Here is a 67,192-nt window from a genome sequence, read left to right on the forward strand (position 1 = left end):
GAGCAGCCTTCCTTGAAGGCAGTTCCGGGCGGCTGTTTTGATCAGAAGCATACATACATACATACATACATACATATACCAAAGGCTTTTTCCCCCAACACGGGGGGTAGCCAAAAAGAAAAAGGCATAGAAACCACTTCCACCCATTCCATTTCCTATATATATATCACTCCCCTCCACCCTCCTCCCTCCCCCTTATCTTGGCACCTCCTGGATGACGGGTCATCCCTGCATCCTGTCCACTGCCCTGGGTCAGAAGCAGTGTCGCAAGACACAGCATATCCACAGCAAGGCCACTTCATAAATTCGGCGACCCTCCCTCTCCGCCCCCCACCCTGCAGAAAAGGAGAAGACGGGAAGAAATCCCTTCAGGCTGCGTCAATTTTTTTTCTCATACATACTTCCTCACCCCCTATCCCCCACCCACTCTCCCTCGTCCATCACAGCATCATCTATACACAGCCCCCCTCCATTCACCCCTATCTTCTGTCCTCTCCCGTCCTTCCTCCACAGACATTCCTTTCTTTTGTAATGCCCCTTTCACCCCATCCATCCATCTCATCCTAGGACGCCCCCTCATATTCACTCCTTCCACCTCTGCCTTCCACACTTCTTTTACTAATCTTTCTTCACTCATTCTTTCCATGTGTCCAAACCATCCTAATACTCTTTCATCAACCCTGTCTCCCAGTTCCCTTTCCACCCCCTGTTCTCCTCCTCACCTCCTCATTTCTCACTCTATCCAGCCTAGTAGCCCCTATCATACTTCTCAAACATTTCATCTCAAACATATTCAAACTCCTTCTCTCTTCCTCTCTCATGTTCCATGTTTCTGCCCCGTACAATGGTGTTGGCACAATCACTCCTTCATATAACCTCCTATTAGCATCCATTCCCAGATGTCTATTTCTCATTACACTTTTCAATCCACCAAGGCATTTACTCACTTCTCTCAATCTACATTCTACCTCCACCCCCCACTCCTCCCTTCCCTGCCACATTCGCACCCAAGTATCTAAAACTATCCACTTCCTTCAGTCTTTCACCCTTAATGCTCACTTCCAGCCTGTTGTCACTCTCTCCCCTTGTGCACTTGCACATCACATCACCTTGCATTTGCCCACATTTATCTTCAGCTTCCTTCTTTCACACACTCTCCCAAACTCTGTCACCAACTTCCTCAATCCCTCCTCTGATCCTGCTACAAGCGCAGTGTCGTCAGCAAACAACAACTGGCTCACCTCCCACTTTTCTCCATTTTCTTTAATCATTTCCAACCCCTGACCCACTACCCTTGCATTCACCTCTCGCACCACCCCATCTATGTAAAGATTGAACAGCCAGGGCGACATAACACATCCCTGACAAAGTCCCACCTTTACCTCAAACCATTCACTCTCTCCATTTCTAATCCTAACACAAGCTCTACTACTCTCGTAAAAACTCTTGACTGCTCTTAACAGCTTTCCTCCTATCCCATATATCTGCAGTACCTCCCACATTGCCTTCCTGTCTACCTTGTCATAAGCCTTTTCCAGATCCATAAAAGCCCAAAAAATATCCTTACCTTTTCCTATAACTTTCTCACATATCTGTCTTACCACAAAAATCTGATCTATGCAACCTCTACCTGTCCTAAATCCACACTGTTCCTCACCAATCACTCCCTCTGTTCCTCTCCTAATCCTCTCAATCAAGATCCTCCCATAAGCCTTCCCAACTACACTCAACAAGCTGATCCTTCTGAAACTACTACACTCACACTTGTCCCCCTTTTCCCTTGTAAAGCGGAACTATACAGGCACTCCTCCAGTCCTCTGGCACTCTACCCTCTCTTAAACAAACATTAAATAACCTCACCAGCCAGTCCACCATAACTGTACCTCCTTTCTTCAGACATTCTGCATGGCATCCATCCAACCCAGGTGCCTTACATGCTCTCATCATCTTAACAGCTGCTTTCACTTCATCCTTCCCTATTTCTCCTCCATTTTCCTCACTCATCACTCTCATTTTCTTAGCACTTCCCACTGCAACTACTTTTCCCTCCCTATCCTCCTTCACATTTAGCAACTCCCTAAAATACTCTGCCCACCTTCCTCTCACTGCCTTCTCTTCCATTATCATCTCTCCATCTGCACCTTTTACCTTTTCTTCTCTATTTGATTCGCCTCCTCTTCCTCTTTTAATTTATTTCCAAAACATCTTTTTATTGCTTTCAAAAATTTCTGTCATACTCTTATCCCATTTCACATCTGCTCTCCTCTTTGCTTCCTTTATCTTATGCTTAACTTCCCTTCTCTTAACTTTGTACCTCTCATACGATTCCCTCGTCCTAATTTGTAGCCAATCTATGAATGCCTGCTTCTTCTCTTCTACACCCTTCTTTGCTTCCTCATCCCACCACTCACTACCCTTCCTTCTATTTCCTCCCGCCCTCCTTGTTCCACACACTATCTTTGCACACCTTATGACTCCCTCCTTGAACCATCCCCATTCCTCCTCCACTCCTAGTTCTATTCTATCCTTCACTACCTCCCACTCCTCTCTCAGCTTCTTCATATACTCATTCTCCTTTTTTTTTTCTCTCGTTTAAGCAGTTCACTCTAAGTGTTCTGGGCGGCTAAAGAAGCTCAGGAGGCACAGTTCAAATTTATAGATTTAGAAAAATATAATATATGGCACGACACAATGGACAAGCGTGTAGCAGACTTGAACGCCACTAGGATACTCACGCTACTTTTCCCGCCAAGACTCTCTACCCAAGCCTTGCGGACATTTGCTAAAAATAATAAATACTACTGACATAATACCTACAATACTAATATAAATAAAATGTACATATTACCATATAATTATATGAACAACGTGCCAACACATCGCTCGGCCCGCGCCCTCGGTGTCCACACCGAGCAACCAAGAAAAACTGACCGAGGCAAACAGAAACACAAGTATAAGCAAGCCACACACAAACCACACGCGCAAGTGGCAGACAGAAGTGTGGCACACATGGATCTTAAGCACACCCAAAACATACATATATATATATATACATAATTGAATACATAAACAACATATACAAACACAAAAAAAGGACATAGAACTGGGTAAAGCACAAGAAATACAAGAAATATAAACACAATTATACATACACAATGAAACATAAATGAACTGGCGCCAGTTAAAAAAAATTAATTAGAGCAATTGCCGGACGTCCGGGACATGAAACACTGAAAAATACACAATATACAAAATACACATGAAATACACAATACAAATACATATAAGAGGCTCACTCGACCATCAAGGCCTAGCACTTCGTGAGCGTAGATGATACGAGTGGCACACATTGGGTAATACAATGGGAACATTGAGTGTTGGGGGAGGTTGGGTGAATGCAGGTATGGGCACCTGCGTCTTTTTAAGCCTGTCAGAATGGCAAATCTCACTAAGACCCGTAGATGGGTCAAAAACCCTGAATTTGTTGGGATGGAGCTGTTCTGTTACTAAAAAGGGACCTGTGAATTTACAATTTAGTTTGGACTGGCGGTCCGGCATGCTCCTAAAGACATGATCCCCAACAAAGATGTTTACAGGCTTAGCACGACCATGTTGGTGTTTTAACATGTCAGCCTTGGAAACAACAAGTTTGCCCCTAACAGACGCATAAATGTCATGCAGCACATGACCCTGAAGTTTACTATAGTCATCTACATTGTAGAGGGGACGAGTAGGACTGTCAAGCATGTCATAAGGGAGTCGTTTCTCTGATCCAAAGACAACATAATGGGGCGTTTTTCCCGTGGAAACATTTATGGTGCTGTTGATACAAGCACTAACATGGGGAAGCCAATCCTCCCAAGACTCATGAAAATGACTAGCAAGGTGACGTAAGATCTCCAAAATTTTCCTGTTCGTCCTCTCTACAAGACCATTGGACGCCGGATGATAAGCGGTAACAAATGTTTGTTTAATGCCGTAACGTGCACAAATGCCTGCCAAGACCTCGTTCTTAAATTCAGCCCCACTAAGGAGCACCGAAGGAGTGGTGTATGGACACAACACATGGGAAACTAAAGCATGTGCTACAACTGGTGCAGATTTGTTACGTAAGGGAGCTAGGACCACAAAACGACTAAAATGATCCACACATACAAGGACATACACAGAGCCCTGTGTGCTACGAGGCAGTTGCAAAAGGTCTATAGCTACAGTCTGAAAAGGGCGAGAAGGAATAGGGTACTCTAAAATGGGAGCAGTGCTCGTAGAACCTTTGTTCTGGGCACAAGAACTACACCGGGCCACATGAGAGGCAATGTCTAGTCGCATTTTAGGCCAATAATACTTCTTCCGTGCCATAGCCAGAGTTTTGTCACGACCTGGGTGACCAGCCTGAGGGGCATCATGAGCAAGGGACAAAACAACGGGAACTAGAGACTCAGGGATCACTAGCTGCGCCACATCTTGCTCAAACACTTCCACATTACGAATGAGAACTTCGTCCTGCAGGGAAAATTGGTACAGAGGTACTGGTAAAGCTGGTAAGGTGGAATCATCACCAGACTCTAAAGCATAAATGACAGCAGACCAGACAGGGTCTTCACGCTGAGCTTCTACCAGATCCTACAGGGAAAAGTTATCAATCACGGTAACAGCAGCAACAGGGATATTCCGTGAAAGTGCATCAGCAACATGATTAGCTCGCCCGGGCAAATGCTTTAGGGTTGGATTGAATTCCTCAATCGTGAGGAACCATCTGGCTAGGCGACCTGACAGATTCTTTCCTTGAAAAAGCTGAGTGACAGCAGTGTGGTCCGTGTAGACTGTAATAGGATATCCAAAAATGATATCACGGAAGTGCTTTAAAGCCCACACCACAGCCAGGGCCTCTAAATGAGTAACAGAGTAACGGGACTCAGGCTTGTTAAGAATGCGACTAGCATATGCAATAACATGAGGTCTACATCCATCTACTTGTTGCATGAGTACAGCTCCAATACCTGTACCAGAAGCATCTGTACAAATAGTAAAGGGGATACTATAATCAGGGAAAGCTAATACAGGTGCTTCAGTAAGAGCAAGCTTCAAGGAATCAAAACTTGTCTGATGGACATCACGCCACTGGAAGGAAGAGTCCTTCTTGAGAAGGCGAGTGAGAGGGGAAGCAATTGAAGCAAAGTCTTTAATGAATGCACGATAGTATCCTGCAAGTCCAAGGAAGGACCGTACATTTTCAACCGACTTCGGTACAGGGAAGTCTCTGACTGCCTTGATCTTTTCACCAGTGGTATGGATACCATGTTTGTCTACAACATGACCTAGAAACTGGATACTAGCCTTGAAAAAGGAACACTTGGGTAAGTTGAGTTTTAACCCAGCTTCAGCAAACCGTTGCAAGACCATGGACAACTTAGAAAAGTGGCTCTCCACATCTTTGGAAACAAGAATCAAATCATCCAGGTAAACAAAAAGTCCATTCCCAATTAAGCCATGAAATATAGAGTTAACTAAACGCTGGTAAGTCAAAGGAGCATTCTGCAAACCCATGGGGCAACGAAGCCATTCATAGTGCCCATTGGGAGTCGAGAAGGCCGTGATCTTACGAGACTTCTCCTCCAGGGGTATCTGCCAAAAACCTGCTTTTAAATCTAAAGTGGTGAACACCGTATTACCATTGCCAATGGACTGAAGAAGCTCGCTTAAGATAGGCAGAGGATAATGATCAGGAAGAGTGACCTCATTGACTTTCCTATAATCAACCACAGGACGAAAAGATCCATCCTTCTTAGGCACCAAGAGAAGAGGCGAATTCCACTCGGAGTGGGACTCCTGTACAACACCTTCACTCAACAAATCGTCGACCAAGGACTGGGCTATAAGCCGACGAGAGTGGGGCAACCTGTAAGAGGGGACGTAAACAGGACGAGTGCCTGGCTGAAGGTCAATTCTATGAACCACACGATCCGTAACCCCTAACGGATCACCTGGTAAAGCCAAAGCCTGACGGTGGGTAGCTAGCAGGTCAAGGAGACGAGGCGTCTCTTCAGGAAAATCAGTTTCGCCTACAAATGTGGCGAGCTCAGAAGCTACGTGAGCAGGGTCACGTGTTGGGGGAGACTGTAGAACAGAAGCTGCTATAATAGGCGAATCCTGGAAAGCAGCAACGCGTACCACCTCAAAGGAGCCTAAGTGACTGCCAGGAGAGAGAGAAATAGGAGCACCCGTGACATTGGTTACCATCGCCGTGGTAACATGATCCTCACGAATAGTGGAGAGAGTTCCTTCTAGGGCAAGCCGACGAATACGAATAGAGTCAGGCAAAGAGAGAACGTCAGACCCAATTGGGGCACCTGAGACGCGCACTGGAACTCGAACAGAACTTGAAGGTTCAATAAGATGCTCTCCTACAACAACAGCAGCACAATGAGCAACAGGGGCAGAGCGCTGAGAAATTGGGACAGGCACATGTGCGGACTGATCAAGCACAGAAGAATCACAAACAGAAACTGGCCTATCCGAAGCAGAGATATCAAAATTGCAGAAAGTCACTACACGGCGACTAGGAGAAATATCTATGCTATGAGCCGTAAGAGCATCAATACCCAGGAGGCAATCACACTTAAGGGCAATGCCAGAGACAACAGCAAAAGTGACATTGAATACTGTAGCATGCGAGGAAAAATGTAAAGGAAGACAAACTGATCCAAGAACAAGCAAGGGAGAACCTTGCACAGAATGCAAATTATTACAAAAGGGAGATAAAGGGAGATTATACAATTCTCGCAAAGCAAAGTAAGCCTTTCTACTTAACAGACTACATTCTGCACCAGTATCTACAGTGACTGAAAGAGGCGTATCCCTAGTAAAAAATTGAAAGGTAAGTAATTGAGAAGATTCAACAGCCACAAAAGGAATTATTTGAGACCGAACATTGCTGGTCAACTCTTGGGGTTGGGAAACATGCGCTGGGGAAAATGGGATTGACGAGGCTGGTGAGAAGTCTCATCCCTAAGTTTCAAAACCTTGAAACATTGATCAGTCGAATGTTTACACTGACCATGGATATGGCAATAACTGAGTCTACCTGGAGGTTCTACTCTGGAAAGGTCATGCGATTGATTAGAAGAAACAGTAGGTACACTCCTACCAACAGGGGACAGTTTTGACTTGTGTACCTGGCGCCTACGGTGGTAACAAAAATCGCTCGAATGACCAGACCTGTTACAAAAAGTACACAACAGGGGAGGGGGTGTAACTGTAGATTGAGGGGAACTAGGAGTAGAAACTGTAGACTGAGAGAGCTGAGGAGAATAAGGGACATGACCCTGTTGATGAGCATTGCTAATACACAAAGAACTAGACGGGACTTCTCCCAGTTTACGAGAAAGTTGTGATGCAAAAGACAATAGAGTTTCATCAGGCTTATACTTGAGAGAAGATGCTGCTCGTCTCTCAGAAGGCACCAAAAAAAGGATATATAAAAGAAACTCTACGATAAGACGAAATCTATCTAAAGAAATATTACCATTCTCTACCCAGTCCGACTGGGACAATGACTCGAAAGCTTCAACAGCAAGGATACTGGCCTGAGCTTGCGCACGGCGATAATCGAGAGTACCCAGTCGGGATACGAGAGTATCAGCTAGTTTGAAGCACCAATGGAACGCACCACCACCAAGAGTATCTGCGAAAAGTTTAAGGAAGTTAGACCTAAAGGTGTCATAATCATAGTTCAGAAGTTTAGGGTCTAAACACGAAGCCGAGAGGAGTTCGGCAGCAAACGAATGTGGCACAATCTGGGACCTCACAAAGGATATCTTCTCAGGCCCCGTCGAAACGTTTGACTGTACAATAGCATCTTCACATTGACGTATGAACTCAGCCGCCCTATAATGAGGGTCTATCCCAGAAAAAGGCGCCACAGTTGGATTTTGATGCAATAATGTTACCCTATTACCCATTGGCTCAGATGAGCTTGGCGGACAGAGAAACGAAGGCCTCGATTTAGACATGGTGGGAGATGATAACCTTTTCCCACTTCTTAAAATCATATGAAAACACTAACACCAAATGAATACAACACTCTAACGTAAGCATGAAATAATGTAAAAAAATATATATATATAGTGAATGACACGGACATATAAGAAAAATATACTTTACAGAAACACAAGCATTGACACAAACAATGCAACACATAGAAAATCACATGGACATATAAGAAAAATATACCTTACAGAAACACAAGCATTGGCACAAACAATGCAACACATAGAAAATCACATGGACATATAAGAAAATATACTTTACAGAAATACAAGCATTGACACAAACAATGCAACACATAGAAAAGCACATGCGTCTCAAGGTGATTCAAGCGACGCGGATGACGTCACCAACCCTGGCCGTCGCGCGCTTTCGAAGCCGGGAGACGCCAACGACCGTTCTTCACAGATTTGTTTTTTTATTTTTGCTTCCCACGGAACAAATAAGACTGTCCAATTCACCATCCAGGCACAATTTCCGCTGAGGGAACCCACAGGAACACAAGGAGTAATAATCAGGACAGGCGACGATGATGTCCAAGTATAGCAGGGAAAAAATCACTTGCCGGCAAACGTCCTGCGCCGAAATGCAACTGAAGACACAGTGTCCAGAGCACTATAATGTATATTAATTGATAAAGTCACTGAAAATACCTGGACTGTAACGAAAAAATGGGGAGAAAACACAACACGAGACACAAAACCGGTAACGTGCACTAACCGGCAAATCAAAGTCACTAATTGTACGTCTTTGCTATGAAAATGAGTCACTAAACGTTTATATCGCTGCCACCAAATGTTCTGGGCGGCTAAAGAAACTTAGGAGGCACAGTTCAAATTTATAGATTTAGAAAAATATAATATATGGCACGACACGTGTAGCAGACTTGAGCGCCACTAGGATACTGACGCTACTTTTCCCGCCAAGACACTCTACCCAAGCCTTGCGGACATTTGCTAAAAATAATAAATACTACTGACATAATACCTACAATACTAATATAAATAAAATGTACATATTACCATATAATTATATGCACAACGTGCCAACACATAAGTACCTTCCTACCTTCTGCTCTTTTTCGCTTTCTCCTATTCTCCACTCTCAAATTACACTCCACCAGAAAATGATCTGATGTTCCCCCACTCTCTCCCCTTAGAACATGTACATCCTTAACTCTTCCTACCATACTCCTGGTCACCACTACATAGTCCATTAATGCTCTATCTGCCACCCTTCCATCCACCACCCTCTCCCATGTGTACTTATGCTTGACTTTATCCTAAAAACTGTATTTGCTATCATCAACTCTCTTTCAAGATACATCCCCACCATCAATTCTCCACTACGATTTTTACTTGGAACTCCATACTTCCCAATCACTCCGTTTATTGATTCATTTCCTACCCTAGCATTAAGGTCTCCCAATACAACTACATTGACACTTCTCCCTAATCCCTCTATGCACTCATTTATATCTACCCAAAAAGCCTCCCTCTCCTCTACGCTCTTCTCACTAACAGGTCCATACGCACTTACAAAAACCCACATCTCCCTTCCCAGCTTCACCTTCATCCACATCAACCTTGATGAAACCTCCTTCCACTCCACTATACGCATACTTATCTCTTCACTTACTAGTATAGCCACCCCTTCTCTCCCTCGTCCCCTCTTCACTCCTGAGTACCTCCCAGCTACACTCCCAAAATCACAGTTGTCCTTTCCTTTCATTTTAGTTTCACTCAAAGCCAACACATCCATCTTTCTTCTCACAAACATACTGCCTATCTCTTCCCTTTTACTCTCATCTGTACCACATCCACGCACATTAAAAGACCCAAACCTTAGGGTACTGGTTGGTGGAGAAAGCTTTCTCACACAAGTAGGTTGTTGGAAATGGAATTATCCTCTCCAGCGCTGCCTTCGCCAGTTCAGGGTACGCTACCAACTGATCACACCAAAAACCAGACAATGGCAATATACGGAATTTTTTTTGACAATCCTGGTTCCCCTGTAGATCAATAAGCTCCTCCTTCAGGTTGTTAGCATCACTCATGCCTGCCAGGAAGGGTTTATGAATCCATTCTGGAAATGTTTGATCCTTGGGAAAGTACTTTACCATGGTGGTCTAATGGTGCGAGAGGTGAGCAACAACATTTTCTACAAGCATGGGGCCGATTGTCTTATCCCCCAATTTCTCTTCAAGGATAGGAAAGTTTCCCACACTCCTTGGATTCGACGCTTCCAGAGTGAGAGCTTCCTCATGAAGGCTCCTACCTTCTCTGTACAAAGAATGTTACTAGCAAATATGCCTTGCATAGACAAGTTAAGGTCATTCAAATGGCTGAAAATATCTGCCAAATAGGAGAAAGGATGAACGTTTTGTTCTCGAATTCTTCGACGAAGTTACTCTGATAATCTGGGAGAAATACTGCAATCTCATCATTCAGCTCAGCAATACGAGTCAGGATTTTCCCTACGGGAGAGCCACCGCACTTCTGTGTGGAAGAGAAGAAATTGATGTTCACTTCCCATCTCTTCACAAAATAACTTGAACACTCTGTGGTTTAAAGGATGACTCCGGATGAAATTCACAACTTGAACACAGACAGAACTTCTTTGAGGTTGGGCGGCAACGTCTTTGCCGCCAAAGCATGACGATGGCGGATACTCTCGCGTAGCGCGAATATTTCTACTGCGAAATTAAAATCCTCACTCTGTGGGTCTGGGCAACGCTTATCCTCAGTAAGGGGCCCCATTGGGGCAAGGGGGGGGGCCCTTGCCCTCCACCACAAGTCTCGCACACTATAACCATTCTCTGAGCCAGGTATGATTTAAGCACAAGGTTGTCAGGCAAGGAGAAGGAACTGTTTAGAGGGGTGGTTGAGGAGGGCCATTAAAGGTAAGGAGTACCTCAGGTTTGTATCAGGGAAAAATTAATTTTCCTGCGAAAATTACATTTGTTCCGAAGAATACAAACTCTTCGGTACTCCTTACACTAGGAGACTCGGACTTAGGAGGGAAGGAAGTTGTTATCTAGCCTGGGAAACCGCTGTAAGGAAAATCTAGTGTGCTAAGACTATGTTGACCAGACCCCTATACATTCCCCTCACTTTGAAGTGCACCCCTTTCTGTTCCCTGGAGTGGAGACAGAAAGGTTATAATCACTTTTGTACCACTGAAGGGCTTGAATTGATTCCCTTGGAATGCTAGAGAGCCCGCGGGTGAGGTAAGGGAATGTAAGAGTATGAGAAGGACTATAGAAAGTTATCCCTGCAGTTGCCGAGCCAGAACCTGGATGAGTTGTCAGGGTCGGCTGTGTGCTCTTGAGGAGGGGTATATCATTTTCAGGACTTCTTGGGCGGCCACTATGGGGCCCAAAGATAAGTTCCCTAAAGATTCCCGCATAACTTCTTTGAGGTAAAAGGAAGTGAACGTATTCTGGCTTTTCCATATACCTGCTTGAAGAACCTGGTTGACTGACCGATTCTTTCTGATGACTAGGGAGGTCCCTACTGCCCTCAGGTCATGGGCAATCTGTGTGGTCCATGTCGCAAAGAACACAATGCTTCACAATGATATCTGGTATCCTTTCCTTTAACAGAACAGCCAAGTCAGAACTATACCCAATCATGGCTGGGACACCATCTGTGCAGACCAAGCCAACCTTCTCCCACTTGATCTGATGCTTCTCAAAGAACTCGTCCATGAGTCGGAATATATCTGCTGCTTTCGTCGTTGTTTGTAAAGTTTGTAAAGCCTCGAAGAAAAGGAATTCATCTTTAATTTCACCATCCTTGATGTACCGGGTATACACAATCGGCTGACTCATATTGGAAACATCAGTGGATTCATCCAACTACAGACTAAGCGGACGGGACTGCCCTTAATCTCCTGTACAGTCTGGTCCAAGATATCACAGCTCATCTCTCCCTGCGATGACATCATTAGACAGAGCGTCCTTCAAGTTTTTGGCTGCCTCTGTTCCCGGGACCAGTACTACCATCCGAATGGCGCATGGCTTAATAAGGTTATCCGGGGCCGAATGTGAAGCTGGGGAGGGTGGGATGAGGTTTGCCTCGGATGACAGTCGGGGGCCCGCCGTGGCGTCTGTTCGAACCCTCACCGCGGCGCAGAGGTAGGGAAAGGCTTCATCCACTGAATAATAGACCCCGACCGCTGTTCGCCTCAGAAACTGAAGTGACTTGGTCACCACTCTGTGTGTGATATATCAGCTTCCTCAGGGTATCGTCATTGCAGGTGGCATACCGTGGACACAGTCCCCTGCGTTCGTGTATGAAAAGTCCCGGACCACGAACAAGGTTGAGGTCCGAGCTGGTACCAGACCCGCAAACCACGTAAAAAAGCAAAAAACACATATAGTCCCCACCCTTAAACTAAACATATCTCCAATCTTAGAAATCTACTTCGCTCCTCTCTGCTATATCCAATTTGATGAAGACTGATCTAAAATATAATGAGAATATACATATCACTCTCGTCAAATAAACACGGATTCAAATAGGACCATTCCACCAGTACACTACTAACAATCATTATCCAACAAATATTGGAGGGCTTCAGCAAAAGAAGTGCCACCCAACAAATATGTCCTAGGACACATTCTGTAAAAAATAAGATAAAATAAAATAAAATAAAGCAAAATAAGATCAAATAAAATAAATTAGATTAAATCAAATTAAATAAATCGTAGAAATTTAGATCTGAAACAGTTACAAGAAATGATTGACGGCAAATTCTAGCCGGCATAGGATGCAAAGTATCCCAAAACAGCTTTCTATCGGGGATCAAAAGACTAAACAATGGAATCTTCCAAGGGACAATATTATCTCCATCAGTGTCTATCTTATTCAAGCACGACCTTTCCACACCAAATTTCTCACACGCGCAGATGAATTAACAATAGTAGCTCAGCACAGGATCTCCAAGACAACAACCACAAAACATTAAAACTTATTTCAAACAGCTGGAATTATGGCCAGCACAAAGGAGGATATCAGTATCTCTTCAAAAGCCCTCAATGACGTTGCTTACATCTGACTTTCTTAAATCAAAAAGGACTCGCTGACCAAATCAAACGGTCAACTTCTCCCACTGGACAAGGACCATAAATTACTTGTTCTCACATTGATACTTGCATGGCCTTTACCTCTCATGCAAATGACCTTATAGTAAAGTCAAATAATAGAATGAACATACTCAATATGGCGTGTTAGACAATAAAAAGAAATATTTATTACTATTTATAAACAACCCATAAGAACTACGTTTACATACACATACATACATATACCAAGGCTTTTTCCCCCTTACAAGGGAGGTAGCCAAAAAAGAAAAGGCATAAAATCATTCCCACCCATTCCATCCCTGAATACACTCCACACCCCTCCACCCTCCCTCTTATCTTAGCACCTCCTGGATGACGGGTCATCCCTGCACCTTGTCCACTGCCCTGGGTCACAAGCAGTGTCGCAAGACACAGCACATCCACAGCAAGGCTGCTTCATTAAATCGGCGACCCCCCCCCCCTCTCCGTCCCCCCACGCATAAAAGGAGAGGACGGTGAGAAATCCCTTCGGGCTGCGTCAAATTTTGCTCACACATACTACCTCACCCCCCCCCATCCATCTCATGCATCACAACATCATCCATATACAACCATTCTCCATTCACCCCTGTCTTCTGTCCTCTCCCGTCCTTCCTCCACAGACATTCCCCTCTTCCCCAAAGCCCCCTTCACCCCATCCATCCATCTCATCCTAGGACGTCCCCTCATGTTCACTCCCTCCACATCTGCCTTCCATACCTCTTTTACTAGTCTTTCTTCACTCATTCTTTCCATGTGTCCAAACCATCCTAATACTCTTTCATCAACCCTATCTCCCAACTCCCTTTCCACCCCTGTTCTCCTCCTCACCTCCTCATTTCTCACTCTATCTAGCCTAGTAACCCCATCATACTTCTCAGACACCTCATCTCAAACACATTCAAACTCCTTCTCTCTTCCTCTCTTATGTTCCATGTTTCTGCCCCATACAGTGCTGCTGGCACAATCACTCCTTCATACAGTCTCCTCTTAGCATCCACTCCCAAATGTCTAATCCTCATTACACTTTTTAATCCACCAAGGCATTTACTCGCTTCTCTCAATCTACATTCTACCTCCACCTTCACTCCACCTTTTCCTGCCACATTTGCACCCAAGTATCTAAAACTATCCACTTCCTCCAGCCGCTCTCCCTTAATGCTCACTTCCAGTCTACTGCCACTTTCACCCCTTGTACATCTCATCACCTTACTTTTACCCACATTTATCTTCAACTTTCTTCTATCACATACTCTCCCAATCTCTGTCACTAACTTCCTCAATCCCTCCTCCGATCCTGCCACAAGTGCAGTGTCGTCAGCAAACAACAGCTGGCTTATCTCCCACTTTTCTTCATTTTATTTAAACATCTCCAATCCCTGACCCACTACCCTTGCATTTACCTCTCGCACTACCCCATCCATGTATAAGTTGAACAGCCAGGGTGACATAACGCATCCTTGACGAAGTCCCACCTTTACCTCGAACCACTCACTCTCTCCATTTCTAATCCTGACACATGCTCTACTACTCTCATAAAAACTCTTGACAGCTCCTAGAAGCTTACCTCCTATCCCGTATATCCGCAAAACCTCCCATAGTGCCTTTCTGTCTACCCTGTCGTAAGCCTTTTCCAGATCCATAAAAGCCAAAAAAACATCCTTCCCCTTTCCTATAGCTTTCTCACATATCTGTCTTACCACAAAGATCTGATCTACACAACCTCTACCTGCCCTAAATCCACACTGTTCCTCACCAATTACTCCCTCTGTTCCTCTCCTAATCCTCTCAATCAAGATCCTCCCATACGCCTTCCCAACTACACACAAGCTAATCCCTCTGAAACTACTACATTCACACTTGTCCCCTTTTCCCTTGTAAAGTGCAACTATACAGGCACTCCTCCAGTCCTCCTGCACTCTACCCTCTCTCCAGCAAACATTAAATAACCTCACCAGTCAGTCTACCATCACTGTCCCTCCTTTTTTTTAGACATTCTGCATGGCATCCATCCAGACCAGGTGCCTTACCTGCTTTCATCATCTTAACAACTGCCTTCACTTCATCCTTCCCTATTTCTCCTCCATTTTCCTCACTCATCACTCTCATTTTCTTAGCATTTCCCACTGCAGCTATTTTTCCCTCTCTATCCTCCTTCACATTTAGCAACTCCCTAAAATATTCTGCCCATCTTCCCCTTACTGCCTTCTCTTCCATTATCATCTCTCCATCTGCACCTTTTACCTTTTCTTCTCTACTTGATTCGCCTCCTCTTTCTCTCTTAATTTCTTTCCAAAACATCTTTTTATTACTTTCAAAATTTTCTGTCATACTCTTATCCCATTTCACATCTGCTCTCCTCTTTGCCTCCTTTACCTTTTGCTCTACTTCTCTTTTCTTTTCTTTGTACCTCTCATATGACTCCCTCGTCCTATTTTGTAACCAATCTGAGAAAGCCCGCTTCTTCTCTTCTACAACCTTCTTTGTTTCCTCATCCCACCATTCACTACCCTTCCTTCTATTCCCTGTCCTTCTTGTTCCACACACCATCTTTGCACACTTTATGACTCCCTCCTTGAACCATCCCCATTCCTCCTCCACACCCAGCTCTACTCTATCCTTCACTACCTCCTACTTCTCCTTCAGCTTCTTCTTGTATTCCTTCTCCTTTTCCTTTTCATTTAAAGAGTTCACTCTAAGCACCTCCCTACCTTTTGTTCCTTTCCTCTTTCTCCATCTATCCTCCACTCTCAACTTACCTTCCACCAAAAAATGATCTGATATTCCCCCACCCTCTCCCCTTAGCACATGTACATCCTTAACTCTTCCTATCATAATCCTATTTACCATTACATAATCCATCAACGCTCTATCTACCACCCTCTCCCATGTGTACTTATGCTTGACTTTCTTCCGAAACACTGTATTTGCTATCATCAACTCTCTTTCTAGACACACTCTCCACCATCAACTCTCCACTACGATTCTTTCCTGGAACTCCACATTTCCCAACCATTCCATCAATTGGATCATTTTCTACCCTAGCATTAAGGTCTCCCAGTACTATTACATTGATATTTTCCCTAAATCCTCTATGCACCCATTTAAATCTATCCAAAAAGCCTCCCTTTCTTCTACACTCTTCTCACTGCCAGGCCCATATGCACTTACAAAAACCCACATCTCCTTTCCCAGTTTCACCCTCATCCACATTATCCTTGAGGAAACCTCCTTCCACTCCACTACACGTTTACCTATCTCTTCACTTACTAGTATAGCCACCCCTTCTCTCCCTCGCCCTCTCTTCACTCCTGATAACCACCCACTTACACTCCCAAACTTACACTCGCCCTTCCCTTTCAACTTAGTTTCACTCAAAGCCAACACATCCATCTTTCTTCTCACAAACATACTACCTATCTCTTCCCTTTTACTCTCATCTGTACCACATCCACGTACATTAAAAGACCCAAACCTTAGGGTGCTGGTCGGAAAACTCCTAGACCCTCTTATGCCTTTGCTTTTTTTTACGTTTACACTCTCTGGAAAGACGAAGAGTGTGGGATGATCTAATAAAGTATTTCAAATGGGTCGAGGGCTTTAACAAGGTTGATGCAGGCATGGTTATCATAGTAAGACAGCAGGGCAGGTTTCGTAATAATGGATTTGGATTGGACAAATTTAGGTTTAAGAAGAAAGTAGTCAAGAACGGTTTACCAACACAATGGTTAACGAATGGAATAGACTTAGTAACAATGTAATGAGCGCTGAAACAATTATTTGTTCTAAGAAAAGATTGAATAACTATGGGGAGGGATGAAAGGTGGTAAGGAACATGGAACTGCCTAGTGAAGACCTTATGGTCTCCTGCAGTTTCCTTCATTCTTATGTTCTTAACTATGCTTCAACAGCATGATACCTAACAATCAAAAAAAGGACAATCTATAACAGTAAAAAAAAATAAACCCTAAAGAATAATAACTGACAGCTCTAAATCAATATTGGCTGTACATTTTCACTCAGAAACCAGCGTCCTCCTCATAGAGCAGAACATGAGAATGGGAAGGATTTTATTCGATGCAGAAGTTATCGGATTTACCCCCTCACATCACATCACAGAAACACAGACCAAGAGAACACTTCCTGCAGCATACTGCCCAAATATCTACAACCTATCTCTAGTATCTCACACCGTTTCCACGCAAAAACACATACAGATCGCGAAACACTATGTAATAAACTGCCAAATTAGAATTACCCCCTGAAACCAACCCAACAGAGAAATCACTCCCAACCGAGTCCCAAGACAAGCAAGAATCGTGCTGGCATGCCTACATTCAGATCACCACCCACAGTGAAACAACACCAACACAGAACTGTACAGGCAACAAACACTAAATTGCCTAGTTGCAACTATCACACAAAAGACAGAAGACAGAAAATACAACATGAGACATTGTCCTACATTCACGCCAGACAGCTCCACAAAATATCTTCAATAGTGAGTTTGGGCTGATCATGTGGCTGTGGTCGCCTTCCTAGGGGCCATGGGACTCCAGCACAAAAGAGCTATGGCAACGGTGTCGTTGATTAATGAATCTTTGGAGTGCGCAGTTCACTCACCTTATCGCTGTTCTTCGTTCTTCCTGCTTCTTCGTCGCAGGACCCGATGACGAAGACTCTTCTAGCTAGTCTCCCTTTCAATAATAACGCCTATTAATCCTACAATCTTGCCTTGGCTACTTATTATTTCTATTTCTTCCACTTCATTTTCTCACTCATTCCTCTCTCTCCCCTCGTTCACTCGACAATGACGCACCCCCCTCGGCCAACGACCATTCACCCCCTTCTACAGGGTGACATTTGACCCCGTGCCGGGGGTACCAACTGTACACCCATACTCGCACCACATTCATGCCATACACACCCTTGATCTCGAGATCAACCATTCTTCGTCTTCTCCGTCTCCTCCGCTTCCTACTTCGTAGTACTTCAGCCATCCCGGAGGATGTCTATTACGCTGCGGTCGTTGAGGCGCTGCTCCCCCATCCACTACTGCGTCGTAACTATCTCCATCGTTTTCTCCGCCTTCCACTACACGACGAAGATCCAGGATATGTCGTGATACTCCCTTAACAGAGATTTTGTTCCGCGAATTTACCTCCGTTACGACACCCCTCGTCCACGGTAAGGTGCACTTACTATCCCTTGGTTTCACCCATACCTCCTCCCCCACCTGTACTGAGGCAGTGCCTTCTTCAGCATTGGCCGGTAGCACTGGCGCTACCCTGGGATGTCGCCATTCATATTTGAATACGGCTCTCTGTGGAACCGAGTCTTCGTCTTGGTTTGACCTATGGGACATATTATACCAGAAAACTGCCTCCATGGTCTGTGTTAGTGTCCTTTCGGCGATGGACTTGATAGTGCGATGGTGTCGTTTTACTATTCCATTCCCACTCGGTCGGTAAGCAATCCTAAAGAAACGTCTCATGCTCCACTTGTCCAGCATTTCTTTCAATCCTCCCGAAAGAAACGCGTGCTATTATCCATCAGGATTTCATCCCCTGGACCTCTTTCCAGAAACATCTCATTCATCACCCGTACAATTTCCTCTATCGTCTCCTCTTCAGTTCCCGCCAGACGGCGAATCGTCCTGGGCCACAATCGACCATCGATAGGTACATACCCCAACGATAGTGGGTTACGTCAACCGCCAACCTCCTCCACTTCTCTTCTACCCTAAGTTCCCCCGTTGCGTGCGGTCTCGGGGCGGGGTCTATTGATTGACATCGGACACATGCTCTAATAGACCGCCGGACTTCTTCTCTCGTTATATTTGGGTCAACTCTCCTTGCCAAGGACAATGACCTGTCAACAACTAGGTGATTTGTTCCCTGTAACTCCTCCGCGTATAGGGATCCTGCGGCGCACACTTCAACCTTTTCCTCTTACTGTCCTTCCGGCAATCTAAGCCAACATTTCTTTACTCTGATTAGCACATCTGCTTTGTTTTCTCCAGATGGCACTTGGATTACGCTCACCTTCACGCTTAACTCGTCTATCAACTCCCTCAGAATCCCAAGGCGCCGTTTCACAATGACCTCTGCTGCCCCTTTCGTACGTATTCTCTTCTTAGCAATTAGAATTGAGTTCATCCACCCTGCCACCATGGCTAAGTCTTTCCTGATTTCGATCTCGCGTAGTCCCTATTTCAGCGCCAAAATAAATCCTTTTATGACCGCATCCAACTCCGATACGTTAATGTGATGGTAGTCATCATTTTTGCGATGCCACGCCCCATCTTCGACTACCACACCTCCGATTTTCATAACTACACCGGCTACTATGCTGTTAGCATCGCATTATATTACACTTCTGTTTTGTTGTGGTGCACTCCACTGTCCTTTCACTGGATCATCGCGTTTCACCCGTCGCGCGACGTCACGTATCATCAACCTTGTCTCCCCAACCCTTCAGTCCCGACTGTCTTTTAATATAACTGCACTCCACAACGAGAGCTCTCGCCTGTTTATCCCCTCCACCACATCCGGAATGTCGTTGCCTCTCCTGAACACCAGGTTCCTGCTCCTATCCCTCTTAGTCGCAATCCCAACACCGTTCCTCCTTCAATCGGCTCCGGTTCCTTTGAGACCGATCCAAACCGAGCCAAGTGTTCCACTACGTCCGAGGTAGAAATCCGTGCCCTTCTTCATCACTTCAGTCTTCTTCAGTACTGTCTTCAGGATCTTCGTCATTATCCTCGGAGCTGAGCACAGCCCGAATCCCAGTCTGATCAAGCAATATGTTTTACCTTTATATTTTACTAATTGGTATTTCCACAGCTTCTTCGCCACGTAAATTTGCAGGTAAGCCATCCGCAAACCTACGATCGTGGACGCACCACTCATTTGACGCCATTTGCGTTAGTCTCGTTACATATGTCAACAAAATAATCGCCAGTGTGACACCCTACAAACCGGTTCAGTTCTCGGAAGTCCAACGCCGGTTGTTTGTGTTCTTGGTCGGCTGCACCACTGCCATCAGAGGCAAGATTGCATCCTCCATCGGCTCCTCCCAAGGACTCAAAGTTCCCTTATCAATCCACCGCTGTACTTCAATATCAAAGTCATCCCTCACCCCATTTCCGAGAGCCTATTCGTAGCAGCCAACTTTATTCCTCAATATAGGCAAGCCACCTTTGAGGTACGACTCTACTCCCCACTTGTAGTCATCAGATTTCGTCGGGAATTCTTCGTCCTCAATTGTACAGGGTGCGGTCTTCTCGTCAAGGTGACACTGTTCTCCTTGGCCCTTCCTGTCATCCCTACGTCTATCACCGGTATCTGACAGCTCCTTTCTCTCCATTCCTTACTCGAGTCACGTATCGTTCTAAACCTCATTCGTTCAGTGACAAACGTGACTTCTCCGAACTGTGTAATTGCATCGATTCCCAACACCATTTCAATTTCCTCTATGACCGTTCTGATAACAATAACTCTTAGTCGTATCGGAATGCCCTCCACGGTCATTTCAACCTCCTGATCGACCTCGCACTTTGTCTCCCTTCCATCAACCGTCATCAGGGCCATATGCCCTCGTCTAAATCCTTTGACCAGGTCGGCCGTTGCAATCGTGATTGAACAGCCAGAATCTAACAGTGCTTCTGCACGTCTTCCTCACAGCCAGACATTTATGACCGGTATAAAGTTGGTGAGTGCCCTTACATTGATTGGGCGACAGCTTGGACAGCAGCAGCCCCTTGTCAGTTTCCCTGCTTGCATTGTCGAGCGATGTGTCCTGGTTCCCCACATTCGCAACAGATAGGCTCCGTCTCTCCAGAGTCCCTCACAAGATGGCCAGATTTCCTACACCTACAATATCTCATCCTAAGTGTCCCCTCTCTGCAGTAGTCAACCCTGGACTCCCGCGTTTTCCCTTTTCTTTCGGCCGGTGAACTTTGATCCACCGGGTCTCCCCTCTTTCCAGTACTGGCATCTCGATCCTCGATCTCGTGCAAGGCCTTTTGATTTCTCCGTCTCTATCGCCGCTAACGGCCTATCCTTCTGTGTCCTTGTGAGAATTCTAGCACGGACTACCAACACGTCCATGCTCGCAGACTCGGCATCATCTATTTGTTGTAGCTCCGCGGAAACTTGGTCTGGGAAGCCATTCACAAACACCATTCTAATTACTTGTTCTAAGCCTTCGCCTTTGGGTCTCGATAGTCCCGCTAATCTCCTAATTTCGTTAGTAAATACGTCGATCTATTCGCCAGCCAAGGGCATTCTAGCTAGCCGACTAAATGACTCTAACGCACTCTGAGTGAATGCCTCTTTGGTCCTCTTCTTCAGGTTTTCTTCATCTTCTTGATCGCTCTCTTTTATTTCTAAGTAGATGGCTATTGCGTCGCCTTCCAGACTAAGGGCACTATAGCTCGCAACGTTACTGACACCGGTTGATTTAGCCACTAATTCTGCCTTTTTAAACCACGCGTCGTCGTGTCCAGTGCCATCAAACGGCTTTAGGGTTATGTTACTCATCTTGAATTGTTCCCTATTTGTGCTAGTCACCTCGTCCATGGCCTGGATAGCTTGAATCTTTGGGGTGCGCAGTTCACTTTACCTTAGCGCTGTTCTTCGACACAGGACCCGATGACGAAGGCTCGTCTAGCTAGTCTCTTTCACTAGTACCAAGATCTAAGAATATTCCAACGGTCTGACCTGTATATTTAGACCTTGACTAGTACCGCCTATCAATCCTACAATCCTACCGTAGCTAATTGTTCTTTCTGTTTCTTCCACTGAACTTTTCTCACTCACTCCTTTCTCTTCCCTCGTTCACTCGACATTGATGCGCCCCCCTGTGCCGACAACCATTCACCCCTTTTTACAGAGTGACCTTTGACCCCGTGTCAGGGGTGCCAACTGCACACCCATACTCGCACTACATTGATACCACACGAGGTGTAACTTTTGCTCGGATTCACAAATTCACTACTCTGTGGTACGATTAATTAAAAATTAACGGAAAGGACACTGCGACAAGTTACAGAACCGTTAGTACGAAATATCAAGAAAAACTTAACTTTGACATCTGGAGAGAAAACGCCTTTCCACAAAATCTTGAAAAATCAAAATTTAGGGACTTTCAAATATGAGTGTTTCTGGTATTCATACTAGTACTATATATTCATATCTAATCAGTTGACATGACAGTTATAGATGCACATTATCACCCTAATAAAATAAAACAAATATGAGTAGAATTATTTAAGTCGAATAAGATAGACTATTATAGTATTAATAAATTGATACTTTGACGGTGCATCACGCTGTTCCAACAATAGTTGAACGAGTGATCACTGGATCCTCGGAGAAAAACAGGCTCCTTTCACAGAAAAAATGTTTATACACGCATATTGGAAACAGACTAGTCATTTCCATCAGTTGATCAAATATAATTAGAAGTTTAGTGAGCAATGTGATTCTTTGATAGAAATTACATATTTCCACTTTCAACTTCGATAGTTTCACCAAACCTTGAATTTTAGTGTAAACATGGCTGAAAATAACGTTGAAGTAAACACAACTGTAGTGGAAGAAATTGAAACTACTGTAAGAACACCAGGACCAGGTGACCCAGCGTTTGGACTTGATGAAAATATTGCTGATTTAACTGACGTATTTGATAGGATATTTCAGCACAAAGTTTTCAGTAGTTTTGCAGGTAAGTGTAGAATCAGATGACTTGATGTCTCTACTTAACTAACTTAAACTAAGGCATGCACAAATCATTATCATACATCCGGTCTGCCCACTAAAACCCTAAGTAAACTTTAGTGTTCAGTAAATGGTGGACATGATGTTATCATGTAAGTTACAGAGACCTGAAACTGTGTAAAGAAACATATCTGAAAAGGCACAGCCACAGTCCAAGAGTAGCAGTTCCAATTTGTTACCCCCCTTCCCGTGCACAACACGGCAAGGTGAATGAATTATTAACAATCTCTTATATTCAAACTAACGTAATTTGAGCATTTGATGATAAAGCAGACTGTTGGTAATTTTTTTTTATGTAATTTGCATTTAGAAGATTGATGATTTACAAATAGGACAATGGGCGGGTCCTGTCTACTCTGTCTACTCAGGTTTTGCAAAGGTCATGAGGACTACTGGTCATTTTAACAGAGTGGCAGTTTGAGTGAGTGCTGGTGTAAGTGGGTGTCAGTTTAGTAAAGTTCCAGATTTATGGAAGCATGGATGGTTGATTTGAAACATGTTCAATAGGTTCTAACCTAACCTAACTTAAATCAGGTAAATTTTTAGAAATGCACACCTAAGCAATATAGCAATAGAAAATTAAATAATTTTGTAAATTATAATACATCAGTGTAATATATGTATTATTGTTTGCAGAAATAATAGAAAAGGTTGCTAGAAGCTATAAATAAACAAACATAGCCACTTTGGTTGCTTGAAATGCCATCTTTTTGGTATGCACGAATCCACGGGCAGCACCACCATCGTGGATGCACTGTTTACATGGCCATCTTTTGCGGCCCGTTGGAATACGTATGCATCAGTTTGAATGCATGCAGCGTTCAGCACATGTTCAGGGTATTCATATTATCTTGTTTTTGTGCAAGTGTATGCCCAATTCTTCAAAAACAATCTTTCACTGATTTAAACGCAAATTTGGTTATTAACCTCTGCAAAATAGTTTTCAGAATAAAAATCTAAAGATAAGGCACCTAGAATAAAATATTTTCCTATTTTCTCATGGAAATCGGCAGCTTAATATTGTTGGTAATACGACAGTTAAGCTTTAATCAAGAACATGTAGGTAGGTATGCGCAAATGCATGGACAACGTCACCATCGCAGATGTAATGTTTATACCACCATCTTTTGAGGTACATTTGAATGCTTATAGAATTCACCGCATGTGCAGAATTTTCAAATTGTCTTGCTGTTCTGCAAATGTATGCACAGTTCTTCAAAAATAAAAAAAATTGTTGATTTTAACGCAAATTTGCCTATTAGCCATGTCAAATTAGTTTTCCGGGTGGATATCTAAAGATAATGCACCTATATATGAATATTTAAATGATATTTGTATTTTTAGCCTATTTTCTCCCAGAAATGAGCAACTTTAAGATCATTGGTAATTTGTCAGCTGTGTCTTAACACGGAACATGTAGGCATATTCTCTGATACTTAGTCGTATTTGTTTACACATGACATGTCAGAGATACTACTAGTAGTAGTCGTAGAGGGTGTTGTTCACAAATGATATTTACATTGTTATGGTATGAATTTTAAGATATTGGACAGGCTATGCTATGCCTATTACATAGCTGTGGCTATGATATCAAATATATGAAATAACTTAATAATATGGTCAGTATTCCATGTCGTGGACCATGTCCATGACCATGAGAAATCTCAAGACTAATAGAGGTCAAGAGACAAGGCTTAATTTTCTTCTGGGTTTCATAATAGACATGAGCTGTTGAAATAAGGCGGTTTATTCAGATTATCATGATTATAGATAACATGATTAAACAAAATAACTCCTTTAAAAGTAAAAATACTTTATTCTTTTTTCTATTTCAGTAAAATGGTGTAAAAAATAATACACTGATATCAACGTAAATTTAAGTTAGGTCTTAGGATAGTTGCAGTACTGACTGGTTAGTGTACCAAGAGGCAATCTAAGGTTAAGGGCTAAGGTACCTATATATGCACTTTTTAATGTGATAGTTCTTTTAGCTGCATATACACATTGCACATACATTACATTGATGAAACATGTGTACATGATAGGTGTTAGTAAGAATAGTATAAAGGGAAGGCCCTACATTCTTTTTGACATGCTCAGGTGATTTGTTAACCCATAAAACCTTCACATGCCAAGTTGCATGTCAATTGGGCCAGGGGTTTGGATTTTACTGATGGTCATCTCTAAATTGACAACTTAATAGTTGCCATGAAAAGGCAAATTTGGTATGATGAAGATGTTCTACATTGTTTTTGACATGCTCAGGTAATTTGTTGACCCATTAAGCCGTAGTATTCCAAATTTCAATAAAATTGGATTAGTGGTTTAGAGTATGTGTATTTCTTTACCAAAATCTTTACAAATTACCACCCTTAATTCTAATCTTTTGTTATGGTAAAGTCTAGCAAAATTTGACGCAGCCCGAAGGGATTTCTCCCAGTCTTCTCCTTTTATGCATGGGGGGGCGGAGAGGGAGGGTCGCCGATTTAATGAAGCGGCCTTGCTGTGGATGTGCTGTGTCTTGCGACACTGCTTCTGACCCAGGGCAGTGGACAAGGTGCAGGGATGACCCATCATCCAGGAGGTGCTAAGATAAGAGGGAGGGTGGAGGGGTGTGGAGTGTATTCAGGGATGGAATGGGTGGGAATGATTTTATGCCTTTTCTTTTTTGGCTACCTCCCTTGTAAGGGGGAAAAAGCCTTGGTATATGTATGTATGTATGTAAAGTCTAGCAAAAAATTCGGGATGAAAAATAATTCAAAAAATCGTATTGCCCTTATTTTTCAAGCTATTTCAAAAATTTTAAAAATATTTTGTTTCTAATGAAATTGTCTTTCATATGCAACAAGCTTTTATTTGTGTGTGTGTGTGTATTTACCTAGTATTTACCTAGTTGTATTTTGCGGAGAGGGGAGCTACGTTCGTGGTGTCCCACCTTTGTATCTCGCAGTGTCTAGTTTGCTTTTAAAATCATGGTTTTTGCGCACACTATTTCCTTGTCCAGTTTGTTCCAAGTGTCTTCTGCTCTATGTGGAAAACTGTTTTTCTTCAGATCTTTTCTGTAGCTATGATTTTTCTTTCCATGTCCTTTTGTGCTTCTCCTGTCCCAGTTTAACAAGTCCCCTCGATCAAGTATTTCTGTGCCTTTCATGGGTCAGTAAATCTAGTTTAGCCAATCCTTCCTGATATGACAAGTTTGCAAGTGCAGGTGCCATTTTTGTAGCTGCTCTCTGGATTCTTTCTGTTTTCTTTATATTCTTTTTGGTAGTGGGTGACCACAATGTCGCCACATATTCTAGTCTAGGCCTTATCAGTGTGACCAATATTTTTTTAACCATTTCTTCGTCCAAATATGTAAATGCCACTTTTATTGATCTTAGCAAATTGAAGGATTCTCCAACAATTTTGTTTATCTGTTTGTCATAGGACAAGTCGTTTGAGATAATTACACCCAAATCTTTTTCGGATCTCTCCTTCTTTACCTCCTTGGTTCCAATTTTATATTGTCCTGATATTCTGTTTTTGCTTTTTCCAAACTCCATTATGCTACACTTCTTAATATTGAAGTCCACCTCCCATTTCTGACTCCAGCTTCATACTTTATTCAGGTCTTCCTGCAGTGATTCGCAATCCACTTCAGTTTTTACTTTCATTAACAGTTTGGCATCGTCAGCAAAAAAGCTCATGTAACATTTCACATCCTCATCCATGTCATTCACATAGATAGCAAACATTATTGGAGCTAGTACAGATCCTTGCAGTACTCCACTGATCACCTCTTTCCAATCTGAATATTTTTCTCTAAGCACTACTCTCATTTTTCTACCAATCAGGAAGTCCTCCATCCATTTTAGTAGGTTCCCTATATGTGCAAGTTTCTTTAATAATTTTTTGTGTGGTACTTTGTCAAAAGCTTTTTGTAAGTCCAGGAAGGCACAGTCAGCCCATCCATTCCTTTCTTGCACTATGTCTATTAATCTTGAGTAGAAACATATTAAGTTTGTGGTACATGATCTTCCTTGTCTGAACTCAAATTATCTTAGGTTTATTATATTGTTGTCTTCCAGGTGTTTTACCCATCTATTCTTGATGATTTTCTCACAAATTTTGGCTATAGTGCTTGTTAGTGAGACTGGCCTATAGTTAGTTGGTTCTTCCTTGTTTCCTCCTTTATATATTGGTACAATGTTAGCATTTTTCCAGTCTTTTGGTATTTTTCCTTCTTTGAGTGAGCAATTTATTATGTTGTGTATTTTGTCCGTTAGTTCTTCTTTGCATTCTTTTAGAATCCAATTTGCAATTCCATCCGGGCCATGTGATTTCCTGACATCAAGGTTTGATAGGTGTTCTAATATTTCTTTTTGTGCTATTATGTCGCTCATGGGGGGAGATTGCCTTTCATTACCTTCATTCCAATATTGTGTTTTCTCTCTTGTGAAGACAGAATTAAAGTGATTTTTCATGATTTCGGCCATTTCTAAATCTTCTGTGTATTCTATATTTCCTTGGCATAGTTTCACCATTTCTTGCTTGTTTTTAAGTTTACCATTCACGTATCGATAGAATAGTTTGGGTTGCTCTTTGCATTTATCTATGATATCCTTTTCATGGTTCCTTTTTTCCTCTCTTCTCACTTTAACATACTCATTTCTATAGTTTATATATAAACTTGCCATTTTCCAGGTTTTTTATCTTTTCTCCACCTTTTCCAAGCTCTGTCCCTTCTGTCTTTTGCCTCACTGCATCTTTTGTTGAACCAGCATTTAATGTACACTCTCGCTTCTGTCTTGGTACATGCTTATTTACCCCTTCATTGTAATTATCCATCAAGATATTCCATTTCTCTTCCATTTTTGTCTCTTCCATGTAAAATTTTTCCCAGTTTGCATTCTGGAAGAATTTCTTTAGTTTTGCAAAGTCTGTTTTGTTGTACATCAATCTTCCTTTCCTATGCTTTTCATTTCTCTCCATGTATATTTCTTCCTTTAGTTCAGTTTCAGTGAGTATATGGTCACTCCTTCCAATTGGTGTCTTGCATTGGATTTTATCCATAATTTCAGGTTATGTTGTAAAAATTAAATCTAGTTTCAACAGCTCTTCATTGTTTTTGTATCTGGTGTTTTCACTGAGTCATTGTGTATTCCATGGTCATATCTAGTTGTACATTACCCCACAAGTCGTCTCCTCCTCGCACTGTCATGTTTTCCCAACATATTTCTTTGCAATTGAAGTCCCCCATAATTACCAGATTACCCCCGCCCATTAGTATCTCATTTAATGATGGCTTTGTATCTTCTAACATTTTCGTATGCTCATTCTCTTGCCAAGCGTTCGTTTTTGGGGGCACATAAGTCACCACAAACTTTCTACTTTTCATGTTCTTGTCTACGACTTTTATCATGATCAGTTCTACATTACATTTGCCCTCTGCTATTTTTTTCACATTCAAGTTTTTCTTGGCCAAGAACATGATTTCTCTCCCTGTTTCTTGTTTCTGTTTTTAATCCAGTAATTATATAGTCCATTTCCAACATCGATGGATGGTATTACGCCCCTTAGTTTAGTCTCCACAATTCCCATTATGTCTGGCTTTTCTTCTAGCTGGTAATCACTATGTTCCTTCAGTCCTGAAATTAATTCATTGATGTTGGTATAGGCTACTTTCAATTTTCTTCTCCTTTTTTTTTTTTTTTTTTTTTTCTGTCTTTGGTTCGCCCATTCTGATGTACAATTTCCTCAGTCTCATGTCGATTACTCTCCAATGGAATTCCTTGCTTTCTGTCTCCGTTTTTTTTTTTTTTTTTTTTTTTTTTTTTTTTTTTTTTTTCTCCATTTCATTTCATTTCTTAGTGTCTTTTCTTTTACTAATTCCTCAGTACTCATTTCCCTTTTTATCAATATCTTATTGTATTTGTCACTCCTTGCCTAGTTACCTACTTTTTCAAATATGTCTTCTACTGCCATTTGTGATCTTAGTTTTATCTTTAGGGGTCGATTTCTATCCTTAGAATAGCAACTAGTCCTATATGTTTCTTCAAAGTCTACCTGCATCTTGGGCTTCCTCATGAACTTCTTTTAAGATTTCTATTGCCATCTCTTTTTCTTCTTTTTCTCTCATGAATCTCGTCAAACCATGTTTTTCTTTTAGCCCATATACCACAATACATTTTTTCCTATCCACTGTGTCTCTGACCCAATTTGCTTTTTCATTAATTACTTGGATAATTTTATCTTTTGCATTATCCTGCATTTGTTGTAAAATAGTTTGGGTTCTTCCTTGCATTTTTCTTTCTTTTTTTCTGCGTATTTTTACATAATCATTTCTTAGTTTGATGTACATTAGCCATTTGCTTGTTTTCTTGTCTTTTTTCAATTTCTTCCAAGCTTTGTCTCTTTTATCCTTATCCTCGCTACATTTTTTGTTGTACCAGCTTTTTATGTATGTTCTTTCCTTTTTTTGTTGTGGTACATATTTATTCACTCCCTCATTCTAAATTTCTTTTAGTATATTCCATTTCTCTTCCATCCTTGTTTCTTCATTTAGGAATTTTTCCCAGTTTGCATTGCAAAAGAATTTTTTGAGTTTCTCAAAATTTGTTTTGTACATTAGTCTTCCTATTCTATGTTTATCATTTCTGCTTTGATTCATTTGCTCTTTCAACTCAAATTCTATTAGTACATGGTCACTCTTTCCTATCGGAGTTTTGTAATAAATTTTGTTGTGTTTCTGTATACTTGTATTTTTTCTTTTTCTTCATGTGGTTAGGCTACCCCCGTGTAAGGGGGAAAATGCCTTTGGTATATGTATGTATATGGTTAACTATACTTACAATGAATTTATATTTTCCAGAGTTCGAGGAGCTTTTCACTGTTTTTCAGGGAAAAAACCAGATGTGTGTGTGTGTTTGTGTATACTTATATATTTTTCTTTTTCTTCTTCATATGGTTAACTATACTTACAATGAATTTCTCTTTTCCAGAGTTCGAGGAGCTTTTCACTGTTTTCAGGGAAGAAACTGGATCAGTTTTCCGGATAAAGTCATCCTGTAGCATTGATTATGTAAATACAAAACGCAAGAAACACTATATCCCAGAGCGCTTTAAATACTTGTCACTTACATATTGCTGTGTGCACTATGGACAGCCAAAGATATCAGGAAGAGGCATTAGATCTAAGCAAAGGTAAGGATGTAGACTATCCAAGTTGTATGCTGCACCTGACCAGCAAAATAAATGCAGACAACTCACAAGAACCACTTTAAATGTGCTTCCATAGCATGGTTCCCAACAATCAAGAAAACAAAAATGTCATGCACATTAAACAAAGCTTTAACAGTAATGACTAGATGCCCCAAAACCACCCAAATAGAACATCTACACACACAAACCAAAATCCCCCATAGAACATGTAAAAATGATGGGCATACATTCTATATAAGAACCCTCAAATCCACCCATCCTTCCCACCACATAAGCACAACTACTATAGAAAGAAAAGCATCATACTTCTCAAACATCTTCAACAATTTACCAACTGTACCTCACAACTCATTCTTACAAAAATACGGACTCAGATCACAAAAAAAAAATGCTACATGCCCCTAAACTTTATACTCCCACAACAAACAAGAACCACATTATATTGAGGCCATCACCCAGTATCAACACACTCACCACACACTTAAATTGCCTCAGATGTAATCACTACACAAGACACTGAACACCTCATCCTACACTGCATCATTCATCCTCCCCAGACAACAACATATTTCTTCCTTGAATTTGTAGGCCAACCTAGTGACTTGCCAGTTATTTTGGAGTCATGGATCTCCTGAAAGAGACACCTGAGGCAATAGATTGATATGGTGCACCTTTAATTGGTGACACTGAGGTGTTGGAAGGAGGATGGACCCCCCAAAGACACAGTCCCCTCAAAGTGGAACCATCAGGAGTGTCTCAGAAAAAATTTACTTCCACCCAGAGGTCTCCAAGTAACTGATACTTGATTTCAGGATCAGGCCCAATCTTCACATATTCTTTCATATTCCAGTTTCCATCTAGTCTATCTTTATTGCTTTCTCTTTTAGGAAGAGCAGATCACCCATATTATCTACAAACTGACATCATAGAAAGAAGTCCATGCCCTCACATGTGCCCAAAATATTCAAGACCAGTCTACATGTACATGCATCTCTCCAATGCACCAGCTGCCTGCACAAAATTCACTAATACTGAAAACACAACACTGGACCTGCTGCCTGCACAAGCCTAAATCCCCAGCCAAAAACAACCCGATACACCCTAAACATCAATCTATATACCAGAGGCTTTTTCCCCTTATAAGGGAGGTAGCCAAGTCAGAAGGCATGTATCCACTCCCACTCTTTTCATTCCCACCCATTCCACTTCCATCCATCATCCTTTCTTCCCTCTCATCTTAGCTCCTCATAGATGATGGGTCATCCCTATATCCCACCCACTGCCTTGGGTCGGAGGCAATGCAGCAAGATGCAATACACACCCAGGAAGGCCACTTCACTTACTTGCCCCCCCCCCTCCTCCATCCCCTCATGCAGAAAAAGAAAAGACCGGAGGAAATCCCTCTGGGCCAATTCAAAATATCATTCATGCATAACCACTCCCTATACCCCCTCACCCTCATCCCCTGCCCTCACCCTTCCTTGCATCATAGTATCATCTATACACAGCCATTCTCCACTCTCCCCTATCTCGTACCTTCTCCCTTCTTTGCTCAACAGACATCCTCTTGCTCAAATCCCCTTTCACCCCATCCATCTATCATACCCTTAGTCATCCCTTTAAGTTCACTTCAGGCACACCTCTTAGTAATCTATCTTCACACATTCTTTCCATGTGTCCAAACCATCTCAATACTCATTCATCAGCCCTATCTACCATCTTCTCCAACCCTGCTCTCCTCCTCACCTCATTTCTCACACTCCAACCTTGTAACCCTTACCATACTACTTAGACATTTAATCTCAAACCCATTTAAACTTTTCCTCTCTACCTCTCTTAAATTCCTAGTTTCTTCTCCATATAGTGGCATCGGCACAATCACCCCTTCATATAGTCTCCTGTAAACTTCCATTCCCAAATGTCTATTTCTCGTAATACGTTTTAACCCCCCAAGGCATTTACATGCTTCTCTCAGTCTACAATTTACCTCCAACTCCACTCCTCCCTTCCTGCTACACATGCCCCCAAATGCCGAAAACTATCCACTTCCTCCAGCCTGTAAGGCACTTCCAACTCACTGCCATCCTCTCCACTTGGAGAATGGTTGTGTACAGATGATGCTATGATGTATGGAAGGGAGTGGGTGTGGGATGGGGAGGTGAGAGAGTATATGTGAGGGATATTTTGACACAGCTTGTAGGGATTTCTCCCCTTCTCTTTTTCGGCATGAAGGGACATAGATTAAATGAAACGGCCTTGCTGTGGATGTGCTGTGTCTTGCTGCATTGCTTTTGACCCAGGGCAGTGGGCAAGATGCAGGGATGACCCATTATTAAGGAGGAGTCAAGAAAATAGGGAGGGAGTGGTGAATGGGAGTGGATTATGTGGGGATGAAATGGGTGGGAGTAGATTTATGCCTTTGGAATTGGCTACCTCCCTTGTAAAGGGGGAAAAGCCCTTGTTGTGTGTGTGTGTGTGTGTGTGTGTGTGTATATATATATATATATATATATATATATATATATATATATATATTTATATATATATATATATATATATATATATATATATATAAAGGCCCATAAAACATTCTTACCTTTTGCTAAAGCTTTCTTGTACATCTGTGCCTTACCACAAAAGTCTGATCCATGCAACTCCTATCTTTCCTAAACCCACACTGTTCCTCACCGATTATTCCCTGTGTTATTCTAATCCTCTCAAAATCCTCCCATAAGCCTTCCCAACTACACTTAAGAACTGTTTCCTCTAAAACTAATAGTCACACTTGCCCTCAGAACTAGGAGTGGAAGAGGAATGGGGATGTTTCAAGGAGGGAATCACAAGGTGTGCAAAGATAGTGTGTGGAACAAGGAGGATGGGAGGAAATAGAAGGAAGAGTAGCAAGTGGTGGGATGAGAAAACAAAGAAGGTAGTAAAAGAGAAGAAGCAAGCATTCACAGATGGGTTATAAGATAAGACAAGAGAATCATATGAGAGGTACAAGGAAAAGAGAAGTAAAGCTTAAGATAAAAAAGGCAAAGAGGAGAGCAGATGTGAAAAGGGGACAAGAGTATGACAAATTTTTTAAAGAACTAAACAGACGTTGTGGAAAGGAATTAGGAGAGGAAGAGGAGGCAAATCAAGTAGAGAAGAAAAGGTAAAAGGTGCAGATGGAGAGATGATAATGGAAGAGACAGTAGTAAGAGGAAGATGGGTAGAGTATTTTAGGGCATTGTTAAATGTGAAGGAGAATAGGGAGGGAAAGGTAGTTGCAGTGGGAAAATGACCATGATGAGTGAAGAAAATGGAGAAGTAAGGAAAGATGAGGTGAAGGCAGTTATTAAAATGATGAGACCAGATAAGGCACCTGGGTTGGATGGTTGTCATGCAGAATGTTTAAAAATGGGAGGTACAGTGATGGTGGACTAGCTGGTGAGGTTACGTAATGTTTGTTTAAAAGAAGGAAGAGTGTTGGAGTACTGGAGGAGTGCATATAGTTCCACTTTACAAGGGAAAGTGGGACACATGTGAGTGTAGTAGTTTCAGAGGGATCAGTTTGTTAAGTGTAGTTGGGAAGACTTGGTCTTGATTGAGAGGATTAGGAGAGGAACAGAGGGAGTAATCGGTGAAAAACAGTGAGTTTAGGACAGGTAGGGGTTGCGTGGATCAGATTTTTGTGATAAGACATAGGCGAAAAAGCATTAGGAAAAGGTAAGGATGTTTTTTGGGCCTATATGGATTTGGAAAAGACTTATGACAGGGTAGACAGGAAGGCACTGTGGGAGATATTGCAGATATATGGAATAGGAGGAAAGCTGTTAAGAGCAGTCAAGAGATTTTATGAGAGTAGTAGAGCCTATGTTAGAATGAGAAATGGAGAGAGTGAGTGGTTTGAGGTAAAGTGGGACTTCACCACGGACCTGTTATGTTGCCTTGGCTGTTCAATTTATACATGGGTGGTGTGGTGCGAGAGGTAAACAAAAGGGTAATGAGTCGGGGATTCGAGATGGTTAAAGAAAATGGAGAAAGGTGGGAGATAAGCCAGTTGATGTTTGCTGACAACATTGCACTTGTGGATCAGAGGAGGGAATGAGAAAATTGGTGATGGAGTTTGGGAAGGTGTGCCAAAGAAGGAAGTTGAAGATAAATGTGGGTAAAAGTAAGGTGGTGAGATATACAAGGGGAGAAAGTGGCAGCAAACTGGAAATGAGTATTAAGGGAGAGAGACTGGAGAAAGTGGATAGTTTTAGATACTTGGGTCTGAATGTGGCGGGAAAGGGAAGAGTGGAGGTGAAGGTAGAATGTATATTGAGAGAAGCAAGTAAATGCCTTGGGGGATTAAAAAGTGTAACAAGAAATAGACATTGGGAATGGATGCTAAAGGGAGATTGTGTATGGAGTGATTGTACCAACAGCACTGTACAGGGCAGAAACGTGGAACATAAGAGAGGAGGAGTTTGAATGTTTTTGAGATAAGGTGCCTGAGAAGTATGATAGGGGTTACTAGGCTGGATAGAGTGAGAAACAAGGAAGTGAGGGTGGAAAGGGAGTTTGCAGATAGAGTTGATGAAAGAGTATTGGGATGGTTTGGACACATGGAAAGAATGAGTGAGGACAGATTAGTAAAAGAGGTGTCTTCCACAGAAGTGGAATAGAGTGAACATGAGGGGGGTGACCAAGGATGAGATGGATTGATGGGGGTAAAAGGGGCATTGGGAAAGAGGGGAATGTCTGTTGATGAAGGACTGAAGAGGATAGGAGTGAATGGAGAATGGTTGTGTATGGATGATGCTGTGATGCATGAAAGGTAATGGGTTGGAGATGGGGAGTGAGGGAGTATGTGTGAAAAATAATTTGATGCAGCCCGAAGGGATTTCTATCCATCCTCTCTTTTTCTGCATGAGGGGACTGAGAGGGTGGTCACTGATTAAATGAAGTGGCTTTGCTGTGGATGTGCTATGTCTTGCAACGCTGCTTCTGTTCCAGGGCAATGGGCGAGATGCAGGGATAACCCATCATCCAGGAGAAACCAAGATAAGAGGGAGGGAAGGGGGTGAATGGGAGTGGAGTATGTGGGGATGGAATGGGTGGGAGGAGTGAATTTTGTGCCTTTGTTTTTTGTAAGGGGAAAAATGCCTTTGATATATGTATGTATGTATGTACAAACAAGCACACAGAACTCCTGCAGTTCTTATGCAAATATACCATACACAGCACTTCTCATCTTGTCACTTCAACAAGTGTCATTTAGGGCACTTTCTATTGAAAATCAAGTCTTCTTTCACTATCTGTAAGGTACAGTCTGATGTGATCTAGCCAGAAGTTTGCCATGTATATTCCTAAGGTGTCTGTACAATCTTAGTTGCTGTCTCATCACAAAAAAATAAATAAATAAATCAACTTTCACCACAGACTACACCATTAGCTCTCACAGGCTACACTGTAATCAGAGAAGACAAAGCAGTTAAGAGTGGGCTTGCAACACTTATACATAAAAATATAACATTCCCCAACAAAAAGGAAATTAAGCAATCATTCACAAACAGTACAGTTTAAATAATCACCATTCAAACCCAAAGAAAACATGAATCGCACAAACCTATCACTACATTGACAGGATTTGACACTGTTTATTAATGTAAGAATGACTTGACAGAGCAGATTTTGAAATAGATTATGATTCTCAGGAGTGTGAAGGGTATAATATGAATGGCATGAGAACAAATATAGTTAAACTAGGTTTTAATAGATTTAGGATTAGAAAAGGAAGCTCACTGGCTGATCGGGTTAGGGCGTCATTATTTGCGGCAAAGGCCAAGGGGATGGCAGTTCAAATCCTGCCACCAGCAAAGTTGAACCAAGGGCATGATTCATTAAATTCCGTGCTACAAAGCCCTATGTGAGGGGCACCATCCTAGCTTTCCAATATGGAGGAGTTTGTGATGTTAAACCATATCAGGATTAGAAAATGTGTGCAGAAGTAGCCTCCATGCTTTGTGTGATCACTTTGATGATACACTACAATTACCGAGGGCTCATGAGTAAGGAGGCATTAGTCATTCCATTGAAAATCAGAGAAACACTGCCTCATAGATCCATAGTCAGTGGCATCAGTGTCAAAGGTTTAAGGGGGGATCTTGGAACAATAGTAAATCATTAGAAGTGACAGAAGCGAGTTTATGATTGGAAGTATTCAGTGGAGAGAGGCTTGTCAGAAAAAGAAAGATGAGAAATAAGTAAGATGTAGAATGTTGGATCTACATGATGGTCAGGAATACAGGTAGGGTGCCAAGTGAGATGTTTCAAATTGTTCATATTGGAAAATTTGAAGGGTAGTTCACAGGCTCGATCTGTAAAGGAGAACAGCTAAAGCTGTTGGTAAACTGAAATTAAATTTACAGTTTTCAGAGAAAGGAAAGTGGGATAGAATGTATTGTATTAAGGTCTTTAGAGTTAGGTTAGAAATGATCATATAGGGTTTTAGTGGAAGAATTGAGAAGTTCGAGCCAGATGGTCAGATATGTTATTGTTGATGTAAAGGTGATTATGATTACAATACCAGACTTGATTTGCCATTTTATGAAAGAAATACACTAAAATCATTGATTAATATTATTGCAATAATTGATGCTATACTTTACTATAATTACAGATTAGGACTAATCATCAAATGTGTAATCTGTTCCTTTTTTCTATTAACAGATATTTACCATGTGGATGTCATTGCCTACTGGCATTGGCATATTCAAAGGGGGCCTTGATCATTACCCAGTCTCATATGAGACACAATCACCATGTTAGCAGTCAAATGGCTCCCTACTATGCTATCAACCGCAGAGTTTCCAGACATGAGCTACAGCTGGTTGAAGAAGTGATCCGTGTGACGCCAGATAATAAAGTCTTGCAACAGTACCTTCAGAAGCGGTTTAACAGGCCTATGACCATACAGGATGTGAAGAATCTCAAGTCTCGACTCAAAATCAAGGAGGCCAAGTCAGCTGCCAAGGAAGCAGTTGCATCCATTGAGCCTGAAGAACCCAAAGAAAGAATCGAGTTAGTTGTGGAAGAAGACAAAAACATGGCTGCCCAGAGACCAAAATGGAAAAATAAAACAATGGATGAAGTCATTAGGAAATTTACAGCATTGTTAGATAATTCTGATGGTAATTTGTTTTGGGAACGAATAACATCAATTAACAAAATTTTGGAGTGTTGGGAGAAAAATGATGAAGTAAGTGTGACCTTGAAAGGAAGGATGGCAATAGTAAAAAGAGTTGTGAAGGAAACTCCCAAGAGAGAATATTCAGCCATTGTTCCTGGAAAAAGGAAAAGAGGAAGACCCCGGAAAAACCCAGAGTATTCCATATGTACTACAATAGCAGAAGTTGGGGAGGGAATGGATAAATTAGTAACCCTAGAGTTTCCAAACAAATACCCAGTATCGAAAGATGACCAGTGTGAGACAGCTGACAGAGCAGAGCTGCCATTGTTAGACGAGCCAAGTGTGCAGCTTCTCTCTGGTACGTTAAAGGAATCCCAAGTAGAGTTAGACGTTTCTGAGATTGAAGAGCCTCCTGAAAAGTCAATAAAGAAAGGAGTAGGAAAACCCAAGGGATCTGTTACATCCATAAAACAACTTTGTAATTCCAATAGCCTGATAAGAATGAGAAAGATAGAAGAGTCTTGCAACTTATCATCTAATGTCACCATAAAGAATGAAATGGAAGAAATGTGCAACACTTCTACCTCTTTACCCATAGCAACTAAAAAAGTGGTGGTCATGCCTGCACCTTTTTCCAAATCATTTTCTATTGTGACCTTAGATCCCCTGAGCAAGAATTCACCACCACAGTCAACATTTGTAAGTACTGTGACCCATTCAGAATTTTCTGATATTGCTCCACAGGCGGAAGTTGAAATTGAGGTTAGTACTGGGGAGGAAGTTCTTGTTAAAAGAATCAAGGAGGAATTTGTAGATGATTTGATGAGTATGTAGATAAAGACAAAAGATAGGAAAACCCTCATATTTTGAAACAAGGGAATTACAAAGCCAAAATTTTATTAGAAAAATGTATTGGTTATATAACCCTCATCTTCTAAATGACCTTAACCTGCAGATCTTGTGTGTGAATAATTTTTCATAGCAGTTTCTGAATAAATGTTACTATTATGAAGAATTGGTTAAAGTAAAATTGTAAAGGTTTTTGGTGTTTCCTAACCCTTGTATTTGAATTCAAATAAATATAAATGTGAGTAGACACTGTGGTCTGAATATGAATTGTGGGTGATGGTTTGTATAATTTTTGCATTGTCTGCCATGTAGTAAGTGCTAATGTAAGATGATAATGAACTATACCAAGATGAACACAACTTGTGCATATTCAGACAAGAAACACTCCTACATAGTTGTGTCCAAATTATCACTTGATTACCTATGTATCTGGACATGTTCTCTGTGATACCATACATACATACATATATTGTTTACAAGTTTTGTCCCTTTTTTTTTCACTATCTCTCCATTTTGTGGTTGCACACAAATATTTGAAAGTTTACCCATCACACCATGAATGTTACTTCTTTTCCTTGCCTCCATGCTTCATTTTTTTTCACTATCACTCTCTCCCCATCCTCCCTCCCCCACCATTTCTCTCTCCTTCCCTTGCTCCCCCTCTTTCTCTCAATCTCCCCCCTTTCTCCTCCCCCCCCCTCTCTCTCTCTCTCTCTCTCTCTCTCTCTCTCTCTCTCTCTCTCTCTCTCTCTCTCTCTCTCTCCCTCTCTCTCTCCCTCTCTCACTAGATTCATGCTTCACTGAGAGGGAGAATTGAATATTTTATTCAGTAATTTGGGTTCATCGATGTTGCAGGTCAAGGTAGAGAGCCAGTTTTCAGAAAAGATGCCTAGGATGATGTGTCAAAAGATAGCCACTACAGTTAGAGGTTAGATAACCTCTAAACTGGGTGTAGTGGCATAGAGATCTTGTTTCTGGTCTAAAGAACATATACCAATAGTTTTAGGAAATTGCCAGATTTGAGGCAGGATGCTTTTAGATGTTTAATGTTGGAAGTTCAGGTAAGTCTATTGTCGAAGATGAGGCCCAGAAACTGGGTCTGTTCTACCATTAGGAAGATGGTGTTTTCTTTTATTGATATAATCTTTGTGGCTGCAGTGGCTTGGAGAATGGTAGTGATGAAATGCTAAAGGTGAGTGATGCTGTAACCTCTCATTTGGCTTGGGTAAAGTGAGGAAAGGCATGTGGGTCTTGTAGGGTTGGGTTTTATTCTTAGTTGGTTTTTGTAAATGGATGCAGTCAAGTTTGTATTGTTGGAGAAGAATATGCATATTTTCCCAATTTGGACAATTCCTCAGCATTTCTATCGTATGATAACGTATTGTTATTTGGGTTGATATGATATGGTGGTCAATTTGGTTTAAGTTTTATTGGTTGCTACAGTTTGGGGTTTATCAGTTTACTTGAATGTTGTTTCAGGAAGTAATAGAACCTGGATTGGGGAGTATGTAATAAGGGGGAAGAAACCCTTGGTATAATAGTATGTAGTTAGTATTGGGCTAGAATGGACTTTTGCTCATACCTCCAGTTTTGAGGCTGCATGTGCTCTGATATGTATTGTGGGTTTGTATACTTTGATTGATGAAGGAATGGATTGATGGCCCTTTTGGGATGGGGAATTTACCTGTGCAGTGTAGATGATGCACTCCATTACATCTGGTTTCTTCAGAAGAGCTGGGTCTTTTCTTAAGATAGTAGGGTTTTAGGTGCTAGAGTAGATGAGGGGAGGAGATGGTTCAGTTTGAGGAGGGAGGAGATGGTAAAGTTTTAGGATATGGTTTGTATAGGAGGTTCTTGTTCTTCACAAGGGGAGAGGGTGAAGGGTTGAGTTGGGGATTCTAGTACACAGGTGAGGGGGATATAGAATTTTGTTAAGGGATTTCATATGTGTTACAAATTGTTACTATACGTGACAAACCTCACCAGTTCTGTAGCTGCATGGGCCACAATCTGGAACCCACGAGTTAATGGTAAATTATACATTTGTCTGGGTCAGGGAAAAGGCAGTATTATCACTTTCTTGACTTTATTATGTCCAACGAGAAGAGGATTGACACTTGTTGTTCACACCAGGTCTAGGCTCGCAATGCCTGCAAGGTGGGTATAGCAAGCCCACGGGGACTATGCATCCCCCACACACATACCCTTGCTACATATCCCTTCTTCCTCTCCGAATCACGCATCAATCACGTTACAAATCACGTCACGTCTAGACCAACCATCCAGGCACACTATGCAACACTCATTTATGCTCTTTCGCCACATTATCCCCTTCTACAAAGCTTGATGACCCATCAGCTTTCATCTACAAACAAAGACTTACAAAAGAACTGAAACCACACATTTTGTATCAAAAATAAAACATCACTTCTTCATTAGGAAAACATTACATCCAAAGAACACATTAATCACATCCAATGTCATATCCAAAGAACACACTAATCACATCAAATGTCATATCCAAAGAACACATTAAGCACATCAAATATCAATCACATAGTCCGTTAACCACACTGGTAACTTCCTACTTCTGGGAAGTCGACCAGGTCTCTGATCTCTCTCTACTTCATCTTCACTTTCTTCGAGTCTTCATATGCTACACCTTCATCACTCTGTGTCACTATTACTATCATATTCACGTTCAACACCAGGACTATGATCACCATCATAAGTACTACCAATACTGTCACTGTCTCTCGACTCTACATCACCACGTTCACCCCAGGTAAATTCTCCCTCGCCTGGGTGTTTCCACAGCCGATCTACGTGTATGATTTTACACGCCCGTTTTCTGCCAGGCATTTCTAGTCGGTAATTCACTGCGGATATTACTTCCGTCACCTTATATGGTCCTTTCCAGTCAGATTGGAGTTTCGGTGACTTGCCAGGCTTTCTCTGTGGATTATGCAGCCAGACCAAGTCTCCGGGCTGATGTTCTGCATTTCTGGCGCGACCTTGGTACTGACTCCACATAGCCTGACCTGACACTCGCAGGTGCTGCCTCGCCCAGCGGGAAGCCTCCTCCAGTCGCCTTTGCATCGTCATCACGTAGTCCCTATAGGTATGTGGGAGTTCTGCTTCCAGTGGTCGGCCGGTGGAGAGGTCGACTGGCAGACGAATTTCCCTGCCAAACATTAACTTGGCTGGCGTGAATCCTGTGGCCTCATGTTCAGCTGAACGATAGGCCATGAGAACGTACGGCACCCACACGTCCCAATCGCGTTAGTCCTCTTGACAGTACTTGGCCAGCTGCTGGACAATCGTCGCGTTAAACCTTTCCATACCGTCGCTCTGGGACCTCAGGGGAGAAGTACGAGTCTTCTTGATGCCAAGCAGACTGCAGCATTCCTTAAAGACCCGCGACTCAAACTCTCGTCCTTGGTCCGAGTGCAGTTCCCCTGGGACTCCATAGCGCACGAACACCTCCTCCACGAGGAATTAAGCCACAGTCTCTGCCTCGTGGTTAGGTAGAGCAGACTTCCGGCCACTTCAGTTACTTGTTTCCCCTCTCTATGCACGGAAAAGGACCGGCTATATCCACAGCCAGGGAGGCGCGAGTCTTGTGGGTGGGGCCTTTCTTGGCGGCACACACACGGCAAGTCTTGCACCACTCTTGAACTCGTCGCAGGCCCACCCAATAGACTCGCTGCTTTAACTTTTCGAGGGTGCGTTTCAATCCCAGGTGGCCGCTCATATTCCCCTCATGCATCTCTCTCAGCAGCTCCTGTCGCCGAGAGCATGGTACTACTACCAGCCAGCTTACCCCTCCTGTTCGTACGTGCGTCCAACGCCGGTGTAGGATTCCTCCTCGCAGACTCGGTGCCTCCCACTGGTCAACAAGGCACTTGGTAGCGGGACTCTCGGATGACACTGTCTCTTTGGGAGGCCTTTCACTGCTGGCCTCTAACCGCCCAATCACCAGAGACAGATCAGAATCCTCTCGTTGGTCCCTCTTGCACTTCTCGTCTGCCTCGGTGGTACCGTGAGCAATGCACACACACAGGTGGGCAGGAACGGCGGCTCAGGCTTTCGGCGTTGTTATGCACCCGGCCAGGTCGGTGCTCGATCTCATAGTTGTACTGCTCCAGTTTTCCAATCCACCTGGCCAGCTGTCCTTCCGGTTCCTTCATCGTCTTCAACCATCTCAGGGCGGCGTGATCCGTACGAATGGTGAAGCGCGTGCCATACAGGTAGTGATGGAAGTGGGCGAGTGCTTTCATCACCGCTGCCAACTCCTTCCGTGTGACGCAGTAGTTTCTTTCCGCCTTGTTAAACTTGGCACTGTAGTAGCCCACGACATACTCCTTCCCATCACGAAGCTGTGACAACACGGCTCCCACACCCTCTTGGCTCGCGTCCGTGTCCACAATGTACGGCAAGCCCAACTGGGGGTAGGGAAGCACTGGCGCTTCCACCAACGCTCGCTTCAGTGCCACGAAAGCCTGCTGGCACTCCTCGCTCCACTCGAAGGCTGCTCCCTTCCTCGTCAGATGGTGCAGTGGGGCGGCGATGGTGGCGAACCCTGCCACAAACCTCCGGTAATATGTGCACAGGCCCAGGAAAATGCGCAACTCCGAGACACTGAGGGACTGGCCATACTTCCACAGCGGTGACCTTGAGTGGGTCAGTCCTCACCTCTGCCGACGACATGTCCCAAGAACGGCACTTTTGACTTGAATAGAGTGCACTTCTTTGGATTCAGCTTCAGGCCAGCCTTCCTCATGCGGGCGAACACTTCTGTGAGCCTGGCCAGCTCCTCCTCGAAGCTGTTTCCAAACACCAGCACGTCGTCTAGGTAGACGACTGCCGCCTTCCACTGCATACCATCGAGTACGCGCTCCATAAGACGCTCAAAGACTCCAGGGACATTCATGAGGCCAAAGGGCATCACGTTCCAGTGCCACAGGCTTTGCCCAATCGAGAAGGCTGTCTTATTTTTGTCCTCAGGCGCCATCTCGACTTGATGATAGCCTGACTTCAGGTCCAGCGTGGAGAACCACTGGACCCCACTGAGAGCGTCTAGCGTCTCGTCGATGCTGGGGAGAGGGTAAGCGTCAGGGACTGACGGCGTTCAGCGCCCGGTAATCTACGCAGAACCTGCGGCTTCCGTCCTTCTTCGTCACTAGGACTACCGGCGAGCACCACGGGCCTTCTGACCGCTCAATCACTCCTGTTGCTGCCAACTCCCGGACCAGCTTCTCCATTTCTTCTCCCTTCGCTGGTGGGACCTGACGAGGCGCCTGCTTGATGGGAGGACTATCTCTGGTATAGATGCTGTGTTGAACCAATGACGTGCGACCCAAGTCCATGTCTCCACTGCTGAACACAGCACGGTACTGTGCAAGTAATGCCTTCACACTACTCGCCTGCTCAGCTGTCAGCTGCGTGATGCTCCTCCCCGTCAAGTCTTCCAAGTACTCAGGCAGGCCCTCTGGTCGGTCCTTCTGTTTCTTCTCCTCCTTCGGTGGATCACTCTTGCTGTTAGCGGTGGTGATAGTGGTGGATGCGGTGCGGTGCATAATCGTAGTAGCGGAGGTGCGGGCCACTCTTCCCTTCCGCGCTTTACCTTGGCTGGGTGACTTGACGGCCTCGGATCTCTGCCCTCTGGGTTCCTTTACCTCATCCCTCGTGGCGAGCTCCCCATTAGGATTCAAATGCACTTCATAGCCCCTCACTGACATCCTACCCTCCTGGAGATCAACACACGCCCCCACGCGATTAAGGAAATCCAACCCCAACAGGCATTCATCTTCCATTTCCGCCACAAGTACAGGCAGGCGCTCAGTCACCCTGCGTACGGCTAGATTCACCCACACCGCTCCCTTCACAGGTACACAGTCTCCTGTAACTCCGCACAGTTGCTGACCCACACACTTCACACCATGTTCCGGTAGGACTCCCTCTCGTGCGAAGGTCCTCTCTGCCCCCGTATCCACTACCATCTCCACCTGGCGTCCATTTATACTTCCTTGATGGCGTCGGACGCCGCCACCTGACGACACCTTAGATGGCTTGGGGTGTCCGAGTGCTCTGCTGGGAAGGTGCCCCGGCCCCCAGCTGCTTCAAGTTTCCCGCCGATGGCATCACCCCCTTGGGCTGGTGGCACTCAGAGGAATTGTGCACCCTGCATTCCGCAACTCCAACAGCAGGGCTCGAATATCTGCCGCTTTCCGTCCTCCAGTGACCGTGCCCTCCTCTTGCAGTCGTACTTTTTGTGACCTACCTGACCACAGTTGAAGCACGATCCTTTGAAAGGCGTGGGGCTCGCCTCCCCACCAGGTTGAGATGCCTTGCTACTTGCCTGCGCACACCGGGCCCAAGCACGGCTCGGGCGACGCTTCCACCCCGACGCGTCGCTGGGAGGTTGGGGAGCAGCAGGGCTAACGCTCATGAGAAAGGCTTCAAACTCCGTTGCCCTTGCCAAAGCCTTTCGCACGTTCTTGGGCGCAGCCTGTTAACGTGGATCTGTAGCTGCCGATCGTGAAGGGCGTCCACGAATCAGTCCTTGGCCAACATGTCCACGGTGTCCTCCGTGGCCATGGGGTAAGCGCCTCCACGTCCTGCGCTAGTAAGGAAAGGGTCTCGTCCTTCCCTCGCCTCCTCGTCTTCAGCTGGGCCCGGAACACCTCCGGTTGCCGCCTCCTGCCAAAGCGACGCCGGAGAGCCCCAGCCACACTGTCATAACATCGCAGTTGGGCGAGGGTTAAGTGCTCCAGCACTTTCAACGCCTGCCCTTTCAGCACACTCACCAACTGAAAGGCCTTCTCTTCCTGCGACCAATTTTGACGGGTTGCAACCACATCGTACTGTGCCTGGTATGCGTCCCAAGACACTTTCCCGTTATATTCAATCACCTTCCTCTCCTCCTCATACCGCGTGACCCCACCACCTCCACAGGCTCCCCGGGGTTGCAGTTCAACTGAACGACACCCCAGATGTCTCCATATGAGGTCGTTCTCTGGGTTCACGTGGCAACCGGCGCTCCTCGGCTGTTGAGCGGGAGGTGAGTAGAGACGCCGGTTGTGGCGAGAGGCTACGAGGATCTGAGGGTGGTAGGGTGGTGGTGGTCACCGCTTGCAAGGCGGGGAGGGAGGAAGCTCCCGCCACGCGACGCTCAGCAAAATTGCACCATGTCACAGTATCGAGGTTTGCTGCCATCTCCCCAGTCTCCTGTCTCACCAAAACCGCCTCAAGTGTCGATACCATGTCAAGCCACGTTTGCATGTGCTCACGGCACCTCTTCTATTGCTTTCACCTCCTCCTTAACCTCTTCCTTCATTGCCACCACCTCTTCCTTAACCTCTTCCTTCACACGATGGTACATGTCATCAACATACTGGTTGACGCGTGTTTCTAACGATCCCATATTCTTCCCCATTATCGCTCTCATTTCCTCCTTCACTTCCGTCATGACTTGTTTTTGCGGATTCATTTGGATCGAGAACATGTTCATTTGTCGTGAGAACATGTCCGCTATAACCTGCTGGTGGTGGTTCAACATCTCGGCCACTGAGCGTTGTGCCAAGAGCGCCACGGACTGAGGAGATACGTGTTCTGTAACTTCCCGGTGCAACACCGTGTCATCCTCACATTCACTCGACGCCATCACACTCGCCTCCTGCCTTCCCTCAATTTCTCTGTCTTTACCATCACCGGTGGCATTCATTATCACTTAAGTCACTTATCACTTCAATATCCCACTCCTGGTACACCAATTGTTACAAATTGTTGATATACGTGACAAACCTCACCAGTTTAATTCTGTAGCTGCATCGGCCGCGATCCGGAAACTACGAGTAAATGGTAAATTATACACTTGTCCGGATCAGGGAAAAGGCAGTATTATCACTTTCTTGACTTTATTATGTCCAACGAGAGGAGGATTGACACCGCGTCTAGCTCGTACTACCTGCGACTTCTGCGAGGTGGGTATAGCGAGCCCGCGGGCACCACCCCCCCTGCGTCCCCCCACACATACCCTCGCTACATAACCCTACTTCCTCTCCGAATCACGCATCAATCACACGTTACAAATCACATCACGTCCAGACCAACCATCCAGGCGCACTATGCAACACTCATTTATGCTCTTTCGCCACATATGCATGTGGGCTTTAATGGCGTATTTGGGTGGGACCCATGAGCAGTTCTGGTAGATTGTAGTACTTTTACATGCGTGACTTCGGATCTGATGATGACACCTACGTGAGTGGGTATACTGCTGGTGTCAGTCTTGATTATATTTATTTTGTAGTTGTGGCCGAGTGACCTCCAAATTCTGTTAATTGGCTTGATCACATTTTCTGTGTTTATTTTTACTCAGTGAAAGAGAATTAAGTAATAACAGCAGTGACTTTATATTTTATCATGCAAGTATTATGATGCATCAATCATTATACCTCAGGCATCCAATGCTGCGCACGAGAATTTGACTAGTGTTGAAGAGGAGCTGATGCATTTCAAGTTTGAGATAGAGGACCTATTTTCAAAAGTGGCACAATCTATAGTTTGAGGATAATGCATGGTGATCTATGTTGCAGTTTGTACATTTGGTTGGGATTAAGCACTGGTACAAGGGCTGAGCAGTTTACACATGCATTCTAAGGGGTGACAGTTTTTTCTAATGTATCCAAAACACAATAGGTAGGCTGGAAATTTATTGGATTGAAGATTGCTATTAATGTAGGAGTATTTATATCGGTATCATTTATGGCTTTCTTAATACAATATAATGCTTTTACTTTTGATTTTGTTGTTTCCATTATTTCTTCTGTGTTGTTTCATAGTGGTGGAGTATGGCTACTTCCACACTAGCATTAAGTGTTTTATGTGGTGTTGCTTGTATTGGACTGCTTGTTGGAATTGTTAAGGCTTAGACTTTGTCATATTGAACTCTTGATTCTAATTACATTGTAAGGGTTTTTCTTTGGGGCCACTTATCACAGGGATTTCCATATTTGTATTCATATTTATCATATACATTCATTGGAAATTTCTTAATTGACATTATTAATAGATTTCAGGACCAGAATCATGTTGCTATGCTTCAAGTTAGTGGCTGGCAGGGTTGGGTAGACTTGACCACTTCAGTACGATGATACCTACGTAGGCCTCATGAGGCGTGAGTGGATACATATATATATATATATATATATATATATATATATATATATATATATATATATATATATATATATATAGTTGTACATGAGTTACACCAGGATTCTGTTGACTGGTTTGATCACATTTTCTATTTATTATTACTCAGTAAAAGAGAATGAGTAATACAGCAGTGACTATATTCTATAATGAGAGTAGTGTGATGAATCGTATATATGGCAACCGATGCCACGCATGAGAATTTGACTCGTGTTGAAGTGGTGAATACACTACCTAGTGTGATCAGGGTCGCAGTTCCTGTTCGTGGTGCAGACTGCTGTGATTATTACCTTCTGTGGGGGTACTTCTGTGTTATTGCAGATTGTTCTCAAGTTTGGGGGGAAGGAAATTCTTCACTCTGTTCATATGGAAATGTAATAGGGTGGGGAGATGGTGCAACAAAAGTAACTTGGATCACAGTAGTTGTTGCTCTCCTTGTTGCTTAGAATCATTATTAATGCCACATTTAGGTAACATTGCTGGGGAAAGCTCCCCAGCTAGGTTAGGTTTAAGAAGGCTATGTTTAGGGTTCCTTTCTAACCCACCCTCCATCATGTAAAGTGAATAGAGTAGATTCTGAAAAGGGCTGTTCATCTGTGTAGGCTGCTCCCCAACTGTGTTACTTCATAATCCTAACAAAGGTGGGGACCACTGGATCTACACCACCTGCTGTGCGAGTTGTAACTTAGGGCTTCCCAAGATCACCTTCTCTTGCCCACTGCCATGCACCATCAGTGGAAGACTTTTGGCTATTAGTTAGAAGAATGAAATTATTGTTTGTGGGAAAGTAGTTTGACATTAGTTGACAGAGCTGGGCATGTTCCTTGATCTGTCCCTCAGTGTCCTGATTATATATGTGTCAGTCAGGACACAGAGGGAAACACCGAGGAACACACAGAGGAATGCACCCAGCTCTGGTGGTTGATTGTACTGTCAGTCTCGGTCACCACCTCACACTTGACATCAACTCCTGGACAGGAGTTAACCCTGGAGCACCATGAAGAGGTGGTGAGATAAAGGTAGTAGTTGGTTTTCCTACAAAGGTGAGGAGCCTATGCCAGGTGGTGCGTAGCTGCAGTCAAAGCCATCACCTTTGCCCCATGTGCTTGGACTTAGGGCTGGTAACAGTCACTGCTGGGAATTGGAGAATGTGAGATTCAAACCCACAACTACTACAATGCAAGGCCAGATCCACCAGTTCACCCTTTTCCTACAGTCTGCTTTCAAATCCCATTTCAAGATCTTGCCTCCTTTTTCTTAGGAGATGAGATGGAGGGGGCTGCAAGACATCAAAATAGGATACATAGGAGGTATGGAAAACCTCGTCCCCTCACATTATCTGGGCCTGAAGCAAATATCTTCCAATTGAAGAAGGAAATGTGATATTAATGAGGTGTGGAAAGCAGAGGTGGAAGGAATTAACACAAGGGACCACCAAGGATGAGATGGATGAGGTAAAAGGGGTATTGGGAAAGAGGGGAATGTCTATTAAGGAAGAAAGGGAGAAAGGTTGTATATGGATGATGCTGTGATGCATGGAAGGGGAGGGTTAGGGAATATAAATGATATTTTGACACAACCCAAAGGGATTTTTCCCCGTCTTCTCTTTTTCTGCATGAGGGGACAGATAGGGGGTCACCAAATAAAGCAGCCTTGATGTGGATGTGTTGTGTCTTTGCTGCATTGCTTCAGACCCAGGGCAGTAGACAAGATACAGGGATGACACATCATCCAAGGAGCCAAGAAAAGAGGGAGGGGTGGTGAATTGGAGTATGTGGAGAAGAAGTGGGTGGGAGTGAATTTATGCCTTTGACTTTGCTACCTCCCTTGTATGGGAGAAAAAGCCCTTGGTATATGTATGTATATAATTTCTTTGGAACATTTTGTCTGGTTTGTGGCCTTAAGTATGAATTTCTCCAAGATTGGGTGTCATTGAAAGCAATGGAAGGCTATCTTTGTTCTGTAGGTTGTGGTGCAATTTGGATTCCACCTGGGAACCAAGTGTTATGATGTAGGTGTAGTCGAGTGTCATTCTTATGGATTGTTCATAAAGATAAGTACCAAAGGCATTTTCCCCTTTATAAAGGAGGCAGTCAAAGGTATAAATCCACTCCCACCCATTTCATCCCCACATACTCCACTCCCATTCACCACCCCTCCCTCCCTCTTTTCTTGGCTCCTAGATGTCAGGTCATCCTTGCATCTCGCCCACTGCCCTGGGTCAGAAGCAATGCAGACACACATCACATCCACAGCAAGGCAGCTTCATTTAATTGGCAACCCCTCTCTCCATCCCCTCATGCAGAAAAAAAGACTGGAAGAAATCCCTTTGGGTCACATCAAAATATCATTCACACGTACTCCCTCACCCCCTCCCATGCATCACAGCATCATCCATATACAACCATCCTCCACTTACCCCTATCTTCAGTCATCTCCCTTCTTTCCTTCCTCAACAGACATTCCCTTCTTTCCCAATGTCCCTTTTACCCTATCCATCTATCTCATCCTTGGTTGCCTCCTCATATTCACTCCCTCCACCTCTGCCTTCCACACCTCTTTTACTAATCTTTCTTCGAAGACTCATTCTTTCCATGTATCCAAACCATCCTAATACTCTTTCATCATACCCATCTCCCAACTCCCTTTCCACCCTAGCTCTCCTCACTTCGTTTCTCATTCTATCCAGCTTCCATACTTCTCAGGCATTTCATCTCAAACACAGTTGGAGTTCAAAACCAAAAGGTGTAGTATAATGGAATTTGGAAAAAAAAAATAGAAGGATCATATAAATTGGGAGAAGAAGGAATAAAAAATAGTAGAAAATGAGAAGGACCTGGGAGTCATTATTATGAATAATATGTCACTTAAGAAACATATGAACAAGATTTTTGGAGAAACTTATAATTTAATAAGAACAATCAGTGGCATTTACATACCTGGATGAAGAAATGGTGAAGAAAATATCAGAGGTGGGCGTTCCGAACAAATGTTCGCGAACCTTTATCCGCGGATTTGTTCGGACCGGCAAAATCCCGGATTTGGGTTCGGAGGTTCGGATTCGGACCGACGTCAAAAAAGATTCGGACTTCCGGGTTCGGAACGTCTTTTTTTCTCGCGAATTCGAACCTCCGTATCCCGGGAAAAAATCGAAAAAAACGAAGATGACCAAACATTCTTTTTCAACTTTTCCGCGGCATACAGATGTGGTGACGCCTATGTTTCTGTAACAACTAGAGACGCCTTTGACCATTAGCATTGTGTTTTACTTTATCGCTTCTCTCTACTTCTATTTCAGTATGGGCGTGTAAGTGTTTGTGTGTGTGTGTCTCAAATGACTTCTGCTCGAAATGTGCTCGATATGCAAGCCTGTGTGACTGTGTGTAGTAATGCGAAACAAAGACTAGTAGTACTGCCTGGACTGCCCTTCTTTGAACTTGGAAATATACTCGTGGTGTTTAACTCGTTGCTTTATCTGTACCACACAGACTCGTCATGTTGTGACCGCAGCTGGCTGCCAGCCAATCAGAACGCTTGTTAGTGACGCGCAGCCACCGCGCATGCGCCGGTGACTGCAGCAGCCAATCAGAGCGCTTGTTTAGTGTTTACAAATCTGCACAGTCTGCAGACTTTCTTGTCACCGCGTCCCGTAAGTTACGATTTAGTTAAACAGTGCTACAATAGTCAGACATTCTTCAACCGTTGCACTGACAACACTCTGGAGAGGACACCCAAGGAGGCTAGACTACTCTACTCACATCACACTCACCGCTGACAATGGATAAGTACGTGACATCCACACCGAGGTCGAGAAACCCAAGTGCTCAGTCTGACACACCAAGGTCCACGAACCCAAGCGGCCTCGCTGAGAGTGAATCTGACGCCAGCGATATCCAACTGCCAGAGTTTTCGAGTCCGGAGCTGATGCCTGGCACAAGTCGAGCCGAGGACATGGACATTGCCGACACCGAGGCCGAGCAAGCCGACGGAGGTCACGGTTCCAGGAGGGAAAGGGACCTCTACAGAGACTGGGACATTCTCAAGCCCTTCTTCAAGTGTGGTGTCGGCAGGGACGCCGGGTTTGCCCTCTGCGCCAAGAAAAATTGCACTGCGAGGCTGAAGCTTCAGAATGACACCAACAGCAACTTAAAGAAGCATTATGCCACCAAGCACCCTTTAGATAGTCCTGCCTTAAAAGCAGCCTTAGATGGCAGCAGAAAACGTGGCCGCTCTGCTTCTGGTGGTGGTCGGGATGCCAAAAGCCTCAGGCAGGGCTGTATTGAGGAGGCTATGGCTGAGAGGTTTGACCAGCAGAAGGCCCTTGACCTGTTTTATGAGGTTTTACTTTTAAAAGTTCTACTGTTTTAGTATGAAAATAATTTTAAAAATTAATTAACTTTGACAAATAAAAATAATTTATAACAAAAATTTAACTTCAAATACTCACACATCTTTTTTATGTTTCAGTGGATTATCCGCGACATGCTGCCCACCATAACAACAGAGTCAGAGGCGCTCAGGGCCTTCCTCAACTACCTGAACCCTCAGTTCAAGCTGCCGTCCAGGAAAAAGCTTGGCGACGACATCAAGCATATGAGCGCCAGGGCCAAAAATGAGTTCACCCAGATCATGTCCAAGCAGGACTACCTGGCCACCACTGCCGACAGCTGGTCGAGCCACAACCGGGCCTTCATAGGCTCCACAGTCTCGTGGTTGGACAAGGCCACCCTGGAGAGGACGACTGCAGTCTTGGGCATGAAGGAGGTGAAGGAGAGCCAGACAGCCGAGTACTTGGCGAGGTCCTTGAGCAAGCTGCATGAGGACTTCAGCATCAGCAGCAAGATTCTCTGCACGACCACAGACAATGGTACAAACTATGTAAGTGCATTTGTCAACTTTGCACAAGAGGACGTCGTCATACAACCCGGCGAGGACAAGCCTGACGAAGAGCTGGCTGACGAGCCTCAGGTCATATCTATGGAGGAGGCCCTGGACCAGGCTGACGAAGCCGAGGTTAGCCTGCCTAAACACCAGAGGTGTGGTGCACACACTCTGAACCTACTGGCGTCTGAGGATGTTTCCAAAGTGAGTATAATAATTCTATTTTTTTAAATTTAATAAATTAATAATTTATATATATTAAATAATTTATTGTTCTTTTGGTAAAAACTAAAAAGATGTAAATTATTATTTATTATTTTTTAATATGTGAATTGTAATAAAATATTAAATAATAGATATTCTTTTTTCAGGTCCCACAATGGAACCATGGTGGCAGGAATATCTTCAGAAGGTCGGCTGCCAAGGCACAGTCTTTGTGGAATGCCCAGGGTCGCCGAACTGTCGCAGCCAACGAGATAAAGGATACTATCGGCAAAAAACATAAAGTCCCTGGCGCGACGAGGTGGAACTCCTGCTATGACAGCTATAAGATGCTTTCTGGCCTGCTACAGGACCTGGACACCCGTAAAAAGATCAATGATCTCTGTACCAGCATGCGCCCCAACCCGATCCCCGCCTTTGTTGACGAGGACAATGAGGTCATCGCCGAGTACGTCAAGTTATGGCCCCAGTTGCCAATGCTTTGGACAAAATGCAGCCAGACCAGCATGCCATAATGGGGAACTTCCTTCCCAACTTGATGGTGCTCCAGAGGGACTTGAACCTGCTTAGGGACGACAACAGCATCAAGCATGCCAAGCCCCTCGTCACCTACCTCCTGGGGACACAGGAGCACCATGGCAGAGACAAAAAAGGGCTTCACTGAAAGGTAGATATTTTTAATATTTTAATACATACATACATATACCAAGGCTTTTTCCCCCTTTCAAGGGAGGTAGCCAAAAAGGGAAAGGCATAAAATCACTCCACCCATTTCATCCCTAAATACACTCCACACCCCTCCCACCCTCCCTCTCATCTGAGCACCTCCTGGGTCATCCCTGCACCTTGCCCACCGCCCTGGGTCAGAAGCAGTGTCGCAAGACACAGCACATCCACAGCAAGGCCGCTTCATTTAATCGGCGACCCCCCCTCTCCGTCCCCCCTTGCATATAAGGAGAGGACGGGGAGAAATCCCTTCGGGCTGCGTCAAAATTTGCTCACACATACTACCGCCCCCCCCCCCCCCCCGCCCATTCCTCCTCATGCAATCACAACCTCATCCATATACAACCATTCTCCTCAACAGACATTCCCCTCTTCCCCAAAGCCCCCTTCACCCCATCCATCCACCTCATCCTAGGACGTCCCCTCATGTTCACTCCCTCCACATCTGCCTTCCATACCTCTTTTACTAGTCTTTCTTCACTCATTCTTTCCATGTGTCCAAACCATCCTAATATTCTTTCATCAACCCTATCTCCCAGCTCCATTTCCACCCCTGTTCTCCTCCTCACCTCCTCATTTCTCACTCTATCTAGCCTAATAACCCCCACCATACTTCTCAGACACCTCATCTCAAACACATTCAAACTCCTTCTCTCTTCTTCTCTTATGTTCCAAGTTTCTGCCCCATATAGTTCTGTTGGCACAATCACTCCTTCATACAGTCTCCTCTTCGCATCCATTCCTAAATGTCTATTCCTCATTACACTCTTTAATCCAACAAGGCATTTACTCGCTTCTCTCAATCTACATTCTACCTCCACCTTCATTCCACCTTTTCCTGCTACATTTGCACCCAAGTATCTAAAACTATCCACTTCCTCCAGTTGCTCTCCCTTAATGCTCACTTCCAGTCTACTGCCACTTTCACCCCTTGTACATCTCATCACCTTACTTTTACCCACATTTATCTTTAGCTTTCTTCTATCACATACTCTCCCAAACTCTGCCACCAACTTCCTCAATCCCTCCTCCGATCCTGCCACAAGCGCAGTGTCGTCCGCAAACAACAGCTGGCTCACCTCCCACTTTTCTCCATTTTCTTTAACCATCTCCAATCCCTGACCCACTACCCTTGCATTCACCTCTCGCACCACCCCATCCATGTATAAGTTGAATGAATATTTTAATATAATATAATAATAATAATATAATATAATTATATCAATAATAAAGTAATATATTTTATAGTAATTGAAAAAAAATAATAATCATTAATCAATAATTAAATTAACTCATATCTTAATCTTTTCAGGTTTCAACACATGTTTGAGGACCAGGAGAAGCTCCTTGCGACTACCTTCCACCCCAGGTTCCGTCTAAAGATGGTCAAGTACATATGCAGGACAAATCCTGACTTGTACAACCTGGTGAGGGACAAGATGGTGTCGGACCTTGTGGCCCAAATCAGGTCCAAGGAGGGGGGTGTGGCCTCCGCCTCCAGCCAGCCCACCTCCAGGCCACAGTCTGTGGCCAGCCACACCAGCGAGCACGACGAGTTTGCCTTCCTTCTTGAGGACGAGGAGCCTGTGGTGGTGGCCAACCTGGAGGAGGAGGTCGGCAAGGAGGTAGACACTTGGGGCGCCATTCTCGGCACAAGCATCCTGAAGATCTCCCCGGCAAACTTCCCCAAGGAGCACAGGCAGCACTGGGTGAACTGTTTCATCAAGTATAACACTCCCCTGCCCTCGTCTGCCTCAGCTGAACGACTCTTCAGCTTCGGCTCGGACATTTTGAGGCCAAAGCGAGCCTCTCTGACCAATCTGAACTTTGAGAACCTGACCTTCATGAAGGGAAACTTGAAGTTGGTTAAGAGGGAGAGAGAGAGGGCCGACACGTTAGAGTGAATTTGTGAAGAGTGAAGACTGAAGTGTTGTGAATTTGTTGGAAATGTTTTTACCGTTTTGTTTTGTGAACTTTTGTTTTTACTTTTTACTGTCTTGTATTAATAATTTGTTTTTCTAGTAATAATTTAGTATATATATTTTTTATACTAAATTATTACTAGAAAAACAAATTATTAATACAAGACAGTAAAAAGTAAAAACAAAAGTTCACAAAACAAAACGGTAAAAACATTTCAAACAAAGTCACAACACTTTTATACTACGACTGTCCCTCCGTTATGCTGTCCCCCAACCCTTGTTGCTATACTGTACCATTTCTCTGAGTATTTTCTTTTTCTGTGGTGGGGGAAAAGAATACTGCCACCAAGTATTCCCACTTGGATCGTAAGAGGCGAGAAGAAAGGGACGGGGATTGGGAATAGGCATCCTTCTCCTTGTAGCTCCACAGGGGAAATTCCTAAAAGCAAAGGCAGAGGCATAAGAGGGGCTGGAAGGCCTCGGACCAGCACCCTAAAGTTTGGGTCTTTTAATGTGCGTGGATGTGGTACAGATGAGAGTAAAAGGGAAGAGATAGGTAGTATGTTTGTGAGAAGAAAGATGGATGTGTTGGCTTTGAGTGAAACTAAGCTGAAAGGGAAGGGCGATTGTAAGTTTGGGAGTGTAAGTGGGAGGTTATCAGGAGTGAAGAGAGGGCGAGGGAGGGAAGGGGTGGCTATACTAGTAAGTGAAGAGATAGGTAAACGTGTAGTAGAGTGGAAGGAGGTTTCCTCAAGGATAATGTGGATGAAGGTGAAACTGGGAAAGGAGATGTGGGTTTTTGTAAGTGCATATGGGCCTGGCAGTGAGAAGAATGTAGAAGAAAAGGAGGCTTTTTGGATATATTTAAATGAGTGCATAGAGGGTTTAGGGAGAAGTGTAAATGTAATAATACTGGGAGACCTTAATGCTAGGGTAGGAAAGGAGCCAATTGATGGAGTGGTTGGGAAATGTGGAGTTCCAGGGAAGAATCGTAGTGGAGAGTTGATGGTGGAAATGTGCCTAGAAAGAGAGCTGATGATAGCAAATACAGTGTTTCGGAAGAAAGTCAAGCATAAGTACACATGGGAGAGGGTGGTGGAGGGAAAGGTGGTAGATAGAGCTTTAATGGACTATGTAGTGGTAAATAGGGTTATGATAGGAAGAGTTAGGGATGTACATGTGCTAAGGGGAGAGGGTGGGGGAATATCAGATCATTTTCTGGTGGAAGGTAAGTTGAGAGTGGAGGACAGATGGAGGAAGAGGAAAGGGACCAAAGGTAGGGAGGTGCTTAGAGTGAACTCTTTAAACGAAGAGGAAAAGGAGGAGGAGTACAAGAGGAAGCTGAAGGAGTGGGAGGGAGTGAAGGATAGAGTAGAGGTAGGTGTGGAGGAGGAATGGGGATGGTTCAAGGAGGGAGTCATAAAGTGTACAAAGATGGTGTGTGGAACAAGAAGGTCAGGAGGAAATAGAAGGAAGTGTAGTGGATGGTGGGATGAGGAAATGAAGAAGGTTGTAGAAGAGAAGAAGCGAGCTTACACAGATTGGTTACAAAATAGGACGAGGGAGTCATATGAGACGTACAAAGAAAAGAAAAGAGAAGTAAAGAAAAAGGTAAAGGAGGCAAAGAGGAGAGCAGATGTAAAATGGGGTAAGAGTATGACAAAAAAAAATTGAAAGTAATAAAAAGATGTTTAGGAAAGAAATTAAGAGAGGAAGAGGAGGCGAATCAAGTAGAGAAGAAAAGGTAAAAGGTGCAGATGGAGAGATGATAATGGAGGAGAAGGCAGTAAGGGGAAGATGGGCAGAATATTTTAGGGAGTTGCTAAATGTGAAGGAGGATGGGGAGGGAAAGATAGCTGCAGTGGGAAATGCTAAGAAAATGAGAGTGATGAGTGAGGAGAAATAAGGAAGGATGAAGTGAAGGCAGCAGTTAAGATGATGAAAGCAGGTAAGGCACCTGGTATGGATGGATGCCATGCAGAATGTCTTAAAAAAAAAAAGGAGGTATAGTGATGGTGGACTGGCTGGTGAGGTTATTTAATGTTTGCTGGAGAGAAGGTAGAGTGTCAGAGGACTGGAGGAGTGCTTGTATAGTTCCACTTTACAATGGAAAGGGGGACAAGTGTGAATGTAGTAGTTTCAGAGGGATTAGCTTGTTAAGTGTAGTTGGGAAGGCTTATGGGAGGATCTTGATTGAGAGGATTAGGAGAGGAACAGAGGGAGTAATTGGTGAGGAACAGTGTGGGTTTAGGACAGGTAGAGGTTGTGTAGATCAGATCTTTGTGGTAAGACAGATATGTGAGAAAGCTATAGGAAAGGGGAAGGATGTTTTCTGGGCCTTTATGGATCTGGAAAAGGCTTACGACAGGGTAGACAGAAAGGCACTGTGGGAGGTTATGCGGATATACGGGATAGGAGGAAAGCTTCTAGGAGCTCTCAAGAGTTTTTATGAGAGTAGTAGAGCTTGTGTCAGGATTAGAAATGGAGAGAGTGAGTGGTTTGAGGTAAAGGTGGGACTTCGTCAGGGATGCGTTATGTCACCCTGGCTGTTCAAATTATACATGGATGGGGTAGTGCGAGAGGTGAATGCAAGGGTAGTGGGTCAGGGATTGGAGATGGTTAAGGAAAATGGAGAAAAGTGGGTGGTGAGCCAGCTGTTGTTTGCGGACGACACTGCGCTTGTGGCAGGATCGGAGGGGTTGAGGAAGTTGGTGGCAGAGTTTGGGAGAGTGTGTGATAGAAGAAAGCTGAAGATAAATGTGGGTAAACGTAAGGTGATGAGATGTACAAGGGGTGAAAGTAGCAGTAATCTGGAAGTGAGCATTAAGGGAGAGCAACTGGAGGAAGTGGATAGTTTTAGATATTTGGGTGCAAATGTGGCAGGAAAAGGTGGAGGTTAGAATGTAGATTGAGAGAAGCGAGTAAATGCCTTGGTGGTTTAAAAAGTGTAATGAGGAATAGAAATTTGGGAATGGATGCTAAGAGGAGACTGTATGAAGGAGTGATCGTGCCAACAGCACTGTATGGGGCAGAAACATGGAACATAAGAGAGGAAGAGAGAAGGAACTTGAATGTGTTTGAGATGAAGTGTCTGAGAAGTATGATAGGGGTTACTAGGCTTGATAGAGTGAGAAATGAGGAGGTGAGGAGGAGAACAGGGGTGGAAAGGGAGTTGGGAGATAGGGTTGATGAAAGAGTATTAGGATGGTTTGGACACATGGAAAGAATGAGTGAAGAAAGACTAGTAAAGGAGGTATGGGAGGCAGATGTGGAGGGAGTGAACATGAGGGGACGTCCTAGGATGAGATGGATGGATGGGGTGAAGGGGGCTTTGGGGAAGAGGGGAATGTCTGTTGAGGAAGGACGGGAGAGGACAGAAGACAAGGGTCAATGGAGAATGGTTGTATATGGAAAATGTTGTGATGCATGAGGTGGAATGGACGGGGGAATGGGGGATGAGGTAGTGTGTGAGAGCAAAAATTTTGACGCAGCCCGAAGGGATTTCTCCCCGTCCTCTCCTTTATATGGGGGGACGGAGAAGGGGGGTCGCCCATTTAATGAAGCGGCCTTGCTGTGGATGTACTGTGTCCTGCGACACTGCTTCTGACCCAGGGCAGTGGACAGGGTGCAGGGATGACCCGTCATCTAGGAGGTGCTAAGATGGGAGGGAGGGTGGAGGGGTGTGGAGTGTTTTCGGTGATGGAATGTTTGGGAATGATTTTATGCCTTGTCCTTTTTGGCTACCTCCCTGGTAAGGGGGAAAAAGCCTTGGTAATGTATGTAGTAATAATTTGTTTAATAAATAATGTAGATATCTTAAAAAACACTTTTTTTTAATCGGAAAGCTTTAAATTTAGATTCGGAGATTCGGAATGAGTAAAATTTAGGTTTGGAAATGTTCGGAAGGTATCGGAATTAAGGTTCGCTTTGCTATTTTTTAAAGATTCGGAGGTTCGCGGACAAATGTTCGGAATAAATGTTCGCACCGAAATTTTGAAAATCGGGTTCGCTATTCGGAGGTTCGGAACCCAAAACCGGCGAAGATTCGGGTTCGGATTCGGAACCCAAAAAAAGGTTCGCGCGCTCACCTCTGGAAAATATTAATCACTTTGATAAGACCAAGATTGGAATATGCAGCAACGATGTGGTCACCAAATACAAAAAAAAAAAAAAAAATGTATAACAAAACTTGAAAGAATACAAAGAGCAATTACAAAATTGGCGCCAACACTCTCAAAACTATCATATGAAGAGAGACTAGCAAAACTTGAGCTACAGACACTAGAGCAAAGAAGAGAGGAGATTTGAGAACTATTTACAGAATCATGAAAGGCATAGAAATTATTGATAGAGAGGATCTAATAAAATGGGATGAAAGAAATACAAGAGGACACGGAAAGAAAATCAAGAAAGACAGATATAGAAGAGATCTGAAAAAGAATAGCTTTCCTCACAGTGTAATAGACATTTGGAACAAGTTAGATGAGAAAGTAGTGTGTGCAAAAACAATACATGAATTTAAAAATAGTTTAGATAAAATGAGATATAAAGACGGGACACCACGAGCATAGCTCCCCTTCCTGTAAAATACAACTAGGTAAATACAGAGATTCTAAAATGTTATTAAACAAGATGCTGAAGGATGGAGAAAACATGTTACTTATGGGAGATTTTAACTGCAAAGAAATCTGTCGGGAAGAGATGACAGTGAAAGGTGGAGAGGATTTATTGGGAAATATATCACTTGACATGACTATAGAACATACAATGACACAATGGGTAAAAAAAAAAGTATAGAAATAATTAACTGTCGAGTAGATTTTTTTCAGAACCTGAAATTGTGGATAAAATTCAATACAAGACACCAATTGAGAAGTGACCACATTACTGGAGTTAGTATGGAGAGAAATGGAGGAAAGACCATAGTAAAACAGACTTTGGGAAACTTGGGACATTTTTCCAAAAAGCGAATTGGGAAAAATTCAACAATGAAGAGTCAAAAGTGGAAGAAAAATGGATGATTCTAATGGAAATCTATAATGGAGTGGCTAAATATGTACATATATATCCAAAGGCTCTTTTCCCCCATACATGGGAGGTAACCAAAAGACAGGCATAGAAACCAATCCCACCCATTCAATCCCCTACATACTCCACTCCCACCCTCTTATCTTGGCACCTCCTGGATGATGGGGTCATCCCTGCATCTTGTCCACTGACCTGGGTCAGAAGCAGTGTCAGAAGACACAGGACATCCAAAGCAAGGCCACTTCATTAATTCAGCAACCCCCCCTCTCCATCTCCTCATGCAGAAAAGGAGAAGACGGGGAGAAATCCCTGTGCTGCATCAATTTATTTCTCATACATACTCCCTCACCCCCATCCCCCTCATGCATCACAGCATCATCCATACACCTTTCTCCATTCACCCCTATCTTCTGTCCTCTCCCATCCTTCCTCAACAGATATTCCCCTTTCCCAAAGCCCTTTTACCCCATCCATTTATCTCATCCTAGGTTGCCCCCTCATGTTCACTCCCTCCACACCTCTTTTACTAATCTTTCTTCACTCATTCTTTCCATGTGTCCAAACCATCCCAATACTCTTTCATCAACACCATCTCCAACTCCCTTTCCACCCGTTCTCCTCCTCACCTCATTTCTCATTCTATCTAGCCTAGTAACCCCTATCATACTTCTCAGGCATTTCATCATCTAACACTAACTGGGACAAATTTTCCAAAGAGGAAACAAAGATGGAGGACAAATGGAACATGTTCAAATAAAAGTACAAGGAAGGAATTAACAAATATGTACCAAAAAAAAAAAAAAAAAAAAAAAAGATTTATATAAAGTGTTGGTATAACAAAAGGTGCAGCAAGGCTAGAGACAGAAGAGACAAAGCCTGGAAAAAATGGAAAAAATACAAAAAAAAAACATCCAAATGGCAACCATATATAAAACTTAGGAACAAATATGTGAATATACGCAGGAAAAAAAAAGAAATTATGAAAAAGATATTATAAACAAATGTAAGGATCAACCCAAACTCTTTTACAGATATATAAATGAAAAACTAAAGGATAAACATGAAATAGTGAAATTGCATGAAGGAGATAAAGAATATATAGAAGATACAGAAATGGCAGAAGTCATGATCAGACATTTCTGGTCAGTTTTTACAATTGAGAGCTCACAATCTTGGGAAGATAGAAAACAAGAAAGATCACCCAAAATGAAAGAAATAAAGGTAACACAAAAAGAAATAAGAGATCAAATAAAAAACCTAGCTGTCAGGAAATTGCATGGACCAGACGGAATTGCTAATTGAATACTGAAAGAGTGTATAGACGAACTGACAGACAAACTATACAAGATAATAGACTCCTCACTCAAAGAAGGAAAGGTACCGCAAGACTGGAAAGATGCAAACATAGTACCAATATACAAAGGAGGAAAACCCCCTGGGGCTAGGGGGTGTAGTATAGAATATAGCCCCCGCCACGTCTGCTGTGTGTCGTAAGAGGCAACTAATGCCAATCCCCGGACGGGGCTCTTGTTTCCCCACACAGGGCTTCCTCTTAAACTTCCTTTTCCACTCTTCTCTTCTCTTCCGCTTGCTGTCCCCTCCCTCCGACCTAATTTTCAGCCGCCCCTCTCAGTAGCGGCTTCACAGACATTCACCACATCAACCCCTCATTCATAATCACTTTAAAGAAAGCCCTGTGGCAATGGCTAGTGACAACGGGGGCAGGAGAAGGTGATCTCTGGGAGCCTCTAGTCACGAACTACACATAGGCGATGTGGGCAAGAAAAGTCGCTCGTGTTGGGATTGAGGCAACAACACAGTTCGGTAGCTACCCACATGACTGAGCAGCCCTGTTCAGGATCCACTCTGCTCACCCCACATGGGGAGGGGGCTAGAAAAGGTGCCCTAAAAATAGCTTGCCTCATTTCTACCTGACTGGGGAACCGCCCCCAGTAAGGTCACCCTCATTGTGGTCAAGACAAACCCATAAATAATAACGACCCTGGCTCGAACTCTGAACCGGACCAACTCCCTGCAACCCCAGCTTCTTCTGATAACAACTCCAGCCCACCTAAGGACCATTCTTCTGAACACACTCAACAGAAATCACCAGGACACCAGGGTGATAAAATTACTGGTGGTAATCCAAAGAGCAGAGTACTTTTCTGCTCAAATATTTGCTTGACTCTTGATTATGAAGAGGTTTATCTCTTAAGCAAGAAATATGGAAGAGTGGAACGAATCAGACGGAAACTTTCAAATGATGGTAGTTCATATGACTGCTACATAGTATTTGATGAAAATAAATCTGCACTTGAAGCATTGAATGGATTAAAAAACCACCATGTGAATAATTCCACAATCAAAGCTCACCTATTTGATATAGACAACTTGAAAAATGAGAAATATGACTTTATTCCAAAAGAAGAAGAAACAGTTCAAAGCATGCCCCCTAGAAAGTCTCCTGCCATACTCTGGTACGTTGCAACATACAGAGAGGACAGGGAGAACTTCTTGAGAGCCTCAGAATATATTGAAAATAAAATAGGTACTGTCCCTTATGAAAACCTAAAGAAATATGGCAAGAGTATCCTGATAAAAGCAGGTAATGATACCCAAGCCAAGCTTCTATCAAACTTCAGACCCACCAATCATGGCAACATAAAGCAAATTACACCCCACAAGAGCTTCAATACCTGCAAGGGCATTATTTTCTCTGAAGACCTATATGATTTCTCCGAAGAAGAAATTTTGAAAATGTGCCCTGAGGATGTACATGAAATAAAAAAGCTAAGAGGAAATAATAACTCCATCCTCTTATCTTTCTCTACCACAGTCCTCCCTGATGTAATAGTCATCAAACACTCAAGATTCAGAGTCAAGAAATATAAGCAACGCCCAACTCAATGTTACAACTGCTTAGAATATGGTCATATCATCTCAAAATGTAACAATAACAAAAAATGTGACAAATGTTCTGAAGAGCATAGGGAAGACTATCTGTACAAACGTTCCATACTGCCTCCATTGCTCTGGTAATCACTCCCCTAGATCTAAGGAATGCTCACGTTTTAAATTTGAACAAGACATCCTCGAAATAGCCAATTCTGAACATATATTGGCAATGCAAAGCGGAAACTAATGGGAGCCAATAGAAACTCCAACTCAACCTATGCTGACATAGTAAAGAAAATGAAAATAAAATTAGATAATAACTTGTCAAATCGTAACACAGTCGCACACAAGGATATTTTAACTGGAATTCCCAAAACCCAGACTCCAATACCTAACACTAGTGCTACAGCAAACCCTATTAATAGTGTGGATCATGATAATATCTTGCCTGATCCTAATAACCATTCAAAAATTAAAAAGGCTAGCTCACAACCTGCGAACCACCAGCAACCTATCTGCTAAGCAAAAAACTCAGAATATACCACCTAATAGTAGATCAGTTGATGAAAAAGAAAAGGATCTGAAACTAGAAACAAAATCTAAAATAATAACAATAAAAAATAAACAAACCGACAGGGCTGAAGACTCTGATGGATTCCTAGAACCACCCATCAAAAAGAGAGCAAAAAACAAAGAGAACACAACAAACTCTGATTGTGATACCTCCAATACATTTGACTCGCTCATGGAAACAGATAATACTACACCTAAAGATACTACTTCTATACTGCTTCCCCAAACTACTGGCAAGATGGAAAATGCGGAGAATGTCTCTCCAGACTGCCAAGGGAAGTCTACCAACTCCCATGCATCCCCGAAAAATCTTCTTGAGAACCTTCCCCTATCAAGTACTCATGAAAGGCTGAGAGAATCTCAACCTTCCAAGATAAAAAGACTACAGAAAAACTTCAATCCCCAACAAACTACTCCCTCTAAGGGAAGTACGTCTGTCAGAGGGAAAAAATAACCTATTCCAAATTCAAAGATATCCTACATTGGAACTGCAAAGGAATAAGAGCCAGATCTGAACAGCTAAAGATCATACTACATGATTTTAATCCAGGAATAATTTGTTTACAGGAGACAAAGATAGGCAATAACCCGTATAATCCTGGATTAAACTACTCTATATACCATTCGCCTCCTCCTCCAGGAGATATTGCCCATGGTGGAGCAGCAATAATAATTCATAAATCAATACAAGTCTTAAATCTTGTGACATCTCTGCAAGCTGTGGCTGCTGAAACTATACTAGATAAAAAGATTATCATATGCTCTCTTTATCTTCCACCTAAATGTGGCTTCACAGAACATGACATACAAGACAACTAACCAGCTCCCAAGCCCATTTTTGCTTGGTGACTTCAACTCTCATAATCCTCTCTGGGGAGGTAGCATATTAAATGCTGAGGGGAAATTAATTGAGAAGTTTATTGACAATAATCCTATCACCTTGTATAATGATGGATCCATGACTTACCATAACACTCACAATAATACAACCAGTGCCATAGATCTAAGTATATGTTCATCCTCCATCCATCTCGATTTTATATGGTCTGTCAATGAGTATCTTAATGGAAGTGACCACTTCCCCATCCATCTCAAGTATGTCAAAAATACCCCAACAGAATGTCCCCCTAAATGGAAGGTTCAGGAAGCTGACTGGAATATATATAAAAATAATGTAATTTTAGATCAAGATTTTGAAACTTTTGACAGTCATATAGAAACATATAAATTTCTTACTGAAGCAATCTTAAAAAGTGCTGAGATTGCTATTCCAAAAACTAAAGGGAAACCCAGTAGACCTACAGTTCCATGGTGGAACAAAACCTGTGGAGTACTGGGAAAGATAACCCGAAAATGTTACCGACAATACAAAAATAGCGGTTCAACACAGAGCAAGATTATATATAAACATGCTTTTGCTAAGCAGCGCAAACACTTCAAGAAATCAAAGCGAGAATCATGGCTTCACTACATAAATGGAATGAACTCTAAAACCCCTTTGAGCGTAGTATGGAGAAAAGTGCGAAAACTTAGTAGCAAGTTCGTTCCCTCACCTCTACCTATGCTTAAAATAAATAACACTCTCATTACAGATCCATATGACATTGCAGAAAATTTAGGTGAATACTTCTCCAAAATTTTTAGTCCAGAAAATCACTCACCCGAATCTCAGAAAATTCAAAATGCCCAGATTTCTCTGGATCTAAACTCAAATAGCAGAGAAATCTATAACATAAAATTCTCCCTACAAGAATTTAAAGAAGCTCTTTCCTGCTCAAAAACTACAACCCCTGGTGAAGACACAATATTATACGAAATGATCAAGAATCTCCCAGAAAATGCTAAGACCTTTCTTTTAAAAATCATCAACAGAACCTGGGAGACAGGTATATTACCTAAAACCTGGAAAACTGCCATTATAATACCTATCAAAAAGCCCAATAAGAATCCTTTTGATCCATCTAGCTACAGCCCCATAGCCTTAACCAGTTGTGTCTGCAAGTTAATGGAAAAGATGATAAATACCAGACTTGTTTGGTACTTAGAATCTGAAAACAAACTTTCACCCTACCAGTTTGGTTTCCGTAAGAACAGATCCACGCTGGACCCACTGCTGAGACTATCCAACCAAATCCAACAAGGATTCTCAAAACAGGTGTTTTCTTTGATCTCAAGAAAGCCTATGACACAACTTGGAGATTTGAAATTATCCAACAACTAAATAAAATAGGCATCCGAGGTAATATGCCGAGATTCATTAACTCATTTTTATCTGATAGATTATTAAAGGTTAGAGTTGGCAATAGTCTCTCAAAACCATTTATTCAGAAGGAGGGTGTCCCCCAAGGAAGTGTTTCGAGTGTCACTTGTTTTGCTGTGGCAATAAATAATATCTTAGAAGAAATTGCATCACCTGTAAAGAGCTCCCTTTTTGTGGATGACTTGGCAATTTATTGTACAAGCTATAATGCTATTTCAGCCTGCAAGCATTTACAAAATTCAATTAATGCTGTTAGTAGATGGGCTGACTCATGGGGCTTTAAAATCTCAACCATAAAAACCACTGCTATACGTTTTACTCGACGTAGATGAAGAGAAGTAATTCCAACCTTAAATCTAAATGGAACCATTTTACCATATGAAGAAGAGGTAAAATTTCTTGGCATGATTTTTGACTCAAAATTGACTTGGACCAGCCATATTGATACCCTGAAGACAAAAGCCAGGAAATCATTGAACATCTTGAAAGTTATACCTAGCTTTATTTGGGGAGCAGATAAAAGATCACTGTTAATGTTATACAATACTCTTTGCCAATCCAAAATTGATTATGGTTGTCAAATTTATTCCTCCACTTGCAAAACTAGACTGAAGGAACTTGACACAGTTCATAATATGAGCCTTAGAATATGCTCAGGGGCATTTAGAACATCACCAGTAGAAAGCATTTATGTAGATTCTGGTGAACTGCCACTTGACCTTCATAGAGAGGAACTAGGACTGAGACTTTTATTTAAGATCAAGACCGACCGTAAAAACCCTGCCTTTGATATTATCAAAAATGTAAATGGTGACGATTTTAAAGGTTCTAGATCTTCAAAACCCCTTCAAGTCAGAATGAATGAACAAGTAGAAGATATATCTATCAAGACCCAGAACGTTTTTCAAGTGGGCCATACACATATTCCCCCTTGGATTACCCCTGAAATATCAAAATGCTCTATAGAGGTAACCAAAAGGAACACTTCCATTGAGCAGGTGAAGTCTATATTTTTAGAACATGATAAAATACATAAAGAACACACAAAGATTTATACTGATGGATCCAAATCGAATAATGGAGTTGGATATGCTGTCATCCATGATGACACATCATACTCATCTAAACTTCCTGATTCGGCCTCCATATTTACTGCAGAAATAACAGCAATTAATCATGCTTTAAAAGTAATACATGAAAGCAAAGGAGATGCATTTGTAATTTATTGTGACTCAAAGAGTGTATTGGACAGTATTAGCTGTTTTAATAGCTTTCACCCTTTAATACAAAAAGCTCAGGAGTGGCTATTTCATATTCCTG

General features: G+C 43.1%; 4 protein-coding genes across 4 annotated transcripts in view; 3 read left to right on the top strand and 1 right to left on the bottom strand.

Moving 5' to 3' along the window:
- Positions 1-22,476: 22,476 nt before the first annotated feature.
- LOC143027225 (uncharacterized) lies at positions 22,477-38,362 on the top strand. The gene is made up of 3 exons (XM_076188429.1): positions 22,477-22,882; positions 29,916-30,117; positions 36,838-38,362. Exons 1-3 carry the CDS (start codon positions 22,714-22,716, stop codon positions 38,129-38,131), a joined length of 1,665 nt encoding a protein of 554 aa, XP_076044544.1. The 5' UTR covers positions 22,477-22,713; the 3' UTR covers positions 38,132-38,362.
- Positions 38,363-40,813: 2,451 nt separating this feature from the next.
- Positions 40,814-41,395, bottom strand: LOC143026878 (uncharacterized). The gene has a single exon (XM_076187662.1). It carries the CDS (start codon positions 41,393-41,395, stop codon positions 40,814-40,816), a length of 582 nt encoding a protein of 193 aa, XP_076043777.1.
- Positions 41,396-50,714: 9,319 nt separating this feature from the next.
- Positions 50,715-52,983, top strand: LOC143026879 (uncharacterized). Its single transcript, XM_076187663.1, has 3 exons — positions 50,715-51,703; positions 51,833-52,450; positions 52,618-52,983. Exons 1-3 carry the CDS (start codon positions 51,143-51,145, stop codon positions 52,981-52,983), a joined length of 1,545 nt encoding a protein of 514 aa, XP_076043778.1. The 5' UTR covers positions 50,715-51,142.
- Positions 52,984-66,276: 13,293 nt separating this feature from the next.
- LOC143026881 (uncharacterized) overlaps positions 66,277-67,192 on the top strand; it is a 981-nt gene continuing 65 nt past the window's right edge. Inside the window, exon 1 of the mRNA XM_076187664.1 lies at positions 66,277-67,192. This exon is cut by the window's right edge and continues 65 nt beyond it. Within this exon, the coding sequence (XP_076043779.1) occupies positions 66,277-67,192 (916 nt within the window).

This window comes from Oratosquilla oratoria, chromosome 7 (assembly GCF_046742065.1).
Source record: "Oratosquilla oratoria isolate Oo_2021 chromosome 7, ASM4674206v1, whole genome shotgun sequence".
NCBI lineage: Eukaryota > Metazoa > Arthropoda > Malacostraca > Stomatopoda > Squillidae > Oratosquilla > Oratosquilla oratoria.

Excerpts from the sequence above, each read along its gene's own strand:
- LOC143026879 (XM_076187663.1), top strand. The coding sequence starts at position 51,143 with ATGGATAAGTACGTGACATCCACACCGAGGTCGAGAAACCCAAGTGCT. Across the intron at positions 51,704-51,832 it reads CCCTTGACCTGTTTTATGAG|TGGATTATCCGCGACATGCT; the intron begins GTTTTACTTTTA and ends TTTATGTTTCAG. Across the intron at positions 52,451-52,617 it reads CGTCTGAGGATGTTTCCAAA|GTCCCACAATGGAACCATGG; the intron begins GTGAGTATAATA and ends TTCTTTTTTCAG.
- LOC143027225 (XM_076188429.1), top strand. The coding sequence starts at position 22,714 with ATGGCTGAAAATAACGTTGAAGTAAACACAACTGTAGTGGAAGAAATT. Across the intron at positions 22,883-29,915 it reads AGTTTTCAGTAGTTTTGCAG|AGTTCGAGGAGCTTTTCACT; the intron begins GTAAGTGTAGAA and ends TCTCTTTTCCAG. Across the intron at positions 30,118-36,837 it reads GGCATTAGATCTAAGCAAAG|ATATTTACCATGTGGATGTC; the intron begins GTAAGGATGTAG and ends TTCTATTAACAG.
- LOC143026878 (XM_076187662.1), bottom strand. The coding sequence starts at position 41,395 with ATGGCCTATCGTTCAGCTGAACATGAGGCCACAGGATTCACGCCAGCC.